At 38.7% G+C, this 66946-nt stretch overlaps 2 protein-coding genes and 1 pseudogene across 2 annotated transcripts; all 3 read left to right on the forward strand.

Moving 5' to 3' along the window:
* The first annotated feature begins 2246 nt into the window (after positions 1 to 2246).
* LOC134496716 (vomeronasal type-2 receptor 26-like) lies at positions 2247 to 4399 on the forward strand. The gene is made up of 3 exons (XM_063302425.1): positions 2247 to 2330; positions 2517 to 2643; positions 3498 to 4399. The coding sequence occupies exons 1-3, from the start codon at positions 2247 to 2249 to the stop codon at positions 4397 to 4399; spliced, it is 1113 nt and encodes a 370-aa protein (XP_063158495.1).
* A 22808-nt stretch (positions 4400 to 27207) lies between these two features.
* Positions 27208 to 35804, forward strand: LOC134496717 (vomeronasal type-2 receptor 26-like; annotated as a pseudogene).
* A 17045-nt stretch (positions 35805 to 52849) lies between these two features.
* On the forward strand, positions 52850 to 60351 carry LOC134496718 (vomeronasal type-2 receptor 26-like). Its single transcript, XM_063302426.1, has 6 exons — positions 52850 to 53007; positions 53171 to 53459; positions 54122 to 54967; positions 55994 to 56221; positions 56803 to 56929; positions 59450 to 60351. Exons 1-6 carry the CDS (start codon positions 52850 to 52852, stop codon positions 60349 to 60351), a joined length of 2550 nt encoding a protein of 849 aa, XP_063158496.1.
* Positions 60352 to 66946: the final 6595 nt, after the last annotated feature.

Below are 66946 nucleotides of genomic sequence, written 5' to 3' on the forward strand. Positions count from 1 at the left end.
AGTAAAAAATAATTATCTTTCCATTTTATTTATTTCTTTATTTATTGGATCAAAAATATGGATGACAGATTTTTTGAAACATTAAAGAATGACAATTTTGACAAATTCAGAATTGCAACCCTTTTCTACTTCCCCCTCTATAACTGTTTAATTTTAAAATTTGGGACAAAAATTAAACTAATTAGATCTTCCCTGATAAGCCATATCTTTAATAACAACTTAGGGAAATATATATTTAACAGTCCCTGCAAACATTAATGCAAACATTAATGCAAACATTATCCTATATATGTGTTCAATAAAGCATTTTTCCCCTAGTGTGACATGTTTTGAATATTAAAAACTCTTAGAAAAAGGGCTTTATTGGGCTAGATATTTTTTAGTTATTAAAAGTTAGTAGACTACTGTTGAACCATTTTTGATCTAGGATGCTGTATAAACAAATTACAGATAAAAGTATCTGGGAAGAATACCACAACATTACAATTAGGAAGACTCTGGCGCTTAAGGAAACTATTTTCAACTATCCTGTAGTTCTATACATTAACCATGCCCCTCTTTTTATAAATGTTTGCCTATTTGATTTACATTCAGCTTCACTTCCTTTTGAAAAGAATCTCATTTAACAACAATGTTGGGGATGAAATTTCTTTTGATGAGAATGGAGAACTGGTTACAGGACTGGATATTGAGAACTGGGTCACATTCCCAAACCAATCCTTCCATCGAGTGAAAGTTGGGAAGCTGGATCCCTGGGCTGCTGAAGAGAAAAAGTTCACCATTCACGAGGAAGCCATCAACTGGCCCAGAACATTCAACCAGGTAGGTTCTGATTTTTTTTCCTTCAATGATGGGAATTATATCCAGAAAATAACTGTATATCATTTAACAAAGAAATAATATTATAGAGATATTCTTTACAAATAAAAAATTGAGCCTACAGATATGAAACAGGCTAGCTGAAATACCCTTCAGAGAGGGGTGTTTTAGGAATAGAGCATATCGATATTCAGAAAAAGGTTAAAAAGCAAAGAATTCTTGCTGATTTATTTGGCAAACTATTAAAAGCTTAGAAGAACAAAATATAATCAGAATTTAAGAAGGAGTGGACAGGCTACCAAAACGTGTTGGTCCAGATTCAGTGTCAAGTGTACTTGATGAAGGTTCTAAAATAGTACATCATTGGTAGATATTTTAGTTTTGCATTCTGACAATAATGAATGAGCCAAATTGCTTTTATTAGATGTAGTGTAAATATATACATATATACATACACACACACACACATATATACATATACATATACATTTATCTATCTATCTATCTATCTATCTATCTATCTATCTATCTATCTATTTTAAACCAGTCATGCTATAAAGAATGGATTGCTAATGAACTAAATAAAATATATTATTCTAATCATTCTGCTCCAGCCATTAAAAATGAGACTATTTCTTCTATAATTAGGAAGATACATGGAATGTCCATATCCTCCAAGAATGTCTGCAGGAGTTGTGGGTTGGAGACATTGCTTCCTGAGAGGGTGGTTCCAGTCTATGGGTGTGGGGAGGAGAGATGAACCCAGTGGCTGCTTCCATAAGGGTGCCATCAGGTTTGGTTCTCTCTTTCCATTATTCAACTTCAACATAAAGATGGACCGAAGTATCATCATATTCTGAGAATCAGGTGTTCAGAAGCCTTCTTTTTGGGCTGTTTCTCATGAATGCCAGATCTTCCTGCAGTAATATTCCCTGCAATAATAATAACATCCTGTAACAATTTCATGTTGAATCTGGTAGGAGAGGACAGTCCCAGTATGAATGGTCAAGGGGGGAGATGTTCCCTCTTGCAAATGTGCGCATCCCAGTTTTGGGTGTGGCATTCATTGCAAAGCCATGGCAGGAAAGGAAGAACCTGGAATGTGGGAAACTCTGTTGGAGACCAGAGGCACTGTTCCCCAAGTAATTGGGTGTGATGTCGTTTCTGAAGTTGGGCTCACAGGAAAGGCTGCCACTGCACTTTCTTTGAAGTTTGTGATCACTTTTCAGGATGCCCTCTTTTAGCTCTAACATCTTCACCTGATTGCTATTCTCTTGTAAATGCATTCATTATAACCCAGAGAACTGCATTAGATTCTATATTTTAAAATAAGCCTAAAATATGTTAATTTCTCTTTCATTTTATTTAAAATGTCTCTATTATACACAGCAAGAGATAAAGTGACTGGAAAAACTATTTCAGCTATGATGAGTCCCATTGAGCTAACTTCAGCATGGTCTAAGCCTAAAATATTTCCCAGCTTAGAAGAAACTAGTTTACATATAAAATTAGTATAACGAGGGGAAAAAAAATCAATTTTTTAATAGCTTTGATGATGCTGTTGATGTGAAAAATCAGCTCCTTAATATTGGCATCCTTGATTTGCCGAATATCAATCTATTATGATTTTTAAGCTTTTTAAAAAAAATATCTGATTGAAAGCTAACAGTTTTCTTCTTCTTTCACTTGTTGGGCAGACCCTACCTCTTTCAGTGTGTACTGAGAGCTGCCTCCCTGGTTACTTCAGGAGAAAGCAGGAGGGGAAGCCGTTTTGCTGCTATGATTGTCTTCCATGTCCCAAAAGGAAAATTTCAAGAGAGAAGGGTAAGAAGCTTCATGAACAGGTTTACTTGATTACTGATCTTTTTAAACTTTAGTATAACTCTTTCTATATGTTTGTATATATGTATCTATGTATGTGTGTGTGTGTGTGTTTGTATGTATGTATGTATGTGTGTGTATGTATGTGTGTGTATGTATGTGTGTATGTATGTATTATGTCTGTGTGTACATATGTATGCATGTATTATGTCTGTATGTATGTGTATGTATGTGTGTGTGTGTGTGTGTGTGTATATATATATATATATATATATATATATATATATATATATAGTTTACAGAATAATTCAAGCAATTAATAGATTTCATCAAAAGATAATACTTGGTGGATCAAAATAATATTAAAGAAAAACAATATAAATAAAGAAAAACAACATAGAACACCAAGAAAGTGATGCAATATCCCATAGACTCCCTCTGCTATTAGATTAGCTAGCTCGCTTCTACCTAGTGCAAAGCCTTGTTGAAGCAATCTTAGAAAAGGAACAAAATCAAACAGAAAGGAACTGATACCAACACAATCCTTTATATTTATTTTTAGATATATAATTTTCAGTAATACAGTCTAGAGACTCATATAGCAAATTGTACCCAAAAAGACATGACACAAAAATAGAACACGATAAATAAATAGACAAAACGTAAGGCACACAGGAATAACTGGGAAAAAAGGATCCCTTAAGAGAAAAAAAAAATGACATTCTAACCTCCGATTACTAAATCCTAACTGCAGTGGTAGAAAGTGAAATGGATAATAGCAGCCTAGGATACTAAAGTACATAGTAATGCAATGACGATAGAAAATAAGCATAAAAAATGATATGCTTACATTCCAGACATGCATGATTGTTCTGAGTGCCCAGAAGATCAATATCCAAATAAGGACCAAGAGTCATGTCTTCCCAAGAAAATATCTTTCTTATCCTATGAAGAACCGACTGGAATAACTCTAGTCATTCTGGCACTTTTTCTCTCTCTCTGCACAGTAGTGGTGCTGGCAACATTTTTGAAGTATCACAATACTCCCATTGTCAAGGCCAATAACAGAAGCCTCACCTACGTCCTACTCCTCTCCCTCCTCCTCTGCTTCCTTTGCTCGCTGCAGTTCCTCGTTGCACCTGGCAATATAATATGTCTCCTCCGACAAATCAGTTTTGGCATCATCTTCTCAGTGGCTGTGTCTTCAGTGCTGGCAAAAACCATCACTGTGGTTCTGGCTTTCATGGCCACCAAGCCAGGATCCAGGATGAGGAAGTGGCTGGGAAGAGGACTGGCCATCTCCATTGTTCTTTCTTGTTCCCTGATTCAAGCAGGCATCTGCACAGTGTGGGTCTTCACATTTCCTCCTTTCCCTGATGTTGACACCCATTCAGAAATTGAGGACATCATCCTGCAGTGCAATGAAGGCTCAGCTACCATGTTCTACTGTGTCCTGGGCTACATGGGCTTTCTGGCAGCTGCCAGTTTCACAGTAGCTTTCTTCTCCAGGAAGCTCCCCAGCAGTTTCAATGAGGCCAAATGTCTCACGTTCAGCATGCTGATCTTTTGCAGCGTGTGGCTCTCCTTTGTTCCATCCTACCTGAGCACCAAAGGGAAATACATGGTGGCTGTGGAGGTTTTCTCCATTTTGGCCTCTAGTGCTGGGTTGTTAGGCTGCATATATTTCCCCAAATGTTACATAATCCTTGTTAGGCCAGAAGTAAACAATAGAGAACAACTTATCAAGAGAAAACATTAGTAAAAAAACACACGAAATTACCCTTCTCTGTATATCTCTGTTTTACTCACCCTTCTCTGAAATTTCCATTATTTTTATCATTTATATTTATATAAATACTGAAGCATCAAAATACACAGTCTGATTCTGAGTTTCTGATTTTCACTGATTCTGTTTCACAGAATCAGAAGACTTCCTTCCTTTCTTCCTTCCTTCCTTCCTTCCCTCCTTCCTTCCTTCCTTCCCTCCTTCCTTCCTTCCTTCCTCCCTCCCCCCTTCCCTTCCCTTCCCTTCCTTTCACCACTTAACACTTCTTACAAGCAAAGTTCCAACATCCCATATTCCATGGCTGTTACTAAATGGGTCACGGATGCTGCAATTTTAGGAAACAATGTTTGCCAAAATATTTGTGACCACTGTTTGTATCAGTAGCATATGTTTAGTCTCATTTGTACCTTTTATTGCTGGTACGTAATTGTTTTATAATAGCAGCTGTGTACAAGCCAGGAGTTCTGTCTTTCTGGACAGTAAGCCAGGATTTGGGATGCAGAAGTGGGTGGGAAAAAGACTGGTCACCCACATTGTTCTTTTCTGCTCCCTTCTGCTCCCTTATTCAAGTAGACATTTGTATTGTGTGGTTGTCAATTTTTGTCTTATTTTCCAGATGTTGAAATGCATTCAGAAATGGATGAACTTGTACTGATATGCAATGAATGTTCAACCTAGCTACATTGATCACCTTCAGTACTTTGTCCTTTTGCAGTGATATAATGATGTGTCACTTTCAAAAATTAACCTGCATTAAAAAGTACCTATTAGGGAGGAGCTTTAGATTTCTGTAGTCCTCCCATACAACTTACTATTGTGATAAGCAAAAAAATGATACAAGGTTTCTGTTTGTTATTTATTTATATTTTATTTTGTTATTAGATTTATATCCTGTCTTCCATTCAGGTGCTCAAGGAGACATACGTAGTGCTCTTTCCTCCTTTATTTCTCTCCAACCAGTTGAGGTAGGTTGGGCTGAGAGAGAGAGTGTGTGAGGGGCCCAAAGTTACACAGTGAACTTCTTTGGCTGAGGGTGGACTTGAGCCTGGGTCTTCCCACTCCTTGTCCACCCCTTAATCTCTGTACTACTCCAAGTCAAGGCTCATTGTGGTAGAATTTCAAGAAGGGTAAATGTGGAAATCAGAGAGAAATGTGTTGTAAAATATGAATGAGCAAAGGCTCCATTCCAGAAATATATTCAAGGACAAAATGTTGGAAACCAATGCATCTTAGGAAGAGGAAAAGAAATCCTGATATTAGAGCTATACTGGATCACTGTGTAAGAAATATTGCTGCAACAGATTTGAGCAGACTCAAGAAACCTCACTGCCATTTACATTAGAGAAGAAAAAAGCCTTAGTATTTCTGGCAAATCATTCCTCACATTGTGCCCTTTCCCCCAACATTTCAGTCTTAAGTTGACAAGAGAGAGCCAGTTTGGTGTAGTGGTTAAGGCACCAGGTTAGAAACCGGGAAGCCGTGAGTTCCAATCCCAGTTGGGTGACCTTGGGCCAGTCACTCTCTCTCAGCCCTAGTGTTGGAAGAAAATCTTACCAGGTCTGTTCCAAGCTGGGAATAAATGAATTCAGGCAATTGCTTGAACAGAGGTAAACTTTATTGTCCAAGAGCATGAAATACAGAGCAATCTCCTGTCGGAGGTGGCTGCACCATTTTCCCCACAAGCCCATTATATAGGAGAGCTTGGCTATTGTTATGTGGAAGTGTTCCTGTCCTCTAGGAACTTCTGAGAAAGAACACTTGTCCGGTTTCTTGGAAAGGCGTGCTCTCACGGAATACTAGGCAAGTGCCTAGTATTAGTAAAAATTTCCTTTGTGCTTGTCAGGATCACTCCCATTTGGGTAGAAACGTATCAGTCACTGAATCCATTCCTCCTTTCTTCCCCATTGTGGCATCTTAGTGAAGCAGTAAAAATCGATACCTTTATTTCTTTTTTTATTGGATCAAAAAATATGGATAACAGATATTTTTAAACATTAATGAAAGATAATTTTGAAAATTTCTGAAGTGCAACCCTTTCCTACTTCCCCCTCTATAACTGTTTAATTTTAAATTTTGGGACAAAAATTAGACGAATTAGATCTTCCCTGATAAGCCATATCTCTAATAACAATTTAGGGAAATATATGTTAACAGTCCCTGCCAAAACTAATGCAAAATATATATGCGTTAAGTAAAACCTTTTTCCCTTAATGTGATATGCTCTGAATTATAAACTCTTAGAAAAAGGGCTTTATTGGACTATTATACATATTGTTATTAAAAGTTAGTAGACTACTGTTGAACCATTTTTGATCTAGGATGCTATATGAACAAATTAGAGATAAAATTATCTGGAAGGAACACCATAACGTTATACTTAGGAAGACTGTGCCCCTTAAGGGATGTTGGCAGAGTGCTAGGAAAGCATTTGGCCCAGGAGAGATCAGAAAAGTCACACACCAGGCATTTCTATAAAAAAATATTTTTATTTACAGAAAACAAACATATTTAAAGGCTGTTTGCTGAGAGGAGAGATTTCTCTCAGCTGCATATTCTCTGCAAGCCTACACAGAAGGGAAACTGAAACTAAAAAAAAGTCCAGGCAAGTTCTTCCCTTAGGCAATGCAACCATTAACACGTGAAAAGGGGACAATTAAATTCAACCTCTTCACCCAGCCAAAATGATTTGTTACCATAGCAACCTTAATCTGTAGTAGAAAACATATTAACACTCCCCTTTTTATACTACAGAATAAGATGCAAACCAATTTTCTTTGACAACTCTGTCTTTCCATTCACAATATTTTAACATTATCTCCCCTTTGGTTTAACAGAAAGCTACCATCCTTCTTCCTGTATATTTCTAAACATAGGTAATTTGTTACAATTCCAAGGCTTTTTAATATGAAATGGCTTTTCATACAGGCTTCAAAATCAAGCCTGTGTTTTCAGCCTGAAAACGTGATGGAGGAACGCCTTTATTACTTCTCTGAGATCTGCGAGGTAATACAGGGCTTAAATTTTGACTCCTATCATTTTCCTGAGAAGCATCTGTCTCATCAGACAGATCTTCAGTTTGCTTTTCTGGTTTAATGTCCTTATCAGGCAAAAGATCACCATCAGCAAGTCCTTGCTGTTCTGTTGTGGTAGTCAGATCAACTGGAGAGCTAGAGTTTAATCTCCCCCACTTTTGTTCAGCAAAAGAAGCACTTTTGCTAAATATTAATTTCTCTCCCATTATGAACCTGTAGCTCCTTTGGCTTTGTTCATAGCCAACAAAGATGGCTTTCTTTGTTGTGGGGCCTCCTTTCCTTCTCTGTTGTTTTGGAATATGAACCCAAGCAGTGCTACCAAACACTCTAAGATGGTTTACCTTTGGTTTCACACCATAAAACAAATGGAATGGAGTGTCCTGAATCACAGAGTTATACAATCTGTTTTGTACATAACAGGCAGTAGATATTGCCTCTCCCCAATACTTAAAAGATAAATGGGAATCTTTTAGCATGCATTCCATCGCATTTTGCAAGGTTCTGCCCTTTCTTTCAGCAACACCATTTTGCTGAGGGGTGTAAGGGTTAGAAAGAATTTGTTCTATCCCCTTTTCCACTAGGAACCTTCTGAATTTGTGAGAAAGGTATTCTCCTCCTCTATCACATTGGAGTGCAGATACAGGCCTAGGGAATTTTCCATTTGCCCATGTCACAAAACTTTTAAATTTCTCAAATGCCTCATCTTTATGTTTTAAGATGTAGATACATGTGTATCTTGAGAAATCATCAGTTATGGTCATTGCATACCTTGCTTGTCCAAGACTTGGAGCAAAAGAACCAATAATGTCAGAGTGTACAACTTCCAAAGGTCTAGTTGTAACTCTGTCACTGTGCTTACTCACAGCAGCTTTTAGTGTTTTGCATTCTTTGCAAATTACACAATCTAAGTATTTGTCACAGGGTTTTATCTTTAGGTCAGCACACAGCTGTAGCATTTGTGCTATACACTTGAAATTAGCATGACCAAATCTCCTGTGCATCAGGTGTACACATTGGTCATGATATGGCGTGTTGCCAACTGCAGCCTTGCAGCTTGGCTTCCTTGCATTTTGCACCATGTACAAGGAGTCTTTTAATATACCAGTAGCACACAATTTTCCATTTTTACATATCTCAACCATTTTTTCTTAAATGTTATGATATACCCTGTTGCAGCCAATTCTGCCATAGATAAAAGGTTTGACTGTAAATTTGGCACATACAACACACCTTTTACAGTTTCTCCCAAGCAGGATAAATATAAAAACCTTGTCCCATAATTTTGGTCACAGACCCATCAGCCAAAGATACACTTTGTCTGTTTGTTTTAGACAGTGACACAAAAGAGCTTTTACAATTACATAACTGACAATTGGCCCCAGAATCTAACACCCATACATCAGAATTAGCCTTCTCATCAACCTGTGCAATTTGGGTTGTCTGAAGAGCCTTCTTCTGTGTTGCCCTTGTGTTCTTCTTCTCTGTCTTTCTACTCTTGGGTCTCAAGGCACAGTCTTTCTGCAAACGTCCAGCTGAACCACAAGTGAAGCATCGCTGGCTGGCTAGCGCTGTGGCCTCAGCTTCTGTTCCCTTCTTTTCCCTTGTTTTCTGGTACCACAGCTTTCCAGAAGAGATGGGGGGGGATCTTTCCTCCCTCTTCTCCCATTCAGATAGTAAGAGCTGTGTAACATACAATGGGGTGAGGTCTGCTTCAGGCATAGCCTCCAGGGTACAAATCAGCATGTCCCATGTTTCATTCAGTGAGGACAGGAGGATATAGGATTTTGTGAGAGGTGAAAATTCTATTCCTTTCTCCTGCAACTCAACAAACAGCTCCTGCGCACCAAGCAGTTCGAAAACATGCAAATGTGAGTAGATTAATTGGTACCGCTTCGGCGGGAAGGTAACGGCGTTCCGTGAGTCATGCTGGCCACATGACCCGGAAGTGTCTATGACAACGCCGGCTCCGAGGCTTAGAAACGGAGATGAGCACCGCCCCCTAGAGTCGGACACGACTGGACTTTACGTCAAGGGAAACCTTTACCTTTTAACTTTACACCCTGCTGTTGCCTTTACATACAAGTCTCTCAAAGCATCCCAAAGTTGCTTTGGAGACTGCATACCTCGCACATGGACTAGTTGATTGTCCTCAACTCCCAGGATAATGGTGGCTCTAGCCTGCTCATCCTATCTAAGCCATTCAGCACTGGGATTTTTGGGGGGTTGCTCACCAATTGGCAGCCAAATATTCTCTCTGCGAAGATACATCTCCATCTTCAGGGCCCCATTCAAGTAGTTGGTCTCTGATAGGTGCTCCAGAGGCATAGCTGAGGGCTGGGAGGTAGCCATGGCTTCTTCCTTCTTTTGCAAGTCACCTCAGCTGGCTTCTTTGTCCTATAGACTGGAAGTTGCTGGAAACCAGGTGGCTCCAAAGAAAATCTTCACAGGTCTTTTCTACTTGCCTTTAAATTGTGCATGAGGTATGGAGCTGATTGTTCTATTCTCTCTGGGGTTTTACTGGGCCTACTAGGTTTACTGGGCTGCTTACTGGGCCCATAACCTGTTGGCAGACTGCTAGAAAGCATTTGGCCCAGGAGAGATCAGAAAAGTCACACACCAGGCATTTCTATAAAAATAATTTGATTTACAGAAAACAAACATATTTAAAGGCTGTTTGCTGAGAGGAGAGATTTCTCTCAGCTGCATATTCTCTGCAAGCCTACACAGAAGGGAAACGGAAACTAAAAAAGTCCAGGCAAGTTCTTCCCTTAGGCAATGCAACCATTAACACGTGAAAAGAGGACAATTAAATTCATCCTCTTCACCCAGACAAAATTATTAGTTACCATAGTAACCTTAATCTGTAGTAGAGAACATATTAACAAGGAAACCATTTTGAACTATACTGTAGTTCTATACATTAACCATGCCCTTCTTTTTTTATAAATGTTTGCCTATTTGATTTACATTCAGCTTCACTTCCTTTTGAAAAGAATCTTATTTAACAACAATGTTGGGGATGAAATTTCTTTTGATGAGAATGGAGAACTGGTTACAGGACTGGATATTGAGAACTGGGTCACATTCCCCAATCAATCCTTCCATCGAGTGAAAGCTGGGAAGCTGGATCCCTTGGTTGATGAGAAAAAGTTCACCATTCATGAGGAAGCCATCACTTGGCCCAGAACTTTCAACCAGGTAGGTTCTGAATTTTTTCCTTCAGTGATGGGAATGATATCCTAAAAATAACTGGACATCATTTAATAGAGAAATAATATTATAGAGATATTATTTACAAATAAAAAATTGATCTTTTAGATATGAAACCGGCTATTTGAAATACCCTTCAGGGAACAGTATTTTAGGAATACTGTCTGTTACCCCCAACAGATCCCTGAATTGGCCCACACAGCTTGGTGTGAATCTGCTCCAGAGGCTACTTGAAGCACCTGGTGCTTTGTTTTGGAATTGCAGGCCTAGTGGCCTTCCCTGTATGCAGGCTTTGTGGCTTGCATCAGTCTTACCACAGTCCTTGCTTGCCAATACATTTTTCTTCATCTGAAGAATTGCATTTGAATTTCTGTGGTCAAATGTTCTCTCCCAGGAAGTGGCACTGTTGTCCTCCTTTCTTCAGTGACTAGCCATGCATATCCTGCCTGGCCTTTCACAATTGAGAAAAATCAAACCTTGATCTAGGAATCCTGTTAAAAAGACTCCCTTTTGATCAATTATTTCACATCTGTCACCCTTAAATTGAAAGATATGCCCCTTCTTCCTGAGGGCGCATGCACTTATCAGGTTCATTCTCAGTCCTGGAACATACAAAATGTTAGTTGCAATCATATTTTGCTGTGTGGTTCCATTTCCACACCTTAGGAGGTTGTGCCCCTCCCCTTCTACTGGGATTGTTCTTCCATCAGCAAACTGATTTCTTCCTTTGAACTTGGGTTCAATTAAATAAAGAAAGAAGGATCATTAATCATGTGCATACTGCATCCACTGTCTATAATAAAAGAACCACAACTTTGTTAATGGCTGAAAATGCAACAAAAGTTGTTTCTGGAGCCTTTTCCCTGTTGGTTTTCTGATCTGCCTTCCTGGCCCAACATTTTTTCTTTAAATGCCCACTCTTGCACTTGATGGCTTTCTTTGTCTTTGAAGCACATTTCCACCTCTGACCTCCATCTTTGCCCTGAGGCTTTGAAAAATAGCTTGCCTCTTAAAGGGTCTGTTTTACATTTGAATATAAAGTCTGCCTGGAATGCTCAGATTTTAATTGTTGAATTAAATTTGAGAGAAGCTAAGTAGAATTTCTGTAACTTGAAGCAAATCTTGAGAAACTTTGAGAGATCCTAATAAAAATCCAACTTGAATTCTATTATACAAAATTGCATCATTACAAGCAAGCTTGTGCAATAATGACTGTACTCTTGAAATATGCTTATCAATATCTCCATCTGGTTGCAGCTTTCTGTTGGATAATTCTCTCACCAAATTAACAAACTGGTAGTCTCCTTCTTCCCCAAAGAGTTTAAACAATTCCTCAACCATTCCTTTTGCAGTCTCTCTGTGCTGCATCTCCACCAACATTAATCCATACAAGAAACTCATAATTAGTCCATGCAGTTTCAGGTCAGTGGCTGCCTAGTTTGCATAGTTTTCTGAATCTAGACTAGGAGGATCTTACTTTAAAATATTATACAGATTCAGAATCTTTGCCTGCCTCTCCACACAAATTCTCCAGGGATAAAGCACTCCTGGTTTGAGTTTAAAAGTCACTAAATTGTAAGGCAGAACACTGGCAATCTTGTCTAAGCAAAAGGATTTAAAAATCATTTTATTTTATTTTATTTCATTTTATGCTTACGGCTATTTGTTTTGTGTAAGATAACCCCTCAGTAGCTAGACTGAGTATTCTCTCAAAAACAAAAATGTTCATAGAAACAAAACAACCCCCCCACCAAAAAAAAATATACATATTTCTGGAAACCTGGGCCCATAACCCGATGAATCCAATTCAGTGGCCTGCTAGAACCACTGAAATGGAGCAGAGCTTGTAACACAGCTGAGAAGTTGCCACAGAAAAAGAAAATTATCTTAGATAGCTTCAATGAGCATGCCAGAGAAACACAGGTTATGGATCTTACACACTCAGCACCCCAAGCATAAAGAATTACATGCTTAGACATACAAGGTGGAGAATAAAAATAATTTCTTACTGACTTTATTGTTGCTTGTTCTGTTACGTCCATCTTGATGGAAAAGATGAAGCTCCTTTGTTCTTCTTTTCTTTCTAAATTCTTAATTTTGCCCTAAACTCTCAGCCCTACAGCTGCCAAGTGCTGTGTTGAAGAAAGGGGAATTCCAGACCCACCACATGGTGTCCAGAATGGAGGACAGCATCACACATCTGTCTGCTTGTTTCTGGTAGAGAAGAAGGAAGAGAGGGAAAGGAAATGAGAGTAGGAACAAACAACTTCCTCAGAGTTGCACTGTGGGACAACTCAATTTACATTTTAATTCACATGAAAATGAGGCATGCTGGATTTGCCAGACTTCCAACAATAGAACAAGAAAAAACATCCATTCTTCAATAGCTTTGATGATGATGTTGATGAGAAAAATCAACTCCTTAATATAGGAATCCTTGATTTGCTGTGTATTAATCTATTATGATTTTTTCATCTTTTTTTTCAAAAATCTGACTGAATGCTAACATTTTTATTGGTATTTAACTTGTTGGGCAGACCCTACCTCTTTCAGTGTGTTTCAGAGCTGCCTCCCAGGTTACGTCAGTAGAAAGCAGGAGGGACAATCAGTTTGCTGCTATGATTGCCTTCCATGTCCAAAAAGGAAAATTTCAAGCCAGAAGGGGAAGAAGCATCATGAACAGGTTTACTTCATTATTGACTATTTAAACTTTAGTATATCTCTTTCGGCAAGATGGATAGATGATATTCTAGAGGTGACGGATTCGTCCCTGGGGGAGCTGGGGGTGTTGACAACCAACAGGAAGCTCTGGTGTGAGCTGGTCCATGAAGTCACAAAGAGTCAGAAGTGACTGAATGAATAAACAACGAAATACCTCTTTCTATATATTAGTATATATATATATATATATATATATATATATATATATATATATATATATATATTGATGTAGTTTACAGAATAATTAAAGCAATTAATATATTTCATCAAAAGATAATACTTCATGGCTCAAAATAATATTAAATAAAAACAATATAAATAAAGCAAAAGAACCCCATATAAAACCACATATTCCAAGCACAGAGATGCAAGATCACGTAGACTTCCTCTGCTGTTAGATTAGCTAGCTCACTTCTAACCTCGTCCAAAGGATGGTTGAAGTGATCTTATAAAAGGAACAAAATCAAACAGAAATGAATTGATAGCCAAACAATCCATTATATTTATTTTTAGAGATATTACTTTCAGTAATACTGTCTAGAGAATCATATAGCAAATTGTACCCCAAAAAACATGACACAAAAATAGAACACAATAAATAAATAGACAAAATAAGGCACACGGTAATAACTGGGAAAAAAAGGGTCCCTTAAGAAAAAAATGACATTCTAACCTCTGATTACTAAGTAATAACTGCAACAGTAGGAAGTCAGATGGATAGTAGTAGCCTAGGAAACCAAAGTACATAATAACAAGGACCACAGAAAGCAACCATAAAAAAAATATATTGTTAAATCCCAGACATGCATGATTGTTCTTCATGCTCAGAAGAACAGCATCCGAGCAAGTACCAAGATTCATGCCTTCCCAAGAAAATATCTTTCTTATCCTATGAAGAACCAATGGGAATATGTCTAGTAATTCTGGCACTATTTTTTCTCTCTGCACAGTTGTGGTGCTGGCAACATTTGTGAAGTACCACCATACTTCCATTGTCAAGGCCAATAACCAAAATCTCACCTACTTCCTACTCCTCTCTCTCCTCCTCTGTATCCTTTGCTCACTGCAGTTCCTCTTTGCACCTGGCAATATAATGTATCTCCTCCAACAAATCAGTTTTGGCATCATCTTCTCAGTGGCTGTTTCTTCTGTGCTGGCAAAAAACATTACTGTATTTCTGGCTTTCATGGCCACCAAGCCAGGATCCAGGATGAGGAAATGGGTGGGAAGAGGACTGTTGACACCCATTCGAAAATTGAGGACATCATCCTGCAGTGCAATGAAGGCTCAGCTACCATGTTCTACTGTGTCCTGGGCTACATGGGCTTTCTGGCAGCTGCCAGTTTCACCATAGCTTTTTTCTCCAGGAAGCTTCCCAGAAGTTTCAATGAGGCCAAATGTCTCATGTTCAGCATGCTGATCTTCTGCAGTGTGTGGCTCTCCTTTGTTCCATCCTACCTGAGCACCAAAGGGAAATACATGGTGGCTGTGGAGGTTTTCTCCATTTTGGCATCTAGTGCTGAGTTGGTGGGCTTCATATATTTCCCCAAATGTTACATAATCCTTCTTAGGCCAAAGCTAAACAATAGAGAACAACACATTAAGAAGAAAAATTAGTAATATACACACAAAACTCCTCTTTTCATTCTCTCTTTTTTAGTAATCCTTCTTTTTAATTTCCATTATTTTCATCATTTATATTTATATAACTAGGGAAGAATCAACATACAGAGTCTGATTTTGAAGACTGAGTTTCACAGAGTCAGAGGAAAGTGTCATTCTATTGATTTGGAAAGTTGAGTTTTGAATGCAATCAATCTGCCTCAGATTGTTTATTGATTCAATATTTAATTTTTAAAAAACTGCCTGTAATATGGAAGCATCAAAATGCACCACACAGGTTGAGTTGCAGAGTCAGAAGACTCCCTCCCTCTTTCTCTTCCTACTCTTTACCACTTATTTTTCTTATGTCCCGTATTCCATGGCTGTAACTATATGGGCCACAGATGCTGAATTTTTAGGAAACAATGTTTGCTGGAATATTTGTTACCACTGTTTGCATCAGTAGCATCTCTTTTTTTCTGATTAGTACCTGTTATTGTTGGTAAGTAATGGTTTTAGAATAGGGGCTGTGTACAGGCCAACAATTCTGGTTTTCATGGCCAGTAAGCCAGGATCCATGATGCAAAAGTGGGTGGGACAAAGACTCGCAACCTCCATTGTTCTTTTCTGCTCCCTTATTAAAGCAGTCATTTGCCTTGTGTGGCTGTCAACTTTTCCCCCTTTTGCAGATGTTGCCATGCTTTCAGAAATGAAAGAAATTTTATTGAAATTTAATGAAGGTTCATCTGCAGGGTTTTACTGCATTGTGGGCTACATGGATTTTCTGGTGTTTGCTAGTTTTAAAATGGCTTTTCTGGCCAGAAATCTACCTAGCACTTTCAACAAAGCTACATTGATCACTTCCAGACTTTGTCCTTTTGCAGTGTTTGGCTATCCTTTGTTCCAACCTACCTGAGCACTAAGGGAAAACACCTGGAGGCCATGGAGGTCCTATTCATGCTCTCTTCCTGGTCTGGATTGCTGGGTTGCATACTTCTTCCCAAAATGCTACATCATTATTAAGAGCCCTAAGCTGAGCAAAGAAACAACTAAAGCAAACAATCATGGGATTTCCTTTTTTCAGTTTTCCTTGTTCAAAATGTGCCCTTTCAACTTTATATTTAAAATAAAGTATTTGACAGTTCTCTGCATGGATTCATTGAGGTTTTGTTTAAAAGAAAATATTTAGAGTCCTCCTCCTCCTCCTCCTCCTCCTTCTTCTCTAACCCTCTTTTTTGGGAGGGTACTTTCCAGTCATTGTTGACTCCTGATAACTGCCTGGCTTGTCCATAATGCATATGAATTTACAGTTAATCTGAGTGCCTGCTCATATAGCTTAGTTCTGTCTATTAGGCAAAATGAACTTGAATTGAGATTCAGGAATTTAATGAACAATATGCAGTTCAAGCCATTTTGAGTCAAGATTTGAAAAGAGTTTCAGACATGGACTGTCATTAGAAAACATCAAAATGTATACCTCTTGTGTCACTGTCGCTTCTTCCTCCTCCTCCACTTATGACCCTACAGTATATTAAAATAAGCTGTAAAGCTGATTTTCACTGCTGTATAAACCTATAACCGTGTCCCTGCATTTCTTTTCAGCCAAAGATAATAGGCAGTGAGGATTAAATAGTAACCCAGAGTCCCCTGTATGAGGGAGATGGGCAGTGATAAAAGTATGATAAATAAAATGAATAAATAAATAAACCAACAAATTGTATTAAGAAAAGAGCTCAAGCTAAAGTGTCATGAAGCAGTGCAGAAAGTATTGGTTTCCAAATATTGTTTTCCAACTTTCAGAACTGTTTATATAGTAATCTCTTAGTTTTCCATTGATGTCGGCATGCATAGAATAATGCCTATCAAATAAGTAAGTAAGTAAGTAAATAAATAAATAAATAAATTTTAAAAATGCCTATTGTTCTGTCCTTGAGAGCTGGTGTATTTTAAACCTCCTAATCCATGAGTTACAGAGAGCACCAGGCTGGCTTGTTCTTCTGAAATCAGTAGCTTCATTTGGCAGGCAGTCAGGTAGAAAGCATGCTGTAGCTCATCTAACAGCCAGGATTTCCAGAGTTGCTAAGAGATGGACAGGCTTTACTGGATGCAGGCCATCTAAATTTGAGAGACTCTTCAAGCTACATCAGACAGAAGTACAGCCAGTCAGGTAAAGGCATCAGAGGCCAGAATGGCACACTTATAGGCAGGATGTTGGCACCAAAGAAGAAAGTGCTAATCAATCTTGCTGATGAAGCCAAGTCAGTGGCCTGCTAGAAGCACTGAAATGGAGCAGAGTTTATAACACAGCTTAGAAGCTGGCACAGAAAAAGAAAATTATCTTAGATAGCTTCAATGAGCATGCCAGAGAAACACAGGTTATGGATCTTACACATTCAGCCCTCCCAAGCAGAAAGAATCACACACATATTAGGTTAAGAAGAAAAAAAAAATCTTACTGAGTTTATTGCTGCTTCTGCTACATCCATCTTGATGGAAAAGATGAGGTTCCTTTGTTTTTCTTCTCTTTCTAATTACATAGTTTGCCCTAAACTCTCAGCCCTACAGCTGCCAAGAGGTGTGTGAAAGAAAGGGGCAGAATCCCTCATCAAGGCCCAAGCACATGGGCCTGATGAAGAAAGCACCATAAATGCTGCCTCTCCCTGGGTGGAGAAGGGGGAAAGAGAGAGTAAAAAGGAAGTGGGAGTGGCAACAAACAGCTTCCTCAGAGTTGCATTGTGGGGAAACTTAATTAACATGTTAATGAGGCATACTGGATTTGCCAAAACATCCAACAGCTGATAGGCTACATCAGGTACAGCAGTTTGGCCTACTGGGAGGAGAGAAGCCACAGAGGCCATCAATGGGACTGCTATAAATTGGAGGCTGGCAAGGTGGAAGAAAGGGCCAATCAGTCTCAGCTGAGAGTTATTCAGGTTGAGCAGGGGGCATACTGGCACATAGAAGTTGAGACAGAATAAAGCACATGGCTAGAATTCCCTGGCTCCAAGAGAGTTCAGTCAGGAACTGAGCCTCCTCTCCAGGCTTCAGCAACCAAGGACAGGAGGAAGAAGCAAGGAGGGCCACATTCATCAGCAGCAGTGGGCCTGAGCCTCACCACAGGGAGGGCAAGTGGATATGGAGACAAGAGCTGATTCTGGAGGTGTAGGTGGTGGGCAGCAGCTCTTCCCCCATAGGCTTCCTGCTTTCTTCCATGCTGCTTCTTTCCTGCAGTTCCTCTTTGAGACTCTCACAAATCAGGTGTGCTGAAGGCATGGAAAATAAGTGTAAAATAGCCTGGGGCTTTTGGGTTTCAAGGCAGGGATCTCCCTTGCTCTGATTATTTGCACACCTCGAGTGGTGAGATAGGAGCGGCAGAAAAGGCTTCAGATGGAGGCACCAAGTCAGAGTACTTACTGGGAGACAAGACATATTCCTTCATCACTTACTCTGCAGCATAGCTGACACCCTACTCTGACCCTCAGCCCCCGCAAAATGTGCTCCACTCTCTGGAAATAGATGACTTCTTTTCAAACACACATGCACACACAAGGGGAGGGATATCAATGTTGACCCTCCACATGCATGGCCTTTCCTCTGAAACTGCCCTGATCCAGTTTGAGCAGACAGTCACTTTTGGAAATTTCAGCTTCATACTCAGCATGTACATGTCTTTGCAGAAGAAACCACATTTGCCAGCACCCCCATTCCTTGAAAAGGTTTTTTTTCCCCTAAATTTTGCTTTCTTCCACATTCTATAGATTTCTTTCACACTGGCTCCTTTCAAAATTGACACATCCTTTGTTGTTCTATTAACCTGCTAGCAGAGATGTGTATGTCCAGGTAAGAAAACAGGTTCCTCACATACCACAGAGAAATTGAAATCTAAAGAGAGTTCTTACCACCATCAATAATTATTAAAAAATACTGTGATTAATTCTGCCTGTTGTTAAAGCCTCTCTGGCAAAATTACACCCAGTAAGGACTGAGACCCTAGGAAGAATACAAATATTCCCTTGCTGCCCTCATCTGTAGCTCAAGTCTAAGAACAGGTGATTTCCGGTCAAGTTTATTCTGGATTATTTTTATTCAAGGTTTTGGAGTAATTCTGAGTAGGGTACTGTAGATCATGCTAGTATATTTTTGGAAACTCTAAAAACCTCCATCAGTCAAGCTCTGCTATAGATGTAGATTTGTCACAGTGACCTTGATTGTTTTACTCCTGCTTTTGTCTCACATGGTTTGGAAATGTGACATGAGAAACTGCATTATTGGTGACCCTCTCCCTATTCCTCACAACTATTTCCAACCGGGTGATCTCATCATTGGTGGCATTACCTCTCTTATGTTCATGCCTACAGAAATAGGTAACTTCTTTGAAGATCCCCATCTTTCTTTTATTGATGAAGCTGTGTAAGTATCCCCAGCCCCACTGCATGGAGTACAGGATTCCAGATTATATTTGGGATAATCCTACACATAGCAACATTAGTTATAGTCACAAAGGAATTTTCCAGTTCAAATATTTTAGCTCTGATTAATTTCTCTGAAGTTCTCAAGGGAATAACAGTTTAATTTACTTCAGTTTACTAATTGAAGATGACGAGATCCTGACAGTATGTCACAGAAATGCTACTATTGAACCAAGATTTTTCAGCATGATAGAAAAGAAAAAAGGATCTCAAGAAAATCCATGTTTGTAGAGGAATATTTGCAAGATGCACTGAAACTTTAGTGTATTTTTCAGTCCCTATTTTGCTTTTAACCTTGATGTATTTTCCCTTAATAAATTCACTAGCCCATTCTTCTTATGACTAGGTAAGCCTAGTAATAACATACAGCACTGTTACTACGTTATGATTGTTCAGATTAGAAGGTCATCTTTAAATTGTTGTTAAAACTGAAGAGCATTTTAACAGATTGAGATATTTGTATTTTCAAATCCTTTACAAGTTTAAAAATATGCCACCATTGTTTCATTCTCACAAGGACAAGATGGGTGGCTATATAAATTTAAGAAGTAAATAGATGGTAACCCTATCGTTGAAGAAATACAGATATTGATTAATCCTACATTAAGGCTGTACTTTATGTAAAAGTTTTTTTCTTTGCTTCTTCAATCTGAAAATCTGACACCAACCTTCAATCTGGTGGCATCCAAAAGCTGAAACAGGAGGGGATAACATGGACCAATCAATTCACACCCCCAGCTGAAACGCTGATCTGCCTTCAGCTGTTACAATCCCTGCAATCACAAAAACCTTTGCCATATAGCCAGAAAATGATTTTAGCAAATAAAAAACAACAACTGAGCCATCTAAGGTGCTGCCTTATGTTCATTCAGACAGGCATATATATTTTACTAATTCAGTTTCATTAATGCCAGGCTTTCAATTTCATCCAGTGGATTTATTACAGTTAAAAATTCTCTGTTTGTGTGTGTGTCTGTGTGTATGTATGTATGTGTGTGTGTATATATATATATATATATATATATATATATATATATATATGTCTGTGTGTGTATGTGTGTGTGTATACACAAATACACACATTCTATCTATCTATCTCAAAATGAAACCCACATGAAAAACTAACAGACTATTCTGCTGAGTACTAATTCTGGGTCAGTCTATAATAGCATGAATGGAATGATATATATTGAAATAGTATGATGGATGGAAAAAGGCATTTTAATGGAGCATATATTAATGTCTTAATGGACCATATATTTGTTGCAATGTTTTCTGTTAGGTATAGCATGTTCTTTCTGTCACATACAATTGTTATTGCAGAGTCCAGACTAAGTTTTATCAGCATATTTTGGCTTTGATATTTGCTGTGAAGGAGATCAATGAGAACCCTCAGATCTTGCCCAATGTCACCTTGGGCTTCAATATCTTTGACAGCTATGATAGAAGAAGGACTTATCATGCCACAATGGAACTTTTTTCACCTCCAAAGAGAATGATCCCCAATTATAAATGTGGCATCCAAAACAATCTGGTCTCGGTAATTGGTGCTCTTTATTCTGAAACCTCCATTGACATGGCAGATATCTTGAGAATCCACAAACTTCCACAGGTAGGGTTTGTGGTGAGCCGTGAGGTCTTATTTCCTTGAAGAAGGAAGAGTTCCAGGAGTAACAGGAGAGATGAGAATGGCTGTGTTCCTGGAATATCGACACAAAAGAAAAGAATTAGGCTTCAAGACTGGAAGGTTTTCTGAAGATTATTTGGACTGCACAAGGCAGGCTTTTCAATTTTAGACTTGTAAGGAGAAAGCTCTTTGTGTAATACTGAGATACTGTATGTAAATGTCTTAGTCTATTTTGAAGTGGGATAATTGTTTAAATGGGTTTATCAGGATGGTCTATTAAAGGTATAGATGGATGTTTTTGTTTTTGCAATAAAGATTTTATTTTGGATAAAGGATATTAATAAGGTTATGGTTTCAATATATGCTTAATATGTGTAATGTTTAAGTATCTAAATTCTTTGGTTAACTGCTTTAATATGATTATTAGGATGGTTTTTTTAAGGGTTTTGATTGATGTTTTTGTCCTTTTGTTTTTCAAATGAACCAAATGAAGACAGGCTATTTTTGTTGTTGTTGTTATTTTAGGAGGCAGAAAGGAGTACAATTTTAGTGAATAAAGATAATATTTGATTATTGCTTTATTAGGTTAAAAAAAGTGGGAAAATGCTTTTTATACTTTTCTTTAAGTGTTTTAGAGGGGAATGTTATATTGAGAATGGAATTGGTTTATAGAAATAATATCTTTTTTTTATTTTAAATTAGAATAAGTGATTGATACTGAGTTATGTGTATCTTTGTTGTAGAAAGTTGGAAGTCACAATGTAGTAGTCTTTTTGTATCTTTTTATTTTCCTTTTTTCTTGTAGTATTCTATGTTTCTTTCTTTTTAGTTTTATGTATATCTAAGCTTTGAGATACATTTAGTTTAGATTAATTAATAAAGCCTATAAAGAAAGCAAATGTATTAAAGCTTGAGGCAATGTGGATAATGAATTTGGTTTTATTGACTGATTGTAAGGCTCTTATGAAAAAAAAAATCATGATGTTCAGAAGAATGAACCAATGAAATTAGAAAAAAGGACAGTTGTTTAAACGCTAGGAATTTTATGGCAAGTCTGAATTATTTTGAAATGGAACAATTTGCAGTGTATTGAATCAACAGGAGATGATTATAAATCACTTTGAAAAAGACATGAGGTTCAAATAAGGAGAGCTAGAAAGTAATCTTCTGACTCAGTAAGCTTTACCATTCAAGAATTCTCACTTTCCTTTCTCCAACTTAGGTGACCAAGAGCTGTCCTTGAAGATGATTTCCAGTTGACCCAAATTAAATTTCAGTCAATCAATCAATCAGTCAATCAATCAATCAATCAATCAGTCAATCAATCAGGACCTGTATTTCTAGAAATTCCTGGGAAATATTTTTTTCTGACAATGGCAACAGACACATTTTGAAATGCAAGAATATCACTGAAATATAAAGTTATCTATAACACAGCATGAAAGTACCAGAAATCTCTCTGATGAATAGAAAACAACATTTTACTTTTATAAGGCTGCTAACATAAGTTCTGAGCTGGCCTTGAAGATGATTTTCAATTGAAAGCAAGTTAAATTTTAATCAATAAATCAAAGCCTGTATTTCTGGAAAACCTTATTCTGATAATGCCAAAGCATCTAATTTGAAATGGAAGCACATCACTGAAATACTATTGTCTGATGAATAGAAAACAAAATTTTTGCTCTTATGTTGTTGTTGTTTATTCGTTTAGTCGCTTCCGACTCTTCGTGACTTCATGGACCATCCCACGCCAGAGCTTCCTGTCGGTCGTCAACATCCCCAGCTCCCCCAGGGACGAGTCCGTCACCTCTAGAATATCATCCATCCATCTTGCCCTTGGTCGGCCCCTCTTCCTTTTGCCTTCCACTCTCCCTAGCATCAGCATCTTCTCCAGGGTGTCCTGTCTTCTCATTATGTGGCCAAAGTATTTCAGTTTTGCCTTTAATATCATTCCCTCAAGTGAGCAGTCTGGCTTTATTTCCTGGAGGATGGACTGGTTTGATCTTCTTGCAGTCCAAGGCACTCTCAGAATTTTCCTCCAACACCACAGTTCAAAAGCATCGATCTTCCTTCGCTCAGCCTTCCTTATGGTCCAGCTCTCGCAGCCATATGTTACTACAGGGAACACCATTGCTTTAACTATGCGGGCCTTTGTTGTCAGTGTGATGTCTCTGCTCTTAACTATTTTATCGAGATTTGTCATTGCTCTTCTCCCAAGGATTAAGCGTCTTCTGATTTCCTGACTGCAGTCAGCATCTGCAGTAATCTTTGCACCTAGGAATACAAAGTCTTTCACTGCTTCTACATTTTCTCCCTCTATTTGCCAGTTATCAATCAAGCTGGTTGCCATAATCTTGGTTTTTTTGAGGTTTAGCTGCAAGCCAGCTTTTGCACTTTCTTCTTTCACCTTCATCATAAGGCTCCTCAGTTCCTCTTCACTTTCAGCCATCAAAGTGGTATCATCTGCATATCTGAGATTGTTAATGTTTCTTCCAGAGATTTTAACTCCAGCCTTGGATTCCTAAAGACCAGCTTGTCGCATGATGTGTTCTGCATACAAGTTGAATAGGTAGGGTGAGAGTATACAGCCCTGCCGTACTCCTTTCCCAATCTTAAACCAGTCCGTTGTTCCGTGGTCTGTTCTTACTGTTGCTACTTGGTCGTTATACAGATTCTTCAGGAGGCATACAAGATGACTTGGTATCCCCATACCACTAAGAACTTGCCACAATTTGTTATGGTCCACACAGTCAAAGGCTTTAGAATAGTCAATAAAACAGAAATAGATGTTTTTCTGAAACTCCCTGGCTTTTTCCATTATCCAGCGGATATTGGCAATTTGGTCTCTAGTTCCTCTGCCTTTTCTAAACCCAGCCTGTACATCTGGCAATTCTCTCTCCATGAACTGCTGAAGTCTACCTTGCAGGATCTTGAGCATTACCTTACTGGCATGTGAAATGAGTGCCACTGTTCGATAGTTTGAACATTCTTTAGTGTTCCCCTTTTTTGGTATGGGGATATAAGTTGATTTTTTCCAATCTGATGGCCATTCTTGTGTTTTCCAAATTTGCTGGCATATAGCATGCATTACCTTGACAGCATCATCTTGCAAGATTTTGAACAGTTCAGCTGGGATGCCGTCTTCTCCTGCTGCCTTGTTATTAGCAATGCTTCTTAAGGCCCACTCAACCTCACTCTTCAGGATGTCTGGCTCTAGCTCACTGACCACACCGTCAAAGCTATCCCCGATATTGTTATCCTTCCTATACAGGTCTTCTGTATATTCTTGCCACCTTTTCTTGATCTCTTCTTCTTCTGTTAGGTCCTTGCCATCCTTGTTTTTGATCATACCCATTTTTGCCTGGAATTTACCTCCAATGTTTCTAATTTTCTGGAAGAGGTCTCTTGTCCTTCCTATTCTATTGTCTTCTTCCACTTCCGCGCATTGCTTGTTTAAAAATAATTCCTTATCTCTTCTGGCTAACCTCTGGAATTTTGCATTTAATTGGGCATATCTCCCCCTATCGCTGTTGCCTTTTGCTTTCCTTCTTTCTTGGGCTACTTCTAGTGTCTCAGCAGACAGCCATTTTGCCTTCTTGGTTTTCTCTTTCTTTGGGATGTATTTTGTTGCCGCCTCCTGAACAATGCTGCCAACTTCTGTCCAGAGTTCTTCCGGGACCCTATCTACTAAGTCCAGTCCCTTAAATCTATTCTTCACCTCCACTGCATATTCCTGAGGAATATTCGTGAGCTCATATCTAGCTGATCTGTGGGTCTTCCCTAATCTCTTTAGTCTGATCCTAAATTGTGCAAGAAGAAGTTCATGGTCTGAACTACAGTCAGCTCCAGGCCTAGTTTTTACCGACTGTACAGATGTCGCCACCTTTGGCTGCAAAGGATGTAATCAATCTGATTTCGGTGTTGTCCATCTGGTGAAGTCCATGTGTAAAGCCGTCTCTTAGGTTGTTGGAAGAGAGTGTTTGTTATGCAGAGTGAATTGTCTTGGCAAAATTCTATCAGCCTATGTCCTGCTTCGTTTTGTTCTCCCAGGCCATACTTACCTGTAATTCGAGGTGTCATTTGACTGCCCACCTTAGCATTCCAGTCTCCTGTGATGAAAATAACATCTCTTTTAGGCGTGTTGTCCAGTAGGTGCTGCAGATCCTCATAGAACTGCTCTACTTCAGCTTCTTCAGCATTTGTGGTTGGGGTGTATATTTGGATCACTGTGATGTTAGATGGCTTGCCCTGAATTCGAATTGAGATCATTCTGTCGTTTTTGGGGTTGTATCCAAGCACTGCTTTAGCCACTTGACTATTAATTATGAAGGCTACTCCATTTCTTCTGTGGTCCTCTTGTCCACAGTAGTAGATCTGGTGGTCATTTGATGTGAAGTGGCCCATTCCAGTCCATTTCAGTTCACTGACGCCCAGAATGTCTATCTTTAATCTTGACATCTCACCAATAACTACATCCAATTTGCCCTGGCTCATAGATCTTACATTCCAGGTTCCAATGGTGTGTTGATCCTTAGAACATCGGATTCGCCGTTCACCACCAGCACCGTCGGCCGCTAACCGTCCTTTCGGCTTTGAGCTAGCTGCGTCATCACGACTGGGGCTAGTTGAGCTCATCCTCTGTTCCTCCCCAGTAGCATTTTGACCATCTTCCGACCTGGGGGTCTCATCTTCCGATGGTATACCGACATATCTCTGGTTGTACTGATCCATTTAGTTTTCACGGCAAGAATACTGGGGTGGGTTGCCATTACCTTCCCCAGGGATCACATTTAGTCTGACCTCTCTGTCATGACCTTCCCGTCTTGGGTGGCCCTTCACGGTTTAGCTCATGGCATCATTGAGGTGCTCAAGCTCCAGCACCACGACAAGGTAACGATCCTTTGCGGAGTTGCTCTTATAAGGCTGCTAAAATAAATTCTGACAGAAACTGAATTTTGCTAGATGCTGGAGGGTGACCTCCCAAAATTGAGTTTTGGTACACCTGCCATTTTAGCAAATATTTCTTCCTTTCTTTCCCTTCTCTAAGCTCCTACTGATTTTCTTATTCCTGTAGTTTATATATGGGTCACATCCAGAGATGCAGGATCAAAGTGAATCCTTTTCCTTCTACCAGATGGTCCAAGATGAAAATGTTCAGTACCAAGGACTTCTTCAGCTGCTTGTGCATTTCAAGTGGACCTGGGTTGGGATCCTTGTGAGGGAAGATGATGATGGAAGATTTGTGAGGATGGCCTTTTCAACTTTTCCTCTTCATGGGATTTGCATTGCCTTCTTTAAGCGAATCAAACGATTTTACAAGAGTAGCTTATTCAAGGATCTGGAGTGGCTAGTAGAAACATTTTACATCTCCATGAACAGCAAAGCCAGTGCAGTAACTGTCTATGAAAAAACTCTTCTGCATCTGAGGTTGTTGTTGTACCTTCCTCGAATGGAACTAATGTCTGTGGAGCCCAAAGGTAAAGTGTGGGTCATACCCACCCTAATGGATCTTGCATCACTTTTTTACCAAAGGAGCTGGGATATTCAAGACATCCATGGTGCCCTGTCTTTTTCAGCTTACTCCAATGAAGTTCCAGGATTTCAGCAATTCGTTCAGGCAAGGGACCATTTCTTGTCAAAAGAAGATGGTTTTATCAAAGATGTATGGGCACATGCATTCGACTGTGCATTTCCCAGTCCCTTGGCGAATGAGAAAGATAGTGGCATCTGCACTATGAGGGAGAAACTGGAGAACCTTCTTGGGGCTTTTTTTGAAATGAGCATGACTGGGTATAGTTGCAATATCTACAATGCAGTGTACATTGTAGCTCATGCTTTACATGCCATTCACATGGAACAAAAACACAGTGGAATGCCACATGCAGGGAAATAATATTAATATATGCTAGATAAGACATATGTCTTATTCACATACCCAGGAAGTTCAATCCTCTTTTGTTTTCAGCTGCTCAACTCTGTTGGTTTTATACTTGGGTTTTATAGTTGGACAGCATTTTTTTTATCATTAGAATATTGTGAACCATGTTGAAATTATTGTTATCATTTTAAATTAAAATGGCATATAAAGAAGGTGTTGTTTCTTTGGGGAAAATGAGGAGCATGGAGCTTTGTCAGCGAGTACTGGAGTCACATAATGGGTCTGAAGGGATGAACCAAATGTTGAGGGAAAGTAAGAGAATCTTCAGATATTGTTGAAGCAGTTGCTGTGAAAACAGTGTATTCATTTCTGATTCTGTTTTCTTACCAACATTGTGTATTCATTTTTACTCAGCTCCACCGGTTTCTGAAAAGGATCTTAATTAATAATAGTGCTGGGGACAGGATTCTGTTTGATCAGAGGAGGGGACTGATAGTTGGATTTGATAGTATAAACTGGGTCACATTCCCAAACCAATCCTTCCATCGAGTGAAAGTTGGGAAGCTGGATCCCTGGGTTGAAGACAAAAAATTCATTCATGAAGAAGCCATCACCTGGCCCAGAACATTCAACCAAGTAGGTTATGCATTTTTTGCTGGAATGATGGAGATGATATCCCAAAATTAACTCTATATCATTTAACATAGAAAGAATATTATAGCCATATTGTTTACAGATAAAACTCTTTGCTTTTAGATATGACATAATACCCTTCAGAGAAGGATATTTTTGGAATAAAGCATACTGATATTCAAAAAAGGTTAAAAAGCAAAGAATTCTTGCTGATTTATTTAACAAACAAAAGTTTAGAAGAAAAGAATACAGTAAGAATTTAAAAATTAGTTGACAGGCTGCCAAAATGAGTTGGTCCAGATTCAGGGGCAAGCATGCTTGATGAAGCCTCTAGTAATATGAGATCATTTGCAGGTATTTTAGTTTTGTATTCTGGTAATAATGAATGAGCCAAATTGATTTTATTAGATGTAGGGGAAAATTAAGCTGTTCAAGGAAGTAATGCTAAAAGAAAAAAAAAATTGTTGACGAACTAAATAAAATATCTTATTCTGATTATTCTGCTCCAGTCATTAAAAATGAGATTATTTCTTCTGTAATTAAGAAGACACATGGAACTGTCGTACCCTCCAGGAACGTCTGCAGGAGTTCTGAATTGGAGACATTGCCTCCTGGTTCCAGTCTTTGGGTGTGGGGAGGAGAGATGAACCCAGTGGCTGCTCCCATAAGGGTGCCACCAGGTTTGGTTCTTGCTTTCCACTATTTAACTGTGACAAAAAGTTGGACTGAAGTAGCATCATATCCTGAGAACCAGGTGTTTGGAAGTCTTCTTTTCTGGCTGTTGCTCATGAAGGCCAGATCATCCGGCAGTAATATTCCTTGCACTAATAAGAACCCTTAAGAACTTCATGTCTGAATCTCATATAAGAAGACAGTCCTGACTTGAATGGGCAAGGGGGAAATGTACCCTCCTGGAAAAGTGCCCATCCAGGTTTTCAGTTTGGCATTTTTTGCAAACCAAGGCAGGAGAGGAAGAACCTGTAATGTGGGAAATTGTTGGAGACTAGAGGCAGTGTTTGAGAAGTTATTGGTGTGATGCTTTGTTTCTGAAGTTGGGATCACGGGACAGGTTGCCACTGCACTTTCTTTGAAGTGTGTCATCTCTTTTGAGGATGCCCTCTTTTAGCTCTATCATCTTCTCCTGTATACCACCCTCTTGTAAATGCATTCATTATATTCAGGACTCTTAAACAAAGGATTGTTACCTTGTTGTGGTGCTGGTGCATGAGCACCTCAATGACACCATGAGCTAAACCGTGAAGGGTCACCCAAGAGGGAAAGGACATGACAGAGAGATCAGACTAGATGCGATCCCTGGGGAAGGTACTGGCAACCCACCTGAGTATTCTTGTCATTAAAACTAAATGGATCAGTACAACCAGAGATATGTCAGTATACCATTGGAAGATGAGACTCCCAGGTTGGAAGATGGTCAAAATGCTACTGGGGAGGAACAGAGGATGAGTTCAACTAGCCCCAGATGTGATGATGCAGCTAGTTCAAAGCCAAAAGGATGGCTAGCGGCTGACGGTGCTGGTGGTGAACGGCAAATCTGATGTTCTATGGATCAACACACCATTGGAATCTGGGATGTAAGATGTATGAGGCAGGGCAAATTGGATGTGGTTATTGGTGAGATGTCAAGATTAAAGATAGACGTTCTGGGCGTCAGTAAACTGAAATGGACTGGAATGGGCCATTTCACATCAAAGGACCACCAGATCTACTACTGTGGACAAGAGGACCACAGAAGATATGGAGTAACCTTCATAATTTATACTAAAGTGGCTGAAGCAGTGCTTGGACCCAATCCAAAAAACGACAGAATGATCTCAATTTGAATTCAGGGCAAGCCATCTAACATCACAGTGATCCAAATATACGCCCCAACCACAGATGCTGAAGAAGATGAAGTAAATCAGTTCTATGAGGATCTGCAGCACCTACTGGACAATACGCCTAAAAGAGACATTATTTTCATCACAGGAGACTGGAATGCTAAGGTGGGTAGTCAGATGACACCTGGAATAACAGGTAAGCATGGCCTGGGAGAACAAAATGAAGCAGGACATACGCTGATAGAATTTTGTAAAGACAACTCACTCTGCATAACAAACAGTCTCTTTGAACAACCTAAGAGAAAGTTTTATACATAGATTCACCAGATGGACAACACCGAAATCAGATTGACTACATCCTTTGCAGCCAAAAGTGGACATCTGTACAGTCAGTAAAAACAAGAACTTCTTATTGCACATTTTAGGATCAGACTCTGGGCTTGAGGATTCCAAGCCTGGAGTTAAAATCACTGGAAGAAACATTAACAATCTCAGATATGCAGATGATACCACTTTGATGGCTGAAACCAAAGAGGAACTGAGAAGCCTTATGATGAAGCTGAAAGAGGAAAGTGCAAAAGCTGGCTTGCAGCTAAACCTCAACAAAACCAAGATTATGGCAACCAGCTTGATTAATAACTGGCAAATAGAGGGAGAAAATGTAGAAGCAGTGAAAGACTTTGTATTTCTAGGTGCAAAGATTACTGCAGATGCTGACTGCAGTCAGGAAATCAGAAGATGCTTAATCCTTGGGAGAAGAGCAATGACAAATCTCAATGAAATAGTTAAGAGCAGAGATATCACACTGACAACAAAAGCCCGCATAGTTAAAGCAATGGTATTCCCAGTAGTATCATATGGCTGTGAGAGCTGGGCCATATGGAAGGCTGAGAGAAGGAACATAGATGCCTTGGAACTGTGGTGTTGGAAGAAAATTCCGAGAGTGCCTTGGACTGCAAGAAGATCAAACCAGTCCATATCCCAGGAAATAAAGCCAGACTGCTCACTTGAGGGAATGATATTAAAGGCAAAACTGAAGTACTTTGGTCACATAATGAGAAGACAGGACACACTGGAGAAGATGCTGATGATAGGGTAAGTGGAAGGCAAAAGGAAGAGGAGCCGACCAAGGGCAAGATGGATAGATGATTTTCTAGAGGTGACAGACTCGTCCTTGGGGGAGATGGGGGTTTTGATGATGGACAGGAAGCTTTGGCATGGGCTGGTCCATGAAGTCACAGTCAGAAGTGACTGAATGAATAAACAATATCCAGGACTAATGTATTAGATACTGTATTTTAAAATAAGCCTGAAAAATATGTTAATTTATTTTTAAATTTATTTCAAATGTCTGTATTATCCACAGGGAGAGTTTAAGTGACAGGAAAAAAATAACTCAGTAATGATTAGTTCCCACTGAACATGGTCTGTCTAAAATATTTCCCAGTTTAGAAGAAGTAAGGTTACTTACACAATTAGTGGAACAGGAAAAAAAAATCCATTATTGAATAGTTTTGATGATGGTGTTGTTGAGAAAAAACAAGTCCTTACCTTTAGCATTCTTGATTTGTTGAATATCAATCAATTACGATTTTTCAGCTTCTTTTTCAAACACCTGATTGAATACTAACATTTTATTCCTTAATTCACTTCTGGGGGACCCTACCTATTTCAGTGTGTACTGAGAGCTGCCTCCCTGGTTATTTCAAAAGAAAGCAGGAGGGGAAGCCGTTTTGCTGCTATCATTGCCTTCCATGTCCCAAAGATAAAATTTCAAGCCAGAAAGGTATGAAGCATCATGAACAGAGTTCATCTTAAGGTTGTAAAAACACACCAAGATTTAGCCTGAATAACACACCACATATCATTGCAGGACATGTTGGCTTGTTTATTCATCTATTTAGACTTTAGTATACTTCTTTCTCTATATTACAAATATCTTGATGTGATTTGAAAAATAATTCAAGCAATACTATTTTAACCTCTGCTTACTGAGTCATAAATGCAACGGTAGAAAGTGTGATGGCAGCCTAGGATACCAAAGTACATAGTAATGCAATTATTATAGAAAATGAGCATAGAAAATTTATTTGCTTACATTCCAGACATGCATGATTGTTCTGAGTGCCCAGAAGAGCAACATCCCAGCAAGGACCAAGAGTCATGTCTTCCCAAGAAAATAGCTTTCTTATCCTATGAAGAACCAATGGGAATAAGTCTAGTCATTCTGGCACTTTTTTTTTTCTCTCTGCACAGTTGTGGTGCTGGCAACATTTGTGAAGTAACACCATACTCCCATTGTCAAGGCCAATAACCGAAACCTCGCCTATGTCCTCCTCCTCTCCCTCCTCCTCTGCTTCCTTTGCTCACTGCAGTTCCTCATTGCACCTGGCAATATCATATGTCTCCTCTGACAAATCAGTTTTGGCATCATCTTCTCTGTGGCTGTGTCTTCTGTGCTGGCTAAAACCATCACTGTGGTTCTGGCTTTCGTGGCCACCAAGCCAGGATCCAGGATGAGGAAATGGGTGGGAAGAGGACTGGCCACGTCCATTGTTCTTTCTTGTTCCCTGATTCAAGCAGGCATCTGCACAGTCTGGTTGTTCACATTTCCACCTTTCCCTGATGTTGACACCTGTTCAGAAATTGATGAAATCATCCTCCAGTGCAATGAAGGCTCAGCTACCATGTTCTACTGTGTCCTGGGCTACATGGGCTTTCTGGCGGCTGCCAGTTTCACAGTAGCTTTTTTCTCCAGGAACCTCCCCAGCAGTTTCAATGAGGCCAAATGTCTCACGTTCAGCATGCTGATCTTCTGCAGTGTGTGGCTCTCCTTTGTGCCATCCTACCTGAGCACCAAAGGGAAATACATGGTGGCTGTGGAGGTGTTCTCCATTTTGGCCTCTAGTGCTGGGTTGTTGGGCTGTATATATTTCCCCAAATGTTTCATTATCCTTTTTAGGCCAGAGCTAAACAATAGAGAACAAGTCATTAAGAGAAAAAAGTAGTAATAAACACACAAAACTCCTCTTTTCAATATTTCTCTTTTAGTAATGCTTCTTTGAAGTCTCCATTATTTTCTTAATTTGTACCTATACAGCATGAATTATTTTCTGAGGTGGAATATGAATAGAATATTATCCGGTCTCATAATTGGAATTTTCTTACCTTAGGATATATGTGCTAGTAGTCTCTGAAGCAGCCATCATTCAGTTTCTTTTGGAGAGACTGTCATTCTATCTATTCGGCAACTTGAGTTTTGAGGGCAATCCAGTTTGATTTAAGATGTTTATTGATTTTATTTATTAAATTAAAAAAAATGCCCTGTATAAGGAAGTGTCAAAATAATAACAACAAAAAAACCTGATTTTGGTGATTGAGTTTGAGAGACTCAGTACACTCCCTCACTCCCTCCCTCCCTTTCCTCCTCCTCCTCCTCCTTTTTTTTCTTTCTTTTTTTTTTCTTTTTTTAGCTGGGTGTGGTGCCTTTGAGTTATTCATTGCTGACTCCTGTTGACAGCCTGGTTAGTCTAGTATATATATGAATTTACTTTTAATCTAACTGCTTGCTTATTTAGTTTAGTTCTGTCTATTACGCAGAATGAGTTTGAATTTCAGATTCAGAAGTTTAATCAACAATGTGCAGTTCAAGACCTTCAAGTCTGTACTCTCATGAGAAAACATCACAATGTATATCTCTTGTGCCAATGCATCCTCCTCTTGCTCCTCCTCCTCCTCCTCCTTTGGGTAAATTATATGAAAATAAAATGGATAAAGCTTCGAACCTCATTTTCACTGCAATATATACTGGAAAAGTTTCCCCAATTTTTTTTTTTTCTTCATGCAAAGCTAATAGGCAAAGAGGCTTAAAGAGTGACCCAACAACCACCAAACTGTGTTCAGAAAAGAGCTCAAGTGAAGGTGTCAATAAATCAGTGCATAAAGTTTTGCATCCTAAGTGAAAGAGCAAAAGTTTCAAAAATGCTTATACAAGAAGCTTTTATTTTTCCAACTGAGTTTGGCATGCCTGGAATAATGCCCTTTAAATAAACAAACGAACAAATGATTAAATAAGTGCACTGATCTGTCCTTGAGAGCTGGTGTATTTTAAACCTCCTAATCCCTGGGTTACCCAGAGCACCAGGCTAGCTTGTTGTTCTGAAATCAGTAGCTTCATTTGGCAGGCAGGCAGGTAGGCAGCATTCTCTAGCTCATTTGGAAGATCCAGCATCCGGGATTTCCAAAAATGAGCTGTTGAAAATATGAGTTCAGCTTCCATCCTTGGACTGCTCGCTCTCTAGGTTGCCAGGCTTGGCATGTGATTGTTACTCTTGGCAATCATCCCCTTATTTGTGTAGCCCAGGTGCACAGTGACAAGTTGCCCAGTGACACTTTTCAGTGCAACCTAAAATTCCAAGGCTTGGGCTTATTAATCTATTATTAATTTAACGGTTGCCCTTCTGAGGGGATGTCATACCATAGTAATGTCACTGGAAGGAGCGTGGGAGTAGCTGAGAGACAGGAAGGCTTTGGTGGCTGCAGAGGGGATAACATGGCCCAATCAATTCATCCCCAGTTGAAACACTGATCCACTTTCACCTATCACAATCCCTGCAATCACAAAATCCTTTGCAAGATAGTGAGGAAATGACCTAAGCAAATAAGAAAAGGAGAATGAAGCCATCCAAGTGTGCTGCCTGATGTTCATGCAGACAGGCATATAATTTGTACTCCTTAAGTTTCAGTTCATGGCAGGGTTTCAATTTCATTTAGTTTATTTATTACAGCTAACAATTAAGAAAAAAATAACAAAATCAAGAACACAGGAAAAATTAATGGACTATTCTACCGAGAATTAATTCTGGGTCACTCCATAATAACATGAATCAACTGATATATAATGAAATAGTATGACACATGGAATGTTGTTTTAATAACATCTCTTAATGGACCATACATTTGTTGAAATGTTTTCTGATAGGTGCAGGATGCTCCTTTTAACACCTACAATTGTTATTGCAGAGTCCAGACTATGTTTTATCAGCATATTTTGGCTTTGATATTTGTTGTGAAGGAGATCAATGAAAACCCTCAGATCTTGCCCAATGTCACCTTGGGCTTCAATAGCTTTGACAGCTATGATAGAAGAAGGACTTATCATGCCACAATGGAACATGTTTCACCTCCAAAGAGAATGATCCCCAATTATAAATGTGGCATCCAGAACAACCTGGTGTCAGTCATTGGTGCTCTTTATTCTGAAACCTCCATTGACATGGCAGATATCTTGAGAATCCACAAACTTCCACAAGTAGGATGTGTGGTCAGCCATAAAATCTTATGAAGTCACCCAGGTTTTTCTGAACTTTTTAAAACTGTATGAGTTGAAAACCTGCTAGTGTGTGCTTGTGATATACTTAGTTTACTATTATTAGCAAAGCATATAAAGAAAGCCAATTTCGCTCTTTTCGGAGAAGATGGGCAGTACAAAATTTGAATAATAAATAAATAAATAAATAAAATTTATTGAAGCTTGAGGCAATATGGATAATGAATTTGATTTTATGGACTGAGTGTGAAGCTCTTATGAAAGGATCCTGGCATTTTGAAGAGTATTTTAAAAAGTAAGACAGTTGCTTAATAGCTAGAGATTTTATGGCAACCTAGAATTATTTTGAACTGGAACAAGTTGTAATATATTGAATCAACAAGAGAAGATTATAAATCTCATTCAAAGACACATGATGTTCAACTCAGAAGAGCTAAAAGGTCATCTTCTGACTATGTAAGCTTTACACTGCAAGGCTTCTAACTTTCCTTTGTCCAAGTAAGGTGACCAAGAGCTGGCCTTGAAGATGATTTTCAATTGAAAGCAACTTATTTTTTTATCAATAAATCAAAACTTGTATTTCTGGAAAACCTTATTCTGATAATGCCAAAGCATCTAATTTGAAATGGAAGCAGATCACTGAAATACAGTACACTATTATTAATAACAGCATGAGAGTACCACAAATCTATCCTCTGATGAATAGGAAACAACATTTTTGCTCTTATAAGGCTGCTAAAATAAATTCTGACTGAAACTGAAATTTGCTAGATGCTGGAGGATGATCTCCCAAAATTGAGTTTTGGTACACCTGCTATTTTAGCAAATGTTTCTTCCTTTCTTTCCCTTCTCTAAGCTCCTATTGATTTTCTTATTCCTGTAGTTTATATATGGGTCACATCCAGAGATGCAGGATCAAAGTGTATCCTTTTCCGTCTACCAGATGGTTCCAAATGAAAATGTTCAGTACCAAGGACTTCTTCAGTTTTTTTGTGCACTTCAAGTGGACCTGGGTTGGGATCCTTGTGAGGGAAGATGATGGCAGAAGATTTGTGAGGATGGACTTTTAACTTTTCCTCTTCATGGCATTTGCATTGCCTTTTTAAGAAGAATCAAACCATTTTGCATGAGTAGCTTATTCAAGGATCTGGAGTGGCTATTAGAAACATTTTATGTCTCTATGAACAGCAAAGCCAATGCAGTAATTGTCTATGAAAAAACTCTTCTGCACCTGAGGTTGTTGTTGTATCTTCCTCGAATGGAACTAATGTCTGTGGAGCCCAAAGGTAAAGTGTGGGTCTCCCAAATGGATCTTGCATCAGTGTTTTACCAAAGGAGCTGGGATATTCAAGATATCCATGGTGCCCTGTCTTTTGCAGTTTACTCCAATGAAGTCCCAGGATTTCAGCAATTTGTTCAGGCAAGGGACCATTTCTGATCAAGAGAAGATGGCTTTATCAAAGATCTGTGGGTACATGCATTTGACTGTGCATTTCCCAGTCCCTTGGTGAATGAGGAAGATAGTGGCATCTGCACTATGAGGGAGAAACTGGAGAACGTTCCTGGGACATTTTTTGAAACGAGCATGACTGGCCATAGTCACAATATCTACAATGCAGTGTATGTTGTAGCTCATGCTTTACATTCAATGCAGATGGAACAGAAACACAATGGAATGCCAAATGCAGGGAAATTGAATATTCAGGAGCAACAATCATGGCAGGTACTGAACATGTATGCCTTCTTCTCTCTCTCTCTACCTACAAACCTGCATGCATACACAATCCACTATTTTTTAAACAAATCAAAATGAAAAAGAGAGATATAGGTAATTCTAGTTTACACCAACTATATCACTCTATAACATTATGTCCTTCATCCTAGCTTCCAGCCATGCTCATGCACTGCTTCATGCATTGCTTATTGTTCTTCAGCTTTCTCCAGTCAGGAGGGATGGGGAAATTATGGGATATTCATTATATGGAACATCTCACTTCAGTCCCCTGCCATAAGTCGTCAAAGAACGGCTTAGTGGAGAAGTTCTGGGGAACCTTGAATGTTGTGATTAAAAACAAGTAATGCAACAATTGGGACTTGGTATTTTCACAGCCTTTATTTGCATATTGGATTTATTCCTCTTTTAGACTTCTGCATGAGAGAGATGTCAAAGGGATGCTGGAGCTGATGAATTGGGATAGTCCCAGTTGGTTAAATCAGAACCAAAACCTTCAATATAAAAACTGATCAGTTTAAACCTATTCACTTACTGATTTCTGAAAAGGGAGATACGGAAACTGTTAATCTGTGAAGAAAGTAAGGAGATAAAACTTTCTAACCAAGAGATTCAAAAACACATGTGGGGTTCAGAAATAAAATTAAGATAAAATAAAACTGACTCCTTAACAACCTCATATATTTTGGAAAACAAGTGCAATCCTATATACTCTGGATTTAATTTGGTTGCTTTTCCTCACATTTTCAAATAGTATTGAACACCTGATTGAATGCTAACCTTTTCCTTCTTATTTCACTTCTTGGGCAGACTCTACCTGTTTCGGTGTGTACTGAGAGCTGCCTCCCTGGTTATCTCAAAAGAAAGCAGTAGGGGAAGCCGTTTTCCTGCTATGATTGCCTTCCATGTCCCAAAGAGAAAATTTCGAGACAGGAGGGTAAGAGACATCACGAACAGAGTTCATCTTATGGTTGCAAAAACACACCAGGATTTAGTGTGAATTGCAAAGTACGTATCATTGTAGGACACATTTGCTTGTTTATTGATCTATTTAGACTTTAGCATACCTCTTTCTCTAAATTAAAAAAAAATCTTGATGTGGTTTTCAGAATAATTCAATCAATTAATAGATGTGATCAAAATAACACTAACACTTTCTGTTTCTCTTTCACTCCTTTCTTAACTGTGTATTAAAATGCAACTATAGGTTCTGCTGTATTTGTGAATATGGACATTCATTTGATTTTACCCTAAGAAATCTTTATTTTATTATTTTATTTATTTTTTTTTAGAAATGTACAGTCTATGACCACCTGTCTTATACAAGATAATACTTGGAGGCTGAAAATACTAAGTAAAAACCGTGTAAGTAAAGCAAACCAACCCCAATGGAACACCACAGACACCAAGCTCAGTGATGCAACATCAAATAGACTCCCTCTGTTATTACATTAGCTGGGCTCACTTCTCTCCTAGCCTGGCTGAAGAGATCTTAGAAAAGGAACAAAATCAATCAGAAAGTAACTGATACCAAGACAACTCATCATTCTCTCTCTCTTTCTGTATCGTATATGTATATAGTGATATTGTTTTCTTTCTTTTTTTCAATACATTTGTTAAGAATTTTATTAAACAGATAAAACTAATACAAAAACCTAAAAGAAAAAAAAATACATAAAAAGAGAAAAAATATAAAAAGTGCAGAACCCCCACCCAGACATAAAAGGAAAGAAGACGAAACCTCCTCCTTCATCCTCAGCAAGTATATTCACCATTAATAACTTATCAGTGTCTGCTAAAATAAAAACAAATACATCTTCATTCCATACCTCAGTCCAGTTCTATGAATTTATCTCTTTCAGTTCTATGAATTCATCTCTTTCAGCTTTCTTTACTAATCAGCAAAGGTCCAGTAAAAAATAACAAAAATATCTAACAACATAAATATATCATTTAATCAAAACCCCACTAATCCATCTATTTAATATCAAATCTAATCCCAATTAACCATTCAACATTCTAAAAAACTAAAGACTATTAAATATTACCAGAAATAGTAACCTTCTATTTAAATATCAACATTTATACTTTACCTTTACTTTATACTGTAATTATTGCAAACAAGTCCCTTACACACCATTAACTTTTCCCAAAAAAACCCTATCCAGTCAAGATAACCATTAAACCTCACCAGAAGTAACAACTCATTATTTAAACATAATCAAATAGAATAATTTTGTATTTTTTTTTCCTTCTAAAGTCCCATAAATAAAGTTCTAATTTCTGCTTTCTTCTAGTATCCTTGTGTTTTCTCTCAAAGTGCTTGTCATCTTTATTCAAATCCATTTGTAATTTCCATGTATATTATATTCCAGTTTAAGAGGGTAATCCACAAGAAACTTGATACATTTTTTGTATGTTTTTTTTTAAATTTTTAAATGATGCCCAAGCCACTTACAAAGTACATGCTGATAAACACCACTCTACTCTGCCTGATTTTAAAATTGGTGATAAAATTTACTTTTCTACCAAGTACATTAGGTCTACCCAACCTTCTAAGAAGCTCGCGCCTGAATTCATTGGTCCTTTTCCTATTGTAGACATTGTCAATCCTGTTACTGTCAAACTGCAATTACCTCACAATTTGAAATGTATTCACCCTGTCTTACATTTCAGCCTTTTGAAACCTGTGCATGATTCATCCTGCTGGCACCCCTCCTCCCCCCCTACTCCAATCATGATTGATGGTCACCAGCACTTTGAATTGAAGGACATCCTTAACTCCCGCAAACTCCGTGGCTCGCTTCAGTACCTTGTTCACTGGAAACATTTTCCCCATCCTTAATGGATTTTTGCTCATCATGTTAATGCCCCTGCTTTAATCAAACGTTTTCACACCGCTTATCCTCTAAAACCTGCTGGTTGGTTTTATTTTATACTCCTGTTTTGATTCACCTGTTTCACATTTATGCTTCATTTCTCTGTATTTTCTATTATGTACTCTGTTCTCCTTCTTTTTTGGGGGGGGCAGTATGTCATGGTCTCTGTTTCAATGTTATTTTAAACATCGTAACTGCTTCCCATGTCATGGTGTTGATATGTGTTGTCTGGGAGGATGCTGCTTTGATCCTTTGTACCAGCCTGTACTTCTTGCACTCATTAAGATGGAGTGTGTGTTTGGGTTATTAGACTGTTTCAAGGACTTTTCCCATAGACCAGCAAGGTCTGTTAGGAGCACCTGTGTGATGACCTCAGAGGGAGGGATTGGTTTAGTGGGGATAATAGTTTGAATTTGCCCATGCTTTGGTTATTCTTAGCTTTGCTTGTGATCTGCACTCTATTCTTCAACAAATCAGAATTCCTTGAAATCATCCTTGTGAGTCTGATTTCATTTTAGACTAGGCGATCATTACAACATGATGGAAAAACAAACATGCCAATTGTGGAGTGGTGGGTAACAAAGCACATGGGATAAAGGGGCTTTCTTAGAAAAGAAATATTTAACCACCCAAATGACAGTTTTCTTCTGACTGGGAGGAAGGTCGACAATAAGGTCCATAGAACTTTGATCCCATGGGTGGGAAGGATTAGCCACGGGCTGCAAGAGACCCTGAGGTTTTCCTTCCTTACGTTTAGACATGGCACAAACAGGACAAGAGGCCACTTGGTACTCTTTGACATCATGATGATGCACTAAATGCAGAGTCTTAACAAAGCCAAAATGATCAGCAAGCTTGTCATCATGGGAACGTTGCAAAATAGTGGCTCGCAAAGAATCAGGAACATAGAGGCAGTGTTCCACCCAGGGGAGACCATCAGCAAAAGAAATGTTGTCTTTGTGAGTTTGCAACCAAGTATCTGTTTTCACTGCCTGGAGGAAGTCTCTGTGTAACTGACCAGGAAATTCCACTTTCTGCTTCCCTGGCTGTGGAGGCAGTGGAAGTGTTAGGGAGAGGGTTTGGCTATGGGTACTGCAGCCAAGCCTAATTGAGGTTTTGTTAATACAGTATCAAAAATATCAGCTACCTGGTCATGATTCTGAGGTAAGCACAACAGCGCATTGTCTAGGAAGTTCTTCCGCCCTGGAATATACTTCAAGTGCAAATTAAAATGGCTGAAAAATTGAGCCCACCGAATCTGCTTAAGGCTCAAATGCTGAGGCGTGCACAAAGCTTCTAAATTTCTGTGATCAGTCCAAACCTCAAAAGTGAATTTTGCGCTCTCAAGGAGATGGTGCCAAGCCTCTAACGCTGCTTTCACAGCAAACGCTTCCTTTTCCCAAACATGCCAGCGATGCTCAGTTTCAGTGAAGTTTTTAGACAAGTAAGCACAGGGTTTTAGATTGTTGTCAGAGTCCCTCTGAAGTAAAATAGCCCCAATAGATGTCAGAGGCATCAACCTGGACTACAAAGGGTCTTTCTGGATCAGGATGTTGCAAAATGGGCTCAGCGGTGAACAGGGATTTGAGTTTGTCAAAGGCAGTTTGGCACTCCTCCGTCCAACTCAACACCGCTCCAGGGTTCTTAACTTTGTGTGTTTCACCCAAACCCTTGGTGTGCAACAAATCAGTGAGAGGTAAGGCAATCTCAGCAAACCTTGGAATGAACTGCCAATAAAAGTCACTGAACCCAAAAAAACTTTGTAACTGTCTCCTGGTTCAGGGATGCTCCCAAGACAAAATGGCTTGGATTTTAGTGGGATCCATTTCAATGCCCTGTACAGACACTCTATAACCTCAGTAGCCAAGTTGTTTTTTGTGAAACTCACATTTGGATAGTTTGGCATAGAGCTTTTCCTCTCTGAGTTTTCTCAGGACCTATTTAAGGAGGTGTCCATGTTCCTCCTCATTTTCAGTGTAAATTAACACATCATCCAAATAAACCAGCACACCCTTAAACAAATGCTCATGTAACACCTCATTAATCAATTGCATAAACACCCCAGGTGCCCCAGTGAGCCCAAACGGGAGAACTTTACATTGGAATGTCCCCAGTGGACAATTGAATGCAGTTTTCCACTCATCCCCAGCTTTTATGTGAATGTGAAAGTATGCTTCGTGGAGGTCTAACTTAGAAAAGATTTTGCCCTTAGACAGAAGGGCAAGCATGTCTTTCATGGGAGCGAGAGGGTACTTATTGACCACGGAAACCCCATTCAACCCATGGTAATCGGTACAGAGTCATAATGTGCCATCTTTCTTTTCTCTGAACAAAACAGGTGCCCCAACTGGAGAATTGGTGGGCTCAATGAACCCACGCACCATTTTTTTATCGATGAAGTCCCATAGCGCCTCAAACTCTTTCTGAGTCATAGGGTCGATTTTAGGCTTGGGTAGCTGGGCATTTGGAATCAACTCAATAGCACAGTCTGTTTTCTGATGGGGAGACAATTGATCTGCTTCTACTTCCCCAAAGATATCAGCAAAGTCCTGGTATTGCACAGGCAAACCTTCTAAGGTAGGTTTAACAGGGACTGCCTGGCCAATCCCAACCTTACAGACTCTGACTTTGTTAGCCACCAGCGCAGTGGGGCTGCCATAAAACCCATCTGTAAAAGTCACAGTTCTATATTCCCAATTGATGTAAGGGTTACAGTGGTTCAACCATGGTATCCCCAAGATAACTGCAGGGCTGCCAGCCAGGGCTATGACAAATTTTAAAGTCTCAACATGGCTGCCCACCTGCATCGTTGCAGTCCCAGTGAAATGGGTCACCGGGCCCCCTCCTGCTTCTGAGCCATCCAATTGGGTGAAGATCAAGGGATGTTGCAAGGAAAACTTGGCAGTTCCAAAGCTGAAACCAGTTCAGGGTGAATTAAACACCTAGACACCCAGAGTCAACTAAGGCCCACACCTCCACAGACTTTGTTCTGGAGGTCAGCTTCACCTTCAATATCAAAGTGGGGCAATCGTCACTCCCCATGGAATCCTTGCACCCATCATCCTCCACCTGCCCGCCAGTACCCTTCAAGGCAGGTGGGTGGCATTTCCCGCTGATTCTTTGGGTTCACCTTCAGCCTCGCCTGAAAAGTAGAACAACTCTTCTGTGTTGATCTCTCCCTTGGCAGCCGTCATTCTTCATGGGATGGGTGGTGACTTGCCTGGTGGTTTTCCTGATTTCCCGTTGCCTCCCACCTTTGGGCAATCAGCTGCTCAATGGCCCTCCTTCCCACAGCGGAGGCACTGGCCCCGAACATAGCACCAGTCTCTCTCCTCCTCCCACTGCTTGGAACTGCATCTGCCTGCTGCAGTTTTGCTGCGAGGAGCTTTCACTGTCAAGGGTGCCTGCTTAGGCTTGCACTCCTGGAGGAAAGTGAATTTGGCATCTTCAGCTTTTCCTGCCAGACAAATCCACTCATAGAGTGAATCTGGGTCATCACGGCACAATGCCCAGCAGAGGACATCTCAGTTAAGTCCCTCCTTGAAATACTTGATCAAGGTGGACTCCGACCAGTCACTGATCTTGCCAGCTAATGCCTTGAACTCCAAGGCATAATCAGCCACTGACATCTGGCCCTGGGTAAGGTTCTTCAAGGCTTTCTTGGCTCGTGCCTTAGCCAGTGGATCTTCAAAGTGCATTTTCAAAGCCCACAGGAAGTCATCAATAGTGTCTAGCACAGGGGAGTCAGCATCATGTAAATGGACATACCAATCAGCTGCTCAAACCTTCATTTTGGTGGTGATAGCACCAATTTTGGATTCTTCTGTGGGGAAACATGCTCCAAATTCACACATGTAACTTTTAGCATTAGTTAAAAAGAAGGATAGCTTTGATGGGTCTTCATCAAATTTAAGAGGAAAGTCTCATACTCCTGCCCTTACCAGGCTAGGTCTCGCTGCTGCCTGCAGGCTGTCTCCCCAGGTGTCATGTTCACCATTGCGGTGTTTCTGCATCGTAACGGTTTACTTGCCAAAGTGCTGATACGTGTGCTGGCTGGGAGGGTGCTGCTGACAGCCTTGTACAGGAGACGTGCTGGACTGTGCCAGGAAGGAATGTGTTTCGGCTATCTCTTAAATGTCAAGGTCTTTTTACCTGTTGATCAGGAGAGCTCGTTAGGAGCAACTGGGAATGTGGGGTTGTACTGGATGTGAAGGAGGGGGTGGGCTGATGTTTGAAACAATGCTATTTAGTTTGAGTTTGGGCGCGCTTTTCTCATTCTCAGCTTTTTACCTGTTTGCACTCTATTCTAATTAAACCCAGAACCTGAATTGTGATTTTGAGTCTGAGAGTTTTATTTGGATTAAGGCAATCATTACACCGGGTAACAGACACTTTGGCTCTGTGGGGTGGGGACTCACCCCGGGATCATCTTAGGCCCCTCTCTACCGCTGATCTCGAGTGTAGGATGGGGGATGGCTGAGGATAAGATGACTCTCCTCGCCTCCCCTGACTCTCCATTGTCATGGACAGGTTTTTCAGCAGGTACTCTATTGACTCCTTTTTCGCCTCCATCACTCGCAGCCATTCAGGAGTCGGGGAATCCTCTCTTGGCTGGTCAGTCGTCTGTCAGTCAAAACAGAGGTTGATTCTTAGTCAGGTGTTAGGGGGAACCGGTACTTCCAGGACATCCCTGACGTCCCCAGTTGTGGTTCTGCCTCCTGATCCAGCATGATTAACACACTGAGAGAGTCATCTGGTGGTGGTCGCTTAGCCCCTTCTCTGGTGTCTGATTCTCCAGAATCAGATTCTGAATCCGACCCCCCTTTCGGAGGGCCTCTAGGTTTGATGACTCGCCAGAGACATCTGTTTCTCCGCTCTTGGCCGTCGGCTCGAGAATTGAGCTGGTTGGCTCCTCGACTCTGCCAGTGCTAATCTTGCTTTCAGCCATCGTTAGCTATATTCCCTCACAAGAACAGGATCTTGGTAGGAGCTAACAGTAAAGGAAGGATGATTCTCAGCTTTATGTAATGATTGCCTATTCTAAAACACCATCAGACTCACAAGGATGATTTCAAGGATATCTGATTTATTAAAGAATAGCATGCAGGATCACAAGTAAAGCTGAGAATACCAAAAGCCAGGCAAATTCAAACTATTATCCCCAACGAACCAAACCCGTCCCTCTTAGATCATCAAAATCCATATCCACAGGTGCTACTAACAAATCTTGCCGGTCTGCGGGAAAAGTCCTTGAACAAGCCTAATAACCCAAACACACTTTCCTTCCTAATGATTGCATCCAGCACAGCCTGGTACAAGGTATCAAAGCAGCGCCCTCCCAGACCAATAACACGCATCATCAACATGGCATAGGAAACAGTTATGATGTTTAAACTAAGAATGGAACAGAGACCATGACAATAGGCTCCAATAAGAATTCAAATAGAAACAATATAGATGGAGTTAAAGTGGATAGTGACCTCTAATCTCCTTATGAAAGAGTCAGTTCGGTTCAATTTTATCACGGTCACTGACCAGTACAAGGTACAATTCTATAAAGATATACACATTACCCTTAAAAATATGAACCACCTAATTTAAAATAATTTTAAATTTAAATTTACAAGTTCCAATTAAATGTTAAAATATGTTTAGATCACAATGTAAATGAGCCCCTTAATCAAATTTAAAAACAATCTTATTAATTTATATTATGTCTAATATTTTATCAAATATTTGTCTGTAAAAAATATGGTATCTAATATTAAAAAGAGTAATAGAAAGAGTAAAATAACATATATAAAATATGATATACAGACCACTTAAAGTTATTACAAGGGGTACATTACTACATTTTTCCAAGCATAATCTGACATATCTTCATAGCAGCTGTGCAGAATCTGGCTGCTTGTGCCATGACATTTGGATGTTCATCTATAAGTAACATAGATTACTTATATATTACTTAAATACCCTAGGTGGAAAGATATAGATATATTTCATATAATCTATATCTTGCTACCTAGGGTGTTTATTGATCAGAGGTAATATTAATTTACTCCTGAGCTCTTTATAAAAAGGACAATGGAGAAGCACATGGTCTGTAGTTTCTATCTCTCCATTGTTATAAGGGCACCACCTTGCAGCTATTGGGATTTTTTGTATCTGCTTTCCAAGACTGCAGAAGGAAGTGCATATCTTTGAGCTTGGGAGAAGGCTTTCCAATGGCTTGGAATTTCAAGTTGAGTAAGGTAGTTAGCAGTATTGATGATATATTTATTATGCTCTGAAGCCTTCTGTAAGTCTGTTTGTCTCTCTATGTCCTTTATCCTTTGCTTCAGGGTCAATTTTGCCTGTTCATAATCCATCCTAAGGATTAAATCTGTGGAAAATCATAGCTTTGCGAGACTAAATTAAATATCCTTTAACCAAGAGGATTGGAAGTAATCTTGAAAAATGAGTGGCGCTAAACCTTGGGGATAATGCTTGAGTTTTAGCCAAAGGTTCAGGGAAGCTAGTCGGACTCTTGCCTCAACTTTTATCATGCCAACTTCCAATCGAAGATGAGTGTTTGACACACATTTGGGCATTTGGAGTACTGCTCTAATAAATTTTGACTGCATTCTTTCCAGAGGTGTAATGCTTGAAGTCAGAGCATCAACACAGGACCCGTAGAAGAGCTGGGCTAATGTCTTTGCCTGGAAGAGCTTAAGAACTGCTGGAATATAGTGTCCTCCTTTACTCCAGAAAAACTTTAAAATGGCATTGGGTGATTTTTGTCTGGAATCAGCTGCATAATCAAAGTGAGGTTTCCTAGATCCAGTGACATGCACAACTACCTTTAGGTATTTGAAACTAGACACTTGCTCTATTCTGTGCCCATTTATATTCCAAGAGCGAAATTTCTGTCTTTTAGTGAAGGTCATTATCTTTGTTTTCTGATAATTTATTTCTAACTGATTATTAATACAATATTGGGCCAAGGATGTCAATGCTCTCTTGAGACCTATAGAAGTGCTAGAAAGTATGACTGCATCGTCTGCATAAAGCAGCAGGGCAATACTTCTGTCCCCTAATTTAGGAGGGTGAAAGTCCAGGTAACTTAGGCATCTTACCATGTAATTAATGTAAAAGTTAAAAAGTAGGTGAGCCAAAATGCAGCCCTATTTCATCCCCTTTTGTACTTTAATTGGCTTGGAAAGTGACCCAGATCTATTGCATTTGACCTTCAAGGCCATATCAGAGTGTAGGGCACCTATTAGGTAGAGAAGCCTGCTATCTATTGAGGCAGCTTCCAACTTTTCCCACAGCTTAGGCCTAGATATAGAATCAAAAGCTGCTTTTAAGTCTATATCGGCAGCATACAATGATGTTGTCTTGTTGGAACAATATTTTTCAATCAAGTGTTGAAGAATCAGACATTGTTCAATAGTTCCTCTGCCCTCTCTAAAGCCAGCCTGCTCCTCCGCTCTAAGATTTCTCTGGTCCAGCCAGACTTTGAGTTTTTTCTGGCAAATGTCTAGCATAATGCTTGCTAATTATATTCAGTAGACTAATAGGCCGGTGAGTGGCAGAATCATTTTCTTCCCTTTTTTAAAAATCGGGACTATTATAGCCAGGCCCCAATCCTCTGGGATTCTCCCCAAATTATTAATATAAGTAAAAAGTGATGCTAAAATTGGGGACCACCATTCAACATTATTCTTTAATACTTCCACTGAAATAACATTCATTCCCGGACCCTTCCCTTTTCTAAGTTGTCCAATGAGAAATTTGATTTCAGTCACCGAGACTGGAGGCCGCTCACTTAGACTTTCATTGATTTGTGTCCACATCGCATTATTACGATCCTCATATATTTTTCTGGAAATGATATTCCCACACCTCTGGGGAAATGTGAGAGTCTATAATAGTAGATGATCTGACTGTCTGGGTGGATAATAATTGCCAAAAAAGGGACGCGTTTTTCAGTTTGGCAGCTGCAATAAGAAGTTGCCACATGGTTTTCATGTCCTGCTTCTTCTTATCAGCCACCAGTCTCTTATACTGTTTTTTTGATAGCAAGAAGGTGTTCAAGTTTTTGTGTTGTTATTAGACTCTGTCTCAGATTTATATAGGTGATAAGCTGCAGTGAGCGCTTTCTTAGCTTCAACACATTCTTTGTTAAACCATGTCTTAGAGAAAGTCACAACCCTTTTGATGTCAGGGTTAGTAACACAAGTTAATATTGGTTGTAATTTTTGTATTAATTTTTTTTATAAAAAATCATTGGGTCTTGTGAGGTATTGGGAGACATAAACAATGATTGAATTGTTTGTAAATCATCCTCTGCCAATGTCTTCCTTTGATCAAGTTGTAAGGTCCATCTGGCATGACAACTTACTTTTCCTGCTGGAACAATGACAGGGGTAAAATATATCTCTGGCTGCATCTGACTGGTAGATCTCTTCAAATGTAGACATAAAGGAAGGTGGTTGTTTTCTAGATGCGGAAGCACTTTAAACGACTCCACTGAATGTAATAAGTTAATAGAGACTGGCATATAATCAATAGTACTTTTCCTAGTCCCAAACATAAATGTAGATTCTCCTGGGTGATCACTTTTAATAGAGACATTTAGTATGTATAGATTAAACTTGTTTGCAAACTTGGCTAGACAAATCCCAGCATAGTTAGATCTTTTATCTTTAAAAAGGCATACAAGAATATCTTTCTTATCCTATAAAGAACCAGTGGGAATAAGTCCAGTTATTTTGGCACTTTTCTTTTCTCTCTGTGCAACTGTGGTGCTGACAACATTTTTGAAGTATCATCATACTCCCATTGTCAAGGCCAATAACCAACATCTCACCTACATCATACTCATCTCCCTCCTTCTCTGCTTCCTTTGCTCCCTGCAGTTCCTCGTTGCACCTGGCAATATCATATGTCTCCCCCGACAAATCAGTTTTGGCATCACCTTCTCAGTGGCTGTGTCTTTTGTGCTGGCTAAAACCATCACTGTGGTTCTGGCATTCATGGCTAACAAGCCAGGATCCAGGATGAGGAAGTGGGTGGGAAGAGGACTGGCCACCTCCATTGTTCTTTCTTGTTCCCTGATTCAGGTAGGCATCTGCACAGTGTGGGTCTTCACATTTCCTCCCTTCCCTGATGTTGACACCCATTCAGAAACTGAGGAAAACATCCTGCAGTGCAATGAAGGCTCAGCTACCATGTTCTACTGTGTCCTGGGCTACATGGGCTTTCTGGCGGCTGCCAGTTTCACTGTAGCTTTTCTATCCAGGAACCTCCCCAGCAGTTTCAGTGAGGCCAAATTCTTTTTAGGCTAGAGCTAAACAACAGGGAACAACTAATAAACAGAACATATTAATAATATACAAACACAGAATTCCTATTTCCATTATTTCTCTCTTTTAATATCCTTTCTTTTAAATTTCCATTTTTAATCATTTTTATTATACCTTGTGGAAGCTTCTGTGTGGTACCTATTGAAAAGAAAATTGTTGAAAAACACGTTTTTTTTCTGATGTGAAGAAAAGAGAGATTTGAAGTTAGAATACGAATTGAATAAGACTGTACTGTTGGAGTTTAAAGAAAAGGAATTTGGCTTAAAATTTGGAAGATCCCAGTAGATAACTTTAATAGATTTGTCAAAGAAAGCAAAATTGACAACAGAAATGTGTGATAATATTTAGTATAACATTTCCCTTTGGTAGAGAATTGCTTTTGGCCTTTTTTGTTTGTAATTGAAAAAAAAATGAAGTTATTGTTTTGAATTTTGAGTATTAAATTGAAATGGATTATAGAAATCATGTTTACTATAGTTAACATCGAAGTAAGGAATTGATTTACTTTGTATGTAAAGTGTCAGAAGTCATTCTTTTTGTATCTTCTTGCATTTGTTTCTGCACTCTTTAGTTTTTTTCTCCCTGGGATCCTGCTGTAGGTGCTCTGAATTACCTTTTCGCTTCGAAGTGTGCGACTTTGTACAGGCCTACACGGCCTAGACTGACACTTTCTACCTTTTTTTTTTTTTTTCCCAGAGCGCAAAATGCTAAGATGAAATGGAAAGGGGTTACAAAGGATTAATAAGAATATAGACAATTCTTTAAAATGGTGCAAGCAACCAGATGCTATATGGGAGACAGCAAACCACACAGAAAAAAGACTGAGGAGCCAAGAATTATGGTTATAATATTCAAATGGATCAATGGGGCAGAATATAGTTAAAAGGTCTGCAACTCACATTGCCTTACAATTAAAAGAAAAACTTTTTTTAAAAAAAATCATCTAGTGTTAGTATATGATACCAGAGAAATTGTCTACAATGTATAAAGGTACTTCTAATTACTTTCAGAAATTTGAAAAAACGGTAATTACTATTTTTGTAACTGCTGCAAAGCAGTTTGGAAGTTGCTTCTTTAGATATCTTTCTTTTTCTTCCATTCTTTTTTTCTTCACTTTTTCTTTTATCCTATTAAATATATATAAAGAAGTGACTTCCAACCTTCATCACAAAGTTTAAACAATTTTTGTCACTCTTCACCCTCTCTTAGTTTACAACCAATGATCTCTTTGTCCCATGCCCTATTTCTTATGTATAGAGAAATCCATAAAGCATAAACTTTTCAGCCCTAGTGTCAGCAAAAAGTCCATCAAGGGGTACCAGAAATAACAACATATCATATTTGAACCTTGATCAAATAAACCAATTTTATATTCCTTCCTTTTACTTCTAACAATCTTAATGTTTAGTCCATTCAATTTCTTCTTTGTCTCTTCTCACAAGATTCTTCAAAGTTTTAACAAGCCTCCTTTGTAAGTCCAATATAAAAAAATATATATCCAGGTCACTCTCTTGGTTTATTATTTGTATTTTCCTTTTGATTTTTAAAACATCAACCAGTTTCTTTTGTATCTCCAGTGAGACATCCTTTTCTATTTCATTCTCGTAGCCTGCCATTTGTAGATTCACTTTCAATGGCATCTCTTTCTTGTAAAAATGAACTTCTTTATCTGCCATTTCTTCCACAACATATTTTGGACACAGTCTATCCATAGAAACAAACATCACTATTGACATTGTTGATACTAACTTCTGATTCTGTTTTTCATAAGTGTCCTTCCAGAATACCAATGTTATAATGTTTTGCTCCATTTCATAAGCCCCAGGTAATTAGCTGTTAATCAGGCTTGTGCATTTTTCTCCTTAATGAACACCTTCAGTTTCCCCAGGTGTCTAATTTTTAAAATTCCTTATCTTTATTTTGTCTTGCAAAAGTCCAAACAAATCTATTTCCCCAAGGAGGGATTCTTTATAATTAATTCCAAAATTTTATTCCAAATTTATCTGGACACTTAATCCATTTTCTACTTTCTAGGATGAACATCTTATTTAGCTTTTTGCTGTTTCTTTCAATTACTAAAAGAAAAAAATTCTTAAGCTTATGATTAAAATGTTATTTCATTTAGGATTGAGGGAAAATTCACCTGGTGTTTTAAAATTTGTTGATCCAAAGGTCTCTAAAACCTTAAAAGTAGTTAACCAGCAATTTCCGAACATCATTAGAAAAGGAGGTGTCCTGTAAAAGGCACTGATCACAGTTGTGAGCAAGATGGCCATTCCTGTCATCTCCCAGTGCTCAAAACCCACCAGGGAACACTGTCTTGCAGTCTCCTCACAAGAAGCAACTGTTTGGAGCATATTTGGGTGATTGTCCATCCACACCTTGTCCAGAGAGGTTCTGAAGAGTCAGTCTACTCATCAGCATTTCATCCTTTGCTGCATTTGTTGGCTCCACTTTCCACAGAGACGTCTTCAATCTGCCATTTCTTCCTCCAGATGTCCCTGAAGTTTTTAAAATCTTTGTAAAATATTTTCATAAAAAAAATTATGCAAAAAGGAAAAAAAACAAAAAGGCTGAGGTCAGGTCCTGGAGTCAGAGAGTTTTTAATTACTAGAAGAGATAGTAAGGAAAAAGTCAATGTGGCACTTTGGAAAACAGATGTTGATCTCTTTTTCCATCTCTACTATGCTTTATTTAATACATCTACAAGTAAGCATGTAATGTTAAAATATTTACTTGATTTTTTTTAATTGATAGGTATATGTTTGGACCATAAGGAAGGCTGAGCGAAGGAAGATCGATGCTTTTGAACTGTGGTGTTGGAGGAAAATTCTGAGAGTGCCTTGGACTGCAAGAAGATCAAACCAGTCCATCCTCCAGGAAATCAAGCCAGACTGCTCACTTGAGGGAATGATATTAAAGGCCAAACTGAAATACTTTGGCCACATAATGAGAAGACAGGACACCCTGGAGAAGATGCTGATGCTAGGGAGAGTGGAAGGCAAAAGGAAGAGGGGCCGACCAAGGGCAAGATGGATGGATGATATTCTAGAGGTGACGGACTCGTCCCTGGGGGAGCTGGGGATGTTGACGACCGACAGGAAGCTCTGGCGTGGGCTGGTCCATGAAGTCACGAAGAGTCGGAAGCGACTAAACGAATAAACAACAAATAGTTCTGTTACTTTGTTCATTTCAAGGTGACATTGCTATCACCATTCTGTTATTAACAGTATGCAACAGTTTAATTTCTGAATGTGAGAAATACATTCTTCAAAAGTCCAGAGAGAAAGGAAATTCAAAGGCTGAGTTTTGCAGAGACACAACAAATCACCTTCCCTTCCCTTCCCCCTTCCCTTCCCACAAGGGGCTTTATTGAGCATTGTCATACATCAAGGCATAAGCTTGCTTATCAGTCTTAAGTATAACTTACAAATGAGATTTGTTCCTGAACACATATGCACATTGAAAGGCTGCTGAGCCACCACATGGATGAACCTTGAGAAAAACTCATCTTTGGAAGTTCTGGCTTAATACCTGGCATGTTTGCTAATACAGCAACATTTCCCAGGTCTCTCTTTCCTTCAAAAAGTTCTTCATTCATTAACAAATTGATTTCTCTGAGATTGGTCAATTTGAAAATAACATTTATTAGCCAGATTGGGATGATAAATATTTACAAATGAGAAAACATTGTTTTTTTCACAATGCCGTGGAGAAATGAAAATATAATTATTGCAATTTTCTCTCCACGTGTAATCATCAAAAATACTATTGTTAATTCTGCTTGCTCTTAAAGCCCTGATAAGAAATGTATATGCAATATCAAGAATAAGAGCTTAGTATTTACAGTATGAACAGTAGAAATAGGCCTGACTGTTCACATCTAGAGCTAAAGCCTAGGTATGTCTAAATGCTACCAAAATTATTCCCGATAATTTAGGACTTGTTTTCAGAGTTTCAGAAGAAAGTAAATATCACAAGGAGTGGGTGGCTGCATAGATCACGTTCAGGTAACCTTGGAGATTCTAAAGCATCATCCCACAGATTCTGTTGTGGACGTATGTTTGGCTTAATAATCTTCGGAGTTTTGCTTCTGCTGTTGTCTGATATGGTTTGCATGTCCGACATGAAAAGTTGCAAGGTTAATGATCCTCTGCCTATTCTTCACAATTATTTCCAACCCGGTGACGTCATCATAGGTGCCATTACTTCTCTTGTCCTCATGCCCCCAAATCCAGCTACCTTCTATGAAGATCCCCACCAATCATTTATAAGAGAACCCATGTAAGTTTTTTACATCATAACGTTTAGTATTCCAGGTGGTATTCTGGAATAATAATCAAGTGTTGCATTCAAGAACAGAATGCTTTGAGGAACCATACATTTGCTACAATACTTTTTGTTAGATATAGAATGTATCTTATATTATATACAATTATTTTTGCAGGGTCCAGACTAAGTTTTATCAGCATATTTTGGCTTTGATTTTTGCTGTGAAGGAGATCAATGAAAACCCTGAGATTTTGCCCAACATCACCTTGGGCTTCAATATTTTTGACAGCTATGATGGGACATGGACTTATCATGCCACAATGAAACATTTTTCACCTTTGAAGAGACTGATCCCCAATTATAAGTGTGGCCTCCAGAACAACCTGCTCTCAGTCATGGGGGCTCTTTATTCTGAAACCTCCATTTTAATGGGAGATATCTTGAGAAACTACAAAGTTCCACAGGTAGGATGTGAGTCATGGGAACTTATGAAGTCATCTCTGATGTGTTTACATCTCTGTAACTTGGAATTATTACATATTAATTCTTCAATAAAGTCAATAAAGCATATAAGCCAATAGTCTACAAACCATATAAACAAATCCTATATATATATATATATATATATATAGAGAGAGAGAGAGAGAGAGAGAGAGAGAGAAAGAGTCCAGTGGGGCAATCATAAAATATTCAGTGAATCAAGAACATTTATTTGAAATTGGAACTATTCATAGTATGCAAAATCAGTAAGTTCATAAATCACATTTATTCATTTGTTGAAGATATAGTAAAATATATTATTCTTAGGGGGAAGCTGAGAGAAACCTTCATTCTCAAAGAGCCACACCTGATATTGTTTCTCATTTTTCTTTCTCCAAGTTAAAGCATTCCTTAAAAAGGTAGCCTCCTGAGATTTTTTTTAAAAAAATGTAGGCTAAAATTCTTTGTGTATATATATTATCAAAAGACAAAATATACCATTTTAGATTACATGTAAAAGGATATCCTTCCTATCTTTTTGGAAGTTTTAGGCCACCAACTTCATTCTTGTGAAAAATTCTTCACTTCCTTCCCTTCTCTAAACTTTCACTTATGTTATTTTTTATTATTATTATTATTCCTGGAGTTCATATATGGGTCACATCCAGAGATGCAGGATCAAAGGGAATCCTTTTCCTTCTATCAAATGGTCCCTGATGAAAGCTACGAATACAAAGGGCTGCTTCATCTGCTTGTGCACTTTGGGTGGACCTGGGTTGGCATCATTGTAAAAGAAGATGATGGTGGACGATTTGTGAGGATGACATTTTCAATGTTTCCTCTTCATGGCCTTTGTATTGCCTTCTTACAAAGAATGAGACCAATTTACATCAGTAGTTTAGCTGAAGATCTGGAATGGCTAGTAGAAACATACCAGCTTTCAATGAAGAGCAAAGCCAATGCAGTGGTGGTCTATGAAAGAACTCTTCTGCATTTGAGGTTACTGCTACATCTTCCTAAAATGGAACTAGTGTCTATGGAGCCTAAAGGTAAGGTGTGGATCATGGCCTCCCAAATGGATCTTGCATCAGTGTTTTACCAAAGGAGCTGGGACATTCAAGACATCCAGGGTGCCCTGTCCTTTGCAGTTTACTCCAAAGAAGTTCCAGGATTTCAGCAATTTGTTCAGGCAAGGGACCATTTCTTATCAGGAGAAGATGGCTTTATCAAAGATGTGTGGGTACATGCATTTGGCTGTGAATTTCCCAGTCCCTTGGAGCATGAGAAAGACAGTGGCATTTGCAGTACGAGGGAGAAACTGGAGAACCTTCCTGGGGCTTTTTTTGAAATGAGCATGACTGGCCATAGTTACAATATATATAATTCAGTGTATGTTGTGGCACATGCATTCCATGCCCTGCAGATTGAACAAAGACAGGAAAGAAAACTGTACAAAGGGAAACTGAATCTTCAGGAGCAACAGTCATGGAAGGTATGGACTTGAGCTGTCACCCTTAAATGTATTCAGTGCCTATGTCTTTATATATGCATATAGATCACAAGAGGCTCCTTCGAAGACACAGAGTCCTTTCAAGCCACAATATCCATGTTGTCAGAAATTATTGCAAATTCTCAATGCTAATTAAGATTGGACAAAACATGGTATTTTATTTTAAGTCTCTATTAAATTCTGTCCTAATTTCTTAATTATATTTTTCAGGCTCTACAGCTGTAATTCTCGTTATACACCCTTATAGTTAAAGGACCAGAAGATAGAATCTTGTTTCTCTGTCCTTGTATTTATATTTTTACTATTTATACAAATTTATACCATTATACAAATATAAAAGATTATTTGTTCAATCATTTTGACTTCTATAAATCCTTATTTCTTTGAAGACAGATTCAGATTTCATTAGAACATTAGAAAGATAAAATAGCTCTCAGACACCTCATCTATTTTAGAAACTCAATATCAGCTTTCCATACTCCAGGCACAATTTGGTGACGATTACGTCAGATCAAAATCAAAATCAAAAGCAACATTTGCTGTATCAGAAATGTGAGCCTCCAGATAAAATGCAGATCCAGCCTGGCTCTCTCCTCTCTAGTATGAACTGGGAATGTTTCATTTTTGCTCCCCAAGTGTGTGATTCCTCAGCTGAAAATGTTCAGTAGAACCAGTGCTACTACATTTCCATGCCAGGGAAGATCATTTTATTCATTTGGCCATATTAAATGTAGTGTAGCTTGCCCTTTAAACTGTACTTTTCATCGCTTTTCTTTTTCTTTCATTTGATTTGCAATCTGTAAAAATTATGTTGGAGTATTGTGGACTACCTTGGAATCAATTTTTGATGAAAATGGAATAATATAAGAAAATGAAAAGTAATGTGCTCAGGTGGAAATGCAACTGTATCTGAATGTAGGAAGTTTCTTAATGAGATGCATTACATATCAGGGAGTTTTTTTCATTGATAACATTCTTACCGTCTTTTGTGTATTCTTTGATATTCAGCTGCACCAGTTTCTGAAAAGCATTTCATTTAATAACAGTGCTGGGGATGAGATTTTGTTTGATCAGAAGCGGAAACTGATTGTTGGATTTGATATTATAAACTGGGTCACATTCCCAAACCAGTCCTTCCATCGAGTGAAAGTTGGGAAGCTGGATCCCTGGACTTCTGAAGACAAAATCTTCACCATTCATGATGGAGCCATTACCTGGCACAGCACCTTCAACCAAGTAGGTTCTGGATGCAGGTAATTACATTTGAATGTCATTTAATATACAAAGAAAACATAGTGTATTAATCCAGAGTGTGGGCTCTTGGATGTGTGTTTGCATATAGCTGGGAAAAAAAATGTAAGCAACATCTCCAGGGTAATAGCCTGGTTTCTACAGGGAGGCTGTTCCAGGATATGGGAACCATAATGGAAATAAAGTATTTTTGGCTCTTGCCACTTTCCCCCCTGAAATCTCTCTCTTTGTCTGTGTGCATCTATATGTATGTGTTCCTTTGTATGATGTTTGTCAGAAAAAGAATGGGGATGGTGTTCTAAGTAATGCCTCTACGTGCTATAGTTAACACTGTTTTGACCCCACTCACTGGTCCTACCTACCAGGCTACTTTAGAGAGAGATCTGCATGTTTCTAGAGGTTGCCTACTACTGTTTCTGTGTTTCGAAATTATCAGTGAGTGGGTAAACTGCTTATTTTTTTAGTTGTAGAATCAACAGCCATATGATTTTTCATAGTCAAGTACTCTTTGTGTGCATATAACTTGTCAGAATGCTAATGGATTTTTCCCCCTATTTCTGGGCCAGACACAACCTATTTCTGTATGTACTAAGAGCTGCCTCCCTGGTAATTTCAGGAGAAAACAAGAGGGGAAGCAAGTTTGCTGCTTTGATTGTCTTCCATGTCCTAAAAAGAAAATGTCAAGCCAGAAGGGTAAGAGACTTGATGAAATACAACCTTATGATTCTATAGGCAAATCCATGATCATATAAGTATGGAAGTTGAGCTATATTCTTTTGTTTGTTGGCAGATTTTGCCCACTCCACTACCCTTTGAACGGAAGCCTTCAGGCAAAGAGTTAAGGGTTTCAAACTGGCTTGTATTACTTGAATTGGGGAGCCTGGGAATCTCAACCTCCTCACTATGTCACACTAGCCAAGTCACATCCGAATAACAAAGCGGAGCACATCAACTCACATCATTTCCTTGAGGGACTGGAAAACCTTGAGATCCTTCCCTTCCCTTCCCTTCCCTTCCCTTCCCGTAGTTGAATGATAAACTAGTCCCTCAACTTTTGTTCAGCAAAAAATTGTATTATAATTAATCATAAAAGTGTTTTAAAATATGCATAAACACATAATAGTAAACAAGGAGCATGGACAGAAAGGCAAACAGAACATGAACAGAGAGGAAAACAAAATGGTCAGGTGTGGTCACTATATTCCAAATGCAGGTATAAAGTCCTCAATTCATTTATTTTGATGAATGATAAGAAAATGATGTAAACATAATATAAAACTGTAATATTCAAATTTGTCTCAGCTGTTTTCTCATTGTCACTGCAACCAAAAAATCTTCAGGTAGTCCATAGAAAAGGAATACTTTTCTATCTGAGAAAAGAACATCCTGGATTGTCAGTGACGTTTGATACCATTGAGTATGGTACCCTTCTGGATGCATTCTGGGGTTTGAAATGGGGAGCACTGTTTCACCATGGTTCTCTTTCTTCCTCTGTGGCAGGTTACAGTCAGTGTTGGGGGAGGACAAGTAGTCAAACCCTTGTGAAGTGAGATACCTCAGGGCTCTAGGTTTTTGCACCTTCTCCTCAACAAGTACATGAGATTGCTGAGACAGCTCATCTGATGGCATGGAATGCACAATATCCTTAGTATGCTGATGATATTTATTTATATAAATCTAGTAATGAAATAAAATATATCCTGCCTTCCATTCAGGTGCTCAAGGAGTCACACATAGTGCTCTTTTCTCCTATATTTCTTTCCAACTACCAGTAGGTTGGGCTGAGAGAGAGAGAGAGAGAGTGAGGAGCCCAAAGGTACAAAGTGAGCTTCTTTGGCTGAGGGTGGACTTGAACCTGGTCTTCCCACTCCTTGACCACCCCTTATTCCATGTACTACTTCAAGCAAATTCATCATGGTAGAATTTCAAGAAGGGTATATGTTGAAATCGGAGAGAAATGAGTTGTAAAATATGAATGAGCAAAGGCTGCATTCCAGAAATGTATTCCAGGACCAAATGTCAGAAAGTGATGCATCATAAGAGAAAGAAAAGAAATCCTTAAATTAGAGCCATACTGGATCACTGTGTAAGAAATATTGCTGCAACAGATTTGGGCAGACTCAAGAAACCTCACTGCCATTTACATTAGAGAAGAAAAAAGCCTTAGTATTTCTGGCAAATCCTTCCTCGCACTGCTCCCTTTTGCCCCAATATTTCAATCTCAAGCTGAGAAGAACAGATAAGGCAGACTCTATGGATGACAGGAACAGATATATATTTTTTTCTTTGAGATGCAGTGTAGCCACTGAGAGTTCAGCATGTTGAACCAAGGAGCACATAAACAAAATCAGTGTATTGAAGCCTGACATAATGTAATGGGTAACTTAGATTTTAAAGTCTTAGAGGAAAGCAGTTTGGAAATTTTAGTGTTTCAAACTTACAATAAAATAATTAACACATGGTAGTTTTACAATGTACACTTCAATCTCTTTGTATCATCTTCTTGATCTGGATACCCCTGCAAAAGGAGACAAGTAATTAACAGAGTTAATTAAAAAATAAATAAAGTTTTCAGTTTTCTTACCTTAGAATTACATTTTTTAACATATAATATTCTGCCTCTAAAAAATCTGTGCCACATGGTTGATAAACATTCAGACTGTTTGGTATGTGGATAATGTAAGGCAGTGTGTTGGCTGGGAAATTCTGGGAGGTGAAGTCCATACATCTTAAAGTTGCCAAGTTTGAAAAACAGGGATGTAAGGGGAGAAGGCAACTCCTTTCCTCATTTCCTTCACTAAAATTGGTACTTGTTCATTAGAAAATGAACAAAACTAAACATAAATGAACTGAGAGCAATACAATCCCACTATATTTATTTCTATTTAAAAAATACTAACTAGAGGAACTAGCAAGATTGTGCTGCATCAAAATATGATACAACAACAAAATCAAATATATATGTAAATAAGTAATATTAAAACCATGCAATAAAGAACATCAAAAGACAGTCCCTTAATTAAGACTGCTCATGCTTTCCATGATCCAAATGAATGAGTATCCACATGGATATGTCAGTGCCAGTCTCATTTTCAGGTAAAGAACATACCAAATACTGTGTAGTAAAATAATAACTGAATCACCATAAAATAATAATTGAATTACCATAGCACATTTTATATAGATGTCTGTATATATATACTTGAATTCCAGACAGGGATGGCTGCTCCGAATGCCCAGAAGATCAATATCCAAATAAGGACCAAGATTCATGTCTTCCCAAGAAAACAGCTTTCTTGTCCTATGAAGAACCAATGGGAATAGGTTTAGTCATTCTGGCACTTTTTTTCTCTCTCTGCACAGTTGTGGTGCTGGCAACATTTTTAAAGTATCACAATACTCCCATTGTCAAGGCCAATAACAGAAACCTCAGATACATTCTACTCATCTCTCTCCTACTCTGCTTCCTTTGCTCGCTGCAGTTCCTTGTTGCCCCTGACAATATAATATGTCTCCTCCAACAAATCAGTTTTGGCATCATCTTCTCCGTGGCTGTGTCTTCTGTGCTGGCAAAAACCATCACTGTTGTTCTGGCATTCATGGCCACCAAGCCAGGATCAAGGATGAGGAAGTGGGTGGGAAGAGGACTGGCCACCTCCATTGTTCTTTCTTGTTCCTTGATTCAAGCAGGCATCTCCACAGTGTGGCTTCTCACATTTCCACCATTCCCTGATGCTGACACCCATTCAGAAATTCAGGAAATCATCCTGCAGTGCAATGAAGGCTCAGCTACCATGTTCTACTGTGTCCTGGGCTACATGGGCTTTCTGGCAGTTGCCAGTTTCATAGTAGCCTTTTTCTCCAGGAAGCTCCCCAGCAGTTTCAATGAGGCCAAATGTCTCACATTCAGCATGCTGATCTTCTGCAGTGTGTGGCTCTCCTTTGTTCCCTCCTACCTGAGCACCAAAGGGAAATACATGGTGGCTGTGGAGGTTTTCTCCATTTTGGCCTCTAGTGCTGGGTTGCTGGGCTGCATATATTTCCCCAAATGTTACATAATCCTTGTTAGGCCTGACCTAAACAACAGGGAACAACTCATTAAGAGAAAAAATTAGTAAAAAGCACACAAAACTCTGACTTTTCAATATTTCTCTTCTTTTAAATCTCTATTAACTTAATCAGTAGAATAGAAGGATTTCTGCTTGTTTTACTTAGTGGAATATGTAGGCATTTAATGGAATGGAGTTAGCAAAAGATCTCTGTCTTTGGAACATGTAGGTAAAATATGAAACAGGTTGTAGGATAGAATTTTCACATTCTGTATTATGATTATATTTATATAAATGTCACTAACATTTTTGGAAATCAATAATGGAGTTAAAAAAAAAAACCTTTTTAAACACAGCTAGTTAATGCAGATTCCTAGGTTTTTTGCATTTCCCAAGTTCAGCAGTGTGAAACAGATCAATATTTCAGTTCTCCTTGAAACGACTCAGTTCTTATGAATTAAGGCTTTCCCAATAATCCTGTGCTCTACAGGACTGTTTCCTGCTGTGTGAGTTTCTGTGTGTCTCTGAATTAGTGGTATCAAAAGTCTGTGTGTATTTCTAGGATGTTCATCAAAACAGTGTGTGATGGAAAAAAACAAACGAAGCTTTAAGGCTGGGTTTTAGTGACTAAATTGTTTGCTTTGAAAGAAACAATATTAGTATGGTTTAATTATGGGCAAGAGATTATATCTCAAACTGCACTGCCATATTTTCTTGCCTTCCTATATCTTTTACATTGTATTTTAACTATATATGTTGAAATTGAATAAAATTCTTATTTAGAACAAGTGTTATGGTGTGTCTAGTGTTGGAACCCAGGTGCGTTCATATACAGAGAGCAAGGGTCAGCGTTTGCATTTTATAACGAGATAAAACAATCAACTTGGAAAGAGAAAGCTGAACTACAAAAGAAAAAAAAGTTGCATTCTGTTCAAATATGGATATGTTTGAACAGACTGCTACTTTTTTTATTTTGTAGTTTAGCTTTCTCTTTCCAAGTTAATTGTTTTATTTCATTATTAAATGAAAATAATATATTATAGAGTGCAGAGAATAATTGATTCAAGTGGCATTTATATAATAGAAACTAGAAATTGCTAATACTGTGATAATTTAGATAAATTAAACCTTTAAAGATGATGAAAACATTTATATCAATGTTAAATATTATTTCTAAATGTAATGAACATAAGGTTGCTTAAATTCTGCAATGAATACTAAGTATGACATTGACAAATAATTGCAAAATGCATTGCATTATTTTACAATATGAAAAAGGTTTTGATCTTTCAGCTTAATACTTAATACTAAAGTCTCCACAGTACTGTTAATTTATAAATGTTAAAAGAGAGAGAGAAAAAATAAAAATGAGCGGCTTGGAAAAAATAGATAGGTGTTTAAGTATTAATGCCGCCTTTTTTATACTCCAACACATTTACAGTGTTTATAAACATTTAGACATTAAAAATCATACTAAAAGTGTTCGTATTTGCCTTGCTGTGTGATATATTGTATATATGGAAACCATCCTTGCTTGAGTTTGGTTAAACTGCTGTTGTGGATATATGCTGCTAGTTTGGCCATTGCTGCATATTCTCCAACTTTCAGTTGGACATATTGTTGGTGTTGAACCTGTCTTCCAAAGTTGGGCAAAGTTTACCCACACAGTTGTGAGCAGAATGTAACTTCTTTGCAGTCTTGCCTGGCTTATGTCCTCTTCTGGTCAGGTCATGATGGACACTGAGCTTAATGGACTACATGATAAAGAGATATATTCTAACAAAATAAATACAGTCCATGTGAACACATGGAAAGGCAACAGCATGCTTAGGTGGAGTAAAATAATGATACATCAAAGACCAGGAGGATATGAAATTATGAGTGATGGATTAATCTACCAAGAGTCTGGGTGTGAACTTCTGTAATCAAGAACTGCCCAGGAACAGATTGACATCTCCCCAAATTGTCTTCAAAAATTGGAACAGTTTTCCATAACAAGATTGATTAAAACCAGTCCAACACTTTTAGGTTGTATAATAGGAGAAGAGAAGCTGTATGAGTGTGTAGCATATAAGAGTGTGTGTGTAGAATGTAAGAGCATTTATCTTCTTTGCCCTGCTCTGCCCTCACCCTGCCCTGCCTTGCCCCTACTTCTTCTTTCACTAACCTTTGTACTCTGCAAGACAGCTTTTAGTAACTCTCTGATTAGTAATTGTCATGAGCACTGATGGGGCCCCTATCCAGGGGGGGAAACACATGTGTAATAGTGAGAATTTGAGCTGTAATTCAAAGAGACACAGAACAGACCTGCCTTGACTTTTGAGGTTTATCTGTCTGGGTTTTCTCATGCTTCTTCAGTTTGTTAGGATTTTCTGTCTAATGTAGCAGTAATAAAACACTAAAGACTTATTCCTCGTCTCGGCCTGGTCCCTTACTGTTAGGACAGTAATTCAGATAACTTCTCTGCTTGCATTAGCTGGGAAAGGTATATTGATCAGCCATGTGTTCCTTTGATTAATTGTTCTGGAAGTGAGAAATGTATTAAATGGACTGTATTAATCTACATTAATGTTTGAGCCAAGAAACCTACACAGTTGTTTGCTGTTGGCTTCAGTGCTAATTGCACTTACCTTGGAAACAGATCTTGACAGGGGGAAAAATAAGTTCTCTATGTTTTCCCCTTCCCAAGAGCAGTAAAGGATGCATGAAGGGGGGCACAAATGACAAAGGCAATTGGACATATTGGAATATGGTGAGTTTTGAGTCTGTTCTGAGACTTTGAGGGAACTTTGAGTGTTTGCATTTTCAAACTATACAAAGTTTATACAGCTGTTGTTTGAAGGTCAGGAAAATATGTTGTAAACCTACAACCTATTTCAAGGATGTTTTAGAGACATTAAGTAAAGCAGTTTGCAGGTGGATTAGAAGGGGAACTCCTAACTTGGTCTCCCAATTTAAAGGTAGCTTCTAACAATTTCTTGTATACAGACTCTGAAGCTATGGGACCCAATCCTTGGGCAAGGAAAATTACTGTGCTGCCTAACCATGATGGAAGTGTGACCAAGATGCTTGAGAACAACCAAAAAACTGTATTGTCCAAAGCCACTTCAACGGCCAGCTGAAGCAATATGAGCAAGAATGTAAGATTTAGAGTGTGTAAGAAGGAGCTCCATGAACATAATGAAGCTCTGGTTGAAGAGAAACAAAAAGGAGGAAAAGGCAGAGACACGTGCAATATATTTGGGTTGTGACTTGCAAGAAGCAGTGCCAAATAATCTAGTTTAGCCTTGCAACTCAAACAGGTTTCACTTCAAAGTGAGAAGTGGGAAAAGGAATCTCAGCATCTCCAAGATGAAAGTTCTCAAGGGAATGAGCATGTCCAGACACCTGAGCACACAGAAAAGACAGAAAGAATAGATGGAAAAACAAGTGGAGCTCAAGGACATGAGAGGTGCAGAGCTATGACTGAGAGACTGTAAAATGTGTTGGGTGCCAGGAAAACAATCTGCATTGTGATTATGAGAGGTGCTGGTGATGATGACTCAGAATGGGCTGCAGAGGATGAATGGTGGCATGAGAACTTCCCAGAGACAGGAGGGGAAAGGAAATTTGGAAGACCCCTTGCCTTGACGTTCCACCTTGGGGAATTTTTCCCTCACCACCACCACATCCATATGAGGAAGAAAAGAAAGTAGTGAAAGAGAGTAGGGTGTGATAGCAACTGGACAGAGGAAGATGTTAGGGACATTATGGAAGGGGGAAGAGTTCCATTCTGACAGAGGCCACTTCAGAGAGTAGCAAGACTATGACATTTTCAGGACAGGTGAGAGTGGAGATCCAGAGAGGCAGATCAAGGAGAACAGGTTGCAGCCCCAGGAGCCAATGGGCCCTGAAATCACAAGTGTGACAGGCACTGATGGCTGCTGCAGGAGCACACATGCAGTCACTGGATGGGAAATGCATAGTGACTGTCAACATTGTCTCCATTTTGGCTTCTACTGCTAGATTGTTCGGTTGCATGTTTCCCCAAATGTTACAACTATTGTTAGGCCAGAGCTAAATGTCAGGGAACAACAGATAAAGAGAAAGTAATAATATCTATGCAGCCAACTTTTATTTTCATTATTTCTCTTTTACTAATTCTTCTTATAAGTCTCTATATCTTCATCTTCATAATTTATATTTACATCTTGTGGATTCCTTGGTGAGGTACTTACTGAACAGTAAAATTCTTGGAAGCATTCAGTCTTAGAAAATGTCTGTGAATCAGCCATCATTCAATTTCTTTTGAAGAGGGTATAAGACAATTTAATTTGCCGCATGACTTTTGAGAGCAAACAAAACTGCCTATAGATCTGAGATTCAATTTCCCCCCTACCACAAAACAGATTATATCATAGGCTGCATGGGAAAGCATCAAAATGCCTGATGTGCTTTATATTTTGATTGAATGAAAGTGGCAATGAATATAAATCATTTGGAGGAAATTAACTCTGTCAGGTTTAAGACTGAGAGCTTCAAGGGTGTCAATGAAAATCATTTTTGAAAGATTCAGAGCAAAGCAAAGCAAAGCAAGCTCTTTTTTTTTACTTGACCTTTTTTTTTTCTACACTGCTAATATTTAGAGCTCTGCTGTGATCAGGATTGGAAAGAAAAAATATTATTTGGTAGACACGCTGATCCATACATACTGTATTTAATTGATTTTATACTGTTGATGAAGGTTTGATTGAACTTGAACATAGTGTAGTTCCTGTGAACAACCCCTTAGAATATATATATTTTCCCTAGGATCCTTTTCACTTTGAAATGTGCAACTTCGTATAGGCCTGCAAGGCCTAGATTGACACTTTCTGCCTATATACAGTGTATGTATATACACAGAGCGTATATACACACAAAAACACAAACACAAACACAAGCACACACACACACACATACACAGATAGATAGATGATAGATAGATAGATAGATAGATAGATAGATAGATAGATAGATAGATAGATAGATGCGAAAGCCACAGAATGCTACGATGTGATGGAAAAGGAACACAAAAGATTAATGAGAATATCGACAATTCTTTAAAAATGGTCCAAGCAGCCAGATGCTAAATCAAACAGCAAACGACACAGAAAAAGGACTGAGGTGCCAAGAATGTTGCAATTTTCTCTCCACATATAATCGTCAAAAATAATATTGTTAATTCTGCTTGCTCTTAAAGACCTGTTATGAAATGCGTATGCAATAACAAGAATAACAGCTTAGTACTTATGAACACGTAGGAATAGTCCTGACTGTTCACGTTAAAGTCTAGGTATATCAAGAATTATTCCTGAGAATTTAGGACTTGTTTTCAGAGTTTCAGAAGGAAGTAAATATCACAACATTCTGTCAGTGAACAAAAGAGTTAATGCTATGCACTCATAGACCCAACCTGAAAATTTGGCAAGTTCATGTCCATCAGAGCTTTCCTGTATTGTGAAGGATTTAACTCACAGTCCTTCCATTATAAATATATTGCTGGAATCTATATTTGGCTATGGAACTTTGTAGAATCAAAGTTTTAATGTATGATTTCTAGGAAGTAGACAGGCTGAATTAGGGATCTTTGCCCAATCTGGCTAATTTCACTGTGCAAGCAGATGATTGGAAATAGTCAAATTGAACTCATTAATGCCTCCTCGAGAATGGAGGATGCCTTCTTATTTAGAGTGGGTGATGTTCACATCTCCTCTTAAGATCCTAGTGTGGATCCCTTGGAGTTTAATAATTATAGGTCAGCCACCAATCATCCATGGTTGGGGAAGGTTATAGGGATGCCTAGGTGCTTATTGTGGGGTTATGATATTGAATGTTGGGGTGATTCTCCTGTTTTGGCTGGGGTTACTTATCCACAGAAAGAACAGGAATCCATTATGGAATATTTTTGGATTCAGGTTTTACTATGACATATCAGACTGGGAGAAGCACTTTTTCATCAGTTCCACTTGATTTGATAGCTTCAACTCCACAACCTCAAAGAGTGGTACATCAGTTGATAACCTCCAATATGAGGCAAGGCACTCTGTATAGGGCTCCCTTTGTATGTAAGGTGCAAACTTGGAAATATAGTAGCCAACTTGGCCTCTGGGGATATTTGGGCAGAAAAATGTTTTGCCTGACATTAGACAGTTGCACTGGCTGTCCAAAATTCCTTGATGAAATATCAAGTGCTGGTTGTCACCTTTAGAACCCTAAATAACTTTAGACTTTTGTCATCTGAGTGACTTTTCTCAGCTACTGTCTAGCACTCATTAGATTATCTGAAGAGGTCCATTTTCAGGTGCAGCCAGCTCATCTGGCAGTGATTTGGGACCAGGTATTCTCAGTGTCCCAGTTTATAGAATTGGATGTCAGGAGTCTACCTTTTTTAGAGGCCTTCAAGTGTGCTAAACAGGCCCTTCCTTTCACCTTGTCTTTTAAACAGTAATTAAACATTCTAAATAGTTTTTTAATATTGGTTAGAATCAATGATAATTTAATCTGTTTATTTTGTTTGAATGCATTTAAATTATTTAAATTTTAATGTAAGATTCCCTGAGACATTCTGGAAGTGTGGTATAGAAATGAAATTGCAACAACTGCTGCTACTACTACATGAGGCCACTATCAACTCACAGAA

Source organism: Candoia aspera, chromosome 4 (genome assembly GCF_035149785.1).
Source record: "Candoia aspera isolate rCanAsp1 chromosome 4, rCanAsp1.hap2, whole genome shotgun sequence".
NCBI classification, from domain to species: domain Eukaryota; kingdom Metazoa; phylum Chordata; class Lepidosauria; order Squamata; family Boidae; genus Candoia; species Candoia aspera.

Excerpts from the sequence above, each read along its gene's own strand:
- LOC134496716 (XM_063302425.1), top strand. The coding sequence starts at position 2,247 with ATGAGTCCCATTGAGCTAACTTCAGCATGGTCTAAGCCTAAAATATTT. Across the intron at positions 2,331-2,516 it reads CTAGTTTACATATAAAATTA|ACCCTACCTCTTTCAGTGTG; the intron begins GTATAACGAGGG and ends CTTGTTGGGCAG. Across the intron at positions 2,644-3,497 it reads GAAAATTTCAAGAGAGAAGG|ACATGCATGATTGTTCTGAG; the intron begins GTAAGAAGCTTC and ends CTTACATTCCAG.
- LOC134496718 (XM_063302426.1), top strand. The coding sequence starts at position 52,850 with ATGAAAAGTTGCAAGGTTAATGATCCTCTGCCTATTCTTCACAATTAT. Across the intron at positions 53,460-54,121 it reads GAAACTACAAAGTTCCACAG|TTCATATATGGGTCACATCC; the intron begins GTAGGATGTGAG and ends TTATTCCTGGAG. Across the intron at positions 56,930-59,449 it reads GAAAATGTCAAGCCAGAAGG|ACAGGGATGGCTGCTCCGAA; the intron begins GTAAGAGACTTG and ends CTTGAATTCCAG.